At 39.2% G+C, this 61,354-nt stretch overlaps 6 protein-coding genes across 10 annotated transcripts in view; 2 read left to right on the top strand and 4 right to left on the bottom strand.

Moving 5' to 3' along the window:
* Positions 1-658: 658 nt before the first annotated feature.
* LOC117832135 (phospholipase A2-like) lies at positions 659-7,176 on the bottom strand. Of its 2 annotated transcripts, XM_034711123.1 has the most exons (5): positions 6,870-7,176; positions 4,953-5,152; positions 4,000-4,162; positions 3,739-3,845; positions 659-2,076 (listed from the first exon to the last, which is right to left on the bottom strand). In XM_034711123.1, the coding sequence occupies exons 2-5, from the start codon at positions 4,987-4,989 to the stop codon at positions 1,919-1,921; spliced, it is 465 nt and encodes a 154-aa protein (XP_034567014.1). In that variant the 5' UTR covers positions 4,990-5,152; positions 6,870-7,176; the 3' UTR covers positions 659-1,918. The 2 variants fall into 2 exon arrangements, with proteins under 2 accessions (XP_034567014.1, XP_034567013.1); XM_034711122.1 differs by lacking the exon at positions 6,870-7,176 and having other exon boundaries at positions 4,953-6,037.
* An 889-nt stretch (positions 7,177-8,065) lies between these two features.
* On the top strand, positions 8,066-24,456 carry zc3h7a (zinc finger CCCH-type containing 7A). Its single transcript, XM_034711121.1, is given in 25 exon segments — positions 8,066-8,109; positions 8,187-8,227; positions 9,563-9,666; positions 11,662-11,701; positions 11,869-12,072; positions 12,916-13,074; positions 13,990-14,070; positions 14,291-14,344; positions 14,427-14,466; positions 14,549-14,901; positions 15,001-15,253; positions 15,343-15,371; positions 15,454-15,598; positions 15,695-15,853; positions 17,783-17,988; positions 18,944-19,044; positions 19,140-19,321; positions 20,541-20,614; positions 20,831-20,927; positions 20,930-20,966; positions 21,070-21,175; positions 21,254-21,362; positions 21,480-21,613; positions 23,503-23,666; positions 23,756-24,456. Coding segments are annotated over 23 exon segments (2,985 nt in total). The 5' UTR covers positions 8,066-8,109; positions 8,187-8,227; positions 9,563-9,598; the 3' UTR covers positions 23,946-24,456.
* A 1,444-nt stretch (positions 24,457-25,900) lies between these two features.
* On the bottom strand, positions 25,901-29,996 carry rmi2 (RecQ mediated genome instability 2). Its single transcript, XM_034712193.1, has 2 exons — positions 29,592-29,996; positions 25,901-26,569 (listed from the first exon to the last, which is right to left on the bottom strand). The coding sequence occupies exons 1-2, from the start codon at positions 29,911-29,913 to the stop codon at positions 26,418-26,420; spliced, it is 474 nt and encodes a 157-aa protein (XP_034568084.1). The 5' UTR covers positions 29,914-29,996; the 3' UTR covers positions 25,901-26,417.
* A 1,833-nt stretch (positions 29,997-31,829) lies between these two features.
* Positions 31,830-37,969, bottom strand: ubfd1 (ubiquitin family domain containing 1). The gene is made up of 8 exons (XM_034712141.1): positions 37,881-37,969; positions 37,669-37,710; positions 35,649-35,921; positions 35,343-35,551; positions 35,193-35,258; positions 34,968-35,073; positions 34,790-34,872; positions 31,830-32,247 (listed from the first exon to the last, which is right to left on the bottom strand). Exons 2-8 carry the CDS (start codon positions 37,682-37,684, stop codon positions 32,137-32,139), a joined length of 864 nt encoding a protein of 287 aa, XP_034568032.1. The 5' UTR covers positions 37,685-37,710; positions 37,881-37,969; the 3' UTR covers positions 31,830-32,136.
* Positions 37,970-39,260: 1,291 nt separating this feature from the next.
* Positions 39,261-50,025, top strand: LOC117832995 (UNC93-like protein MFSD11). 2 transcript variants are annotated; one of them, XM_034712333.1, is made up of 14 exons: positions 39,261-39,509; positions 39,715-39,904; positions 40,508-40,563; positions 40,658-40,765; positions 40,861-40,940; positions 42,036-42,132; positions 44,669-44,727; positions 44,878-45,022; positions 46,077-46,126; positions 48,130-48,195; positions 48,281-48,406; positions 48,490-48,664; positions 48,760-48,895; positions 49,269-50,025. In XM_034712333.1, the coding sequence occupies exons 2-14, from the start codon at positions 39,815-39,817 to the stop codon at positions 49,419-49,421; spliced, it is 1,341 nt and encodes a 446-aa protein (XP_034568224.1). In that variant the 5' UTR covers positions 39,261-39,509; positions 39,715-39,814; the 3' UTR covers positions 49,422-50,025. The 2 variants fall into 2 exon arrangements, with proteins under 2 accessions (XP_034568224.1, XP_034568223.1); XM_034712332.1 differs by having other exon boundaries at positions 39,261-39,542.
* A 939-nt stretch (positions 50,026-50,964) lies between these two features.
* The window catches only part of kdm8 (lysine (K)-specific demethylase 8), a 10,943-nt gene continuing 553 nt past the window's right edge, over positions 50,965-61,354 (bottom strand). Inside the window, exons 2-8 of one of the 3 annotated variants that reach the window (XR_004635276.1) lie at positions 59,824-60,301; positions 58,951-59,123; positions 55,505-55,632; positions 55,350-55,415; positions 53,011-53,160; positions 52,818-52,910; positions 50,965-52,732 (exon numbers count right to left, since the gene is read on the bottom strand). Coding sequence is in view for 2 of the 3 variants with exons in the window: in XM_034712199.1 (XP_034568090.1) it covers positions 52,568-52,732; positions 52,818-52,910; positions 53,011-53,160; positions 55,350-55,415; positions 55,505-55,637; positions 58,951-59,123; positions 59,824-60,300 (1,257 nt within the window). In the remaining variant the exon portion in view is untranslated. Of the gene's footprint in view, positions 52,733-52,817; positions 52,911-53,010; positions 53,161-55,349; positions 55,416-55,504; positions 55,638-58,950; positions 59,124-59,823; positions 60,302-61,354 lie in introns of all 3 variants that reach the window. The other 2 variants (XM_034712199.1, XM_034712201.1) reach the window with 2 other exon arrangements.

Below are 61,354 nucleotides of genomic sequence, written 5' to 3'. Positions count from 1 at the left end.
AACTCCCAGCATTTATTTTTTTGTAGCATAAGATATGTTTAATGGACATTCCAAAATCAGAAGGGCACTTTTAAATTTAAAAAAAAAAAATTGTTGTGGGAGCCAGAGCAGAATTACTGCTTTTTTAGCGCTATTTTATTCATTCCTATTGCAAATCTGTCAATATAAACAAATATTGTAATGACATAATTACACTTTTATTTTGAAAAATGAAACAGAAGAGAACTGATTATGGAGGGAAATAGTGAGAAGTCTGAATGTGAGTGTGTATGCACTCCCAAATATCTTGAAATACTATATTTTATTAAACGTATCTCATCCATGTAATATGTTATATGATTAAACTCATCAATCTAACTTCATAAACTTGTAAAAATACAACTTTAAATTGATCCAACTCAATAGGTACTAAAGAGCGACATAATTATTTAAGTTGACTTAACTTAATTTAGTTATAATAAATGGGCTTAATTAATAAACTATATGTACATGTTTTCCATTTGCCCTTCCTGCATATATCCTATATGTACTAAAACAGTTCCAGTCAACTTTAAGATAAGGTTTTCATATAATGCATGCTTTACAAATCAGCTCAACACAATTACAATTGCACAGCAAACATATTGAATTACTTTATTAATCAATAGTGATTCGGGAAACATTAAAGAGCACTTTCTCCTGAAAGCCATGTAAAAAAAATAATCTTTATGGCAGTAAAAGATCTCAAACAGAGAGTAATGTAATGCTTGATTGGTCAATAGAAATCTAACTTTACACTATTTTAATAAACCAATTTTAATGCAGTCTGGGCTTCAATGCTACAGAGTGCTAAAGGTAAGTTCCCCTTCCCATAGACTTAGATTAATAACACTTCTGTCCCTGCATGCTGCGGAACTCCTAAAGCTTAAAATCATTGTATCATCATGCTTTAATATTAGTTAACATTTGTAGGAAAAATACAATTCATTCACGTTCATTAAACAGCAATTTTGTAGTGTGGTTTCAATTTTTCTTCCTCTTCTATCTGCAAAAGGCTTTCATAAACACCCACAAAAAGGAACAGAATAGAAGGAGGAGGACAAAAAGAGATCTGTTACAGTACACCGGCAGCAGGGTCCAGATCTGCTTTTGGCAGCTAACACATTGATTTCCTTTTTTGTGTGGGAGGATAGCATCCTGAGCTAAACAAAGACTTTTACACTAAAGATGCACACAGAGAGGTGTTCTCAAATATTCAGGGAGTGATATTTAGGGTACTATTGAGGGTATATGACGTCATCTTTGAGCTATTTTGACTGTAATGTTTTCTGCACTGCTCATGGAAAAGCTGTTTTAAGCACAACTATGTGTCACTGTGGTGTGATTTTGTCAAAACTATACAAGGATACTTAAATGTGTGAGTTTCCACAACTATGTCAGCCTCAAGTATCTGAATCAGTCATAAAAAAATGAAAGAAAGCTGTCGCAGCAGCTTTAAAATAGAAACACAGGTCAACCTCAGCCTGCACGTTAACTCTCTCAATTTTCTCAACTCAGTGATTGAGACATACTGTATGTAGTCACACACATTCCTACAGCAGCACAGGGAGTCAACTTAAGAGTTATCAGACGGGCGATCCCCAGCACAGTGTTTGAAGAAAGAAAAGTTCTGATGGAAGGAGAGGCTATCTGATTGTTCCCTGAGTTAGATATGAACATACGGCTCCTCCCTTTAAATCATTATTACAACATCATACAAAAACACAACTATGTTTAACTCCTCAAACACCGTATGTTCTTTTCTTATTCAATCAAAAGAGTCCAGTAATGATTTAAGATGAGAGAAAACAATAGAAGTGTCTGAAAAAGCAGCAATAGCATAACCATTAATATGTAACATGTTACATTTACAAAAGGCACACAAACCACAGGGATGCATCTATTGTTGAGATTTGTCTTCACAGGTCGGTGGTTTATCAGTACAGAGAAAATCTGGCCACACACAATTAGCCGGGTTGTAAGGTGCCTGTCTCAAACATTCAACAGCTTCTCGGTCACATTCGCATATCTGCCTTTTACATGTATCCTCCAGATCATCTGCAAACAAACATAGGTTTCATATTTAGTGACAAGTCCGAAACACAGACACTTCACATGACATAAGAATAATATGACAGAAGCTATGGTTTATGCCTGTTCTTATGTGAGTGTTTTTTTATGAACTGGAAGTATTGAAAATAAAAGGATTGATTGATTCAATTGATAATGAAATATTAATTTCTAATAAATAACAAAAGCTGATGTTGGGTATGTCAAGACTTTTTTGACTGGGGTAGTTAGAACAATGTATGCACACACATACATGAATGACAGGCATTTATACCCTTCTGTCTTCACTAGTCTGATCTTCTTTAAATCCTGGCAAGGGTTAGTAATCTTGTATAAATATATATAAAAATATATATATATATATATATATATATATATATATATATATATATATATATATATATATATGATCATATATATGCCTTAAAAAAGTAGAAAATCAAAGTGGCAACATTTAACTCTTGTAAAGCTCAATTCTTCAAGGACCTAAAAGATGTTTGTCCAAAGTCACAATTTAAAGCAAAGTCGTGCACACTGTCTAATTTTCAAAAAATTAATTTGTTGGTTTGTTGTTTAGGAACAGAAATGTAACAACAAAGGTGTTTTTGTTAGACAGATGGACTAAGTGCAACAGTGCGCTTGCAATTTTTTGATAGATTCCCCTCTTATGCACTCTTATGAAACAGATGAGTGAAGTATTTTTCCAAAAGAAAATGTGCTACATTAGAGTGCACAAAAACACAGCTGCCTATTGCAACACAGTCCAGATGGTGGATTTTAACATAAGTCCCATTTCTGATGAGGCAAATAACCAATTGTAGTTTAAGATTTTTGGGTCACACCCATAGACTGTATAAAATATGGACGTAGTATCCGTGACGTCACCCATCTGTTCCTCAGAGCTGTTTTGAAGCAAATCGACGGCGGCAGCCATATTGGTAATGCGGAACTCAACCAGGCAGAGTGTGACATAGTGTGAGCCTCTTAGCCAATGGCTGTGTGTTCCCGACCGGGAGTCACGTCAGTCATGTCCTTATTTGGGCAAAACTCGTAATCCTAATATCTTTTGAACCGTCACGTTAGAAAAAAATTCACTCCCCGTACAGTGTGTGCCATTAGAGAGATTAGCTTCATAGGGCCAAGCCGTTTTTTGAACCAGGCTGTAAACATGTTTATTAATGCTGCAAAGATCGTCTTTTTCCCATTCCTATCTATGTAGTTTCCGGTGTTTCTGCAGCCAGCCTCAAGCGGATTCTCGATGTATTGCAGTTTATAGCACTTCCGCATTGGCTTCATCGTTTGAGACCGGAGTTTGCCGCTTGGTCACACCAGAGGTGGCCAATCAGATTTCAAAGGGAACCCATGTTACTCCAGGCCAGCCCTTGGACACACCCCTGCTAAGTGTGTAAACATCATTAAAGAGTTACACATTTATTTAATGGGGGTTCAAATGCCATAGAATCTATGTCGTAAACATCCTGTCAACTCCTCCAATCAGCAGAGGACACACACACATACACAGTGTCACTTTTAGTTTTCTGCTGTTGGCATCTTATATACATGCAAAAATAAAAACCTCTTGCATCCTATGAAAATAACAAGCAATTAAATATTATGTATGCATGCATAAAAAAAAGAAAAAAGACATACCACACTCAGCTGTATGGTCCTTACACGTCCAGTGATATGGGTCTGTTTTGGTTTGGCAACCCTGACTCTCTGCTTCTCCATAACAGCAATCATGTTTGAAGCAACACCTACGGACAGACAGATTAATAACAACTTAAGTTTAAGGCTTAGCTTTGAACAGACTGGGGTTTATCGATCAGCTTATAGAGTGTCAAGTTTTGGTCCAGGCTATCATCAGGGGATTTCCTCAAAAAGAAACAGTGCCATATTTTTGGGCCTCACCAGTCTGCTTCGTCTTTGGGCGCACCTCGACCTCCCATTCCACAGTAGCATCCGTACATAGTGTAATCCAAAGCAGATTTTCCTGTGGTGCACTCGACAGCCTTCGCAAGCTCCATTAAACTTTTTTTTTTTCGCTGGGACTTGCGCGTTGCCACAGAAGCCACTGCAGAGAGACATGGACAACAAAGGAGATAGACACCATCAAGATGAATCTATACCCATGATCTTCTTTTATTTGTTGAGCTCTTTCCTCTAGTTTTTGTTGTGAGATTTGAGACATTGTCTAGTGTCCATGCTTATTAACAAAAAGGCCCTCTTTGCTGTAGCATATCATGTGTCTTTCTTTTTTTTTTCCCCACTCTTTGATCACTCACTTCTACACCGTTTCAGACACACCTAATGGAAGTAATCAGATTTAAAACCGGTAAGGCAGTTTATGCATGGCCTACATTAAAGTTATTACTCAGGTTTGCTTGATGTGCAAACAGTGATATGTTTGCTCTGTTATTGTGAGCTTTGTAGGCGTCAGTAATTGTACAGGAAAATAAAGGAACACTTATCAGTGTCATCTGATATTGTTTCACAGAAACACCCTCTAAAATGAAAGTTTTAACATCTCTCTTAAAGACTCACAAAATGTAACATCATGAGAAAACATTTGTTGTGATTTTTGCAATATAAATAAAGACTGATTGATTTAATAAGATTAAATGTTTTATTAGAGAACATTTTAGAGGGAAATGAGGCCAAACTTAAAAATAAAACAGGGTTCATTCATAAAATTAAACATGCAAAATGAGTTGCGTGTTTGCTCCCTCCACAGTGCGTACATATATACAAGCAGTTTCTCCTTAAGACAGCAGTAACCTAAGCTGACCTCCTCTGTGTCCTTAAAGCTACTCTTTCCCATTTCAGCAGTTTCCCCTCTATAAAAAAGTAAACAATCATCTTACCTGATAACAGCAGAAGTATCCAGTAAAATGCTGCCATGGCTCACAACACGAAGCTGAACTCCTGCACAGTGTGTCTCTCACCCTTACTCTCAGAGTGTAGCTTTGAGTGGAGAGCTTTTTTTTTAGAGGCTGATTGAGTTATCTCCTAAGCGTCACTGTTGGACTGAGGTAAATCCAGTGTTTTTCAACCTGTATGCCCCCTAGAGGAGAAGGGAGGTGCTTACTGCTTATTCCACTCTACAGATCTGGTGCTACAGGTTTAGTGCTGCTGGAATGTACTATGTGACCTGATGTGATCAGATCACATCCCATCCTACATGCTTTGTTTTTGTGTATACGTATTAGAAATATTGAAGCATATACAAGTAAACTCTTTGAGAGTACACCTCAGAAGGGCTGAGAAGATTTTAGAACCAATAAGACTTGAAATAGCACATTTTAGTTAAAGGACACATCTTGGTTCTGCCTCCTCAAATTCCCCAAATTCCCCCAGACTTGCAGATGATGGTAATTGAACTTCAACAATGCATTCTTGTGACCTGCATCCTACCCTCTGCTAAAAAACATGTCAGTGGGGTGAGTAGAACACACCCTCCCTCTATAAAACACTCCAGACATGCTGTAGCTATCAGTATTGTCAGTGTGATTCACCAAGCTGCACTCCAAGTGTCTCAGTAGAGATTGTTTATTTGACAAATTGCAGACCTGATTTGAAAATGTGCTCTATCATTGCATTTCATCTCTGTATTATGTTTCCTGGATGTCTATTTCCAGCTCCGCTCTGTTGTCATTCATAATGTGGTAACGTCAGGGCCTCTACATCAAAACAGACACTCGCTCTGGGTCCTGATAACCGAGGGCATGTTCAGTTTTTCATGATTCAGCTCCTCAGTGTTGCTCCTGCACACAGTGAGATAAGCGCCTCCTCCTGGCAGAGACACGTCCCTCCATCTCTGTGTATCTGATTCATTTCTGCTCAACCTGTTCATCGTCGTAACACATAGCCAGGAGACATTTTGGATCATATCATGCTGAACACACCTGACTAAAAAATGTGTCAGTGTCATCGTGAAGTCTGATTAAGTTCAAGGTGTATGATGAACTGAACTGAAAGCAAAATCTATCACAGTTTCTGTTTAATACTGGACATTACCTCCCAGACAGCTACAAGAGAAAAATGCAAAGAAAAATTGTGCATATAAAAGACAATATGCAAACGATTTAATTTGTATGGAATGATAAATACATTTCTTTAAAAACACATATATAATGAATATGGTCTGCTTCTCTTGCAGCTTATTTGAGATTTAATTCAGGAAAAGCTTGGTTTTGACTTGAGCAATATTTATTTGATATGGCAGTTTGTTAATACAAGCTACAAGAATTTCAGTACATAAATAAAAAAAAATCTTCTTTTTGGAAATACGATATCCAAACCTTTGCCAAAAATGTTATGTAATCCCAGCAAAGTAGTTGAACTGATGCAGTGTACAGATCTGTAAATATAGAGCCATCAAAATGTGGAATAATTTACCAGTTACCATAATTGAAGCACCCAGTAAGACCAGTTTTAAAAGACTGTTAAAGGAACACTTTAAAATTAACTATCACAATCAAGAATTTCAGTGAACACTTATGATTGATTTTAATTAAATATGATGTTATGTAATGTTTATTGATATTAATCCATGGGAACGTTGACATTACATCCCTTATGTGTATTCTTTGAAATGGTTGTGATATCCTCTGTTTTTGTATTTACTATTTGCAGCATTTTCTGTTTTTGTATTTCATGTTTATTTTGTATGTTATGTTTGTTGTATGTGGAAGATTAGCTGCTTCGTTAGTGGCAGCTAATGGGGATCTGAATAAAGGAATTTATGTAAAGGAATAAAGAAATAAAGGTTGCATGCATACCAAGTTCGGTTCTGCTACCAAATCAGACATGGGGAGACTGCAACGGACAGTCAGGACTGCAGACAGGATCATCGGCGTCCCCTGCCCTCCTTCCAGGACCTGTACTCCTCCAGGATGAGGAAAATCTTCACAGACCCCTCTCACCTGGGTCATCACCTCTTTGACCGGCTGCCCTCCGGCCGATGCTTCAGAGCTCTGGGCACCAGAACATCCCGGCACTGGAGCAGCTTCTTCCTTCAGGCCGTATCCCTCTTGAACAATCCTACTGTAAAACACTAAAGACTCCTGAGACAGATCACATAAATGTGCAATAGTTTGATTTCCGGTGCAATACCTCATAACCATATGCAATATTGTAATTTATTCCATAACATATTTTATTATTATATTCATCTACTCATGTGCACTCTGGCTTAGGCTAATTTAACTTGTTTCATGTATTTAAAGGTACTTCTATACCTTTCTGTGTACAGATAGTATTCTTATTCTTATTTAGAATTTTTGGATTGTGTTTAGGTTTATATATGTAGTGTCCTTACTGTCTTGTTGTGTCCTTACTGTCGTTTAGCTCATCTACACTGGCTGCCTGTTGATTTTAGGATTGATTTTAAGATGATTTTATTGACTTTTAAAGCACAACATGGACTTCCCCCTCCATATATCTCTGAGTTTTATCCCCCTACAAACCTGGTCGCAGTCTGAGATCCTCTGGCAGTGATCTGCTTGCTGTTGCATGATCTAGACTAAAAACAAAGGCGACAGAGCCTTTGCTGTCTGAGCCCCCTGACTGTGGAACAGCCTGCCAGAGGGAATCAGACTTGCAGAGTCATCCCTCAGTTTATTTCACTACTGAAGACACACTTTTATTGTAAAGCTTTTATTTTGTGAATGTATTTTAATCTTTAAAGTTTTACCTCTCTGCTTTTACTGTCAGTTTGCTTGTATTGCTTCTTTGCTTTTATTGTGTTTTTATTGTTCTTGTGAAGCACTTTGTTACCTGTATCGAAAAGTGCTATACAAATAAAGGTGTTATTATTATTATTATTATTATTATTATTATTATTATTATTATTATTATTATTATTATTATTATTATTATTATTATTATTATCATCATCTTTTGTTATGTTTGTGCTGTCATTCTCCAGCTGTAATATATATCAGTTTATATTGCTTCCTCTAGGGGGCAGCACCCCTCGGAGTCAATGTTCGTCCTACCCCAAATACAGCAGAAGAAGAGGTAACGGGCGGCCTTCATCGGTTACAGCTTGTCAAGTTATTTTAGCTTTAACGAAAAATCAGTTTCCCTCCTTTTAGGTTCCCGACGGAAGGTTTATTTGGAATACAGATCCATTCATGTAAGTATGAGCTGCCGCTAATATTTAATGCTTGTATGATATTAAGTAGGTCCCAGAATGGAGCTAAACATCAACTGCTCGCTATTGTTTGCGTTGGGGAACTAGTTCAACTCTGAAATGCCTCTGCTTTGTTAGAGTCCACTTCCTACAAACTTAGTGCGGTAACGTCACACAGCCGGTTTAGGCCGATGCGACTTCAGCACCGGAAGAAACTGTTGATTCTCACCCGTTTAAAAATGATAAGTGTGCAGGGAGCATTTATTCTATGAGAGCGACAGATTGCTAACCTTCGTAGCAAGTGATGGTTGCTAACAAGAAGTCTACAGTCGGCGGTTCCAAGCCGCGGTAACACACACACGTGCGCTAAAAGTCATGTGTCCATTATCGGACACGTCGGTTTTCATACTAAAAAAACTAAACTCTTCTCACGTTTTCTTTAAGAGACAGCTTTACGTTGTGAATTACACATGTGTTGTTTGAAGTTTCATACACGAAAATGTTGTCAATACATAATTCAAGTTGAGAATTGCTAAGTGAATGAATGCAGGCGGACCCCACTAAGGCTAACTTTCTGACTCATTATTATATGTGTTAGTGGTGCTGTAACACGAATATTGATTATCATTTTTTTTTAGCATGAAGTGTTGAAGAAGTAGCACAAATAATTATTGTTATAAGCCTTTGCTATCACCAGGTTAGACAGTCTATTCACGCGGTATTATCAGCAACTCTTCTAATAAAACAAGATTAAGAACCGAAAACGGTAAATGCCCTATTACCAACCGGTGTGACAGATATGGTTAATGTATTTGTTTCCTGTACCTCTCTGTGTAAAACCTATATTTGTAAACTAAGACGTTAAAATCATTGATAATAGAGCCATACAAAATATCATGTCCGATAATGGATGCTTTGAGATGCTTTGTAAAAGCAGTTTCCTGTACCATACAGTGCAACCTCTGTCGTCCACAGCTTCGTATTTGAGTGTTAAAAGTATTATTTAGTTTTTAATAAAAGTGAAACAACCTGTTTAGATGATTTTATCTGCGCGCGAGCTAACATGACCATTTAGCCCTTATTTCCGGAACAACGCTTGTGTCGTCATGACTCAATGCGGAAGCGATGAACCGGCAGAGAGAAGCTCTCAGTTACTTTCTGTAATAAAACTCCTGGCAGCACCGAGTGCGTCACTTGTCAGCCAGTGAGACAACTTTCAGATGGTGATTAATGCGAAGAAAGGAGTGTTTTCATGTGTCATTTGTTTGTGTCATTGTCTGTTTGTTTGTATTTTACCAGTTCCACAGGTCATTATAAAATTGAATATGTTGATTTCAGGTTTTGACTAAGGAGTGGACAATAAAACACGCAATCATGTCTGGAGCGTGTCAGGACAGAAGGAGTCGCTGGCAGGAGATTCAGAAAGGCCTACAGTTCATCCAGTAAGTGTCACAGCTTTGGTCACTGGTTGATAAAGTGGGGTAACTCATTATTACTGATGTAACTCACTAAACTCAAAGTACTTGGAGTGGAGTGTAACAGCCGTTGTAAGTAAAGTAAGTTAACTTTATCTAGTATAGCACCTTTCACAGACATGGTCACAAAGTGACACAAATGAATGATGCCCTGTAGCCTCACTCATCATAGCATCTTAGGAATACTTCAGGAGACAACTTAAACATCGGCTGGGATGTCTAATGATTTCTTGCCTGTATTCATGGACTGCGTTACAGGCTCTTTTTGATGATGAAGTTTAAGTTCCTCTATTGACATTGATGATTTGTCAGCTTTGTATTACGCGTTTGTTTCAGTTCAGCTGGATACAGTTCAGCTGATTACTGGCTTTGTAAAGGTTTATTATTGTTTTATTCGCTTCATTTTGACTCTGTATATGTGCACCAGTCAGACTAGCATTATGCCAACAAGCTTTATGAGTTGTCATGTGTCATGTTTTAGTGTTAGAAGAATGCATTCCAATCTTATCAGATGGGGTCTTTTTATTTGAAAAGGAAAAGTGAAACTTAAAGCACTACTTCGTCAATATGAAAGTAAAACCACTCTGCCATGGTGTGTGACATCAGTGTGTGCTAACCAAAAAGTTGTCATTTTTAAAAAGCCAGTATTTGATATAGACAGTGAGTGTTGTATACAGTATTCCACCCTTAACTCTGAAGACCAATAACTGAGGCCAGAAATGTGTCAGAAGGAGAAGCAGTGGTCCTAATCTAGATACACATGTGGTAAAGTGACTTTTAGCCCTTCTAGGTGTGTTCTAGACTCAGTTGTGTACAGCTCAGTATGATGCTCGTCTAGTGACACTGCTGTTTCGGTCATTAGTTTTCCTTTAATGAAATGTGATGACCCGCATTAAACCGAGACTCCCTCAGTGTGCAAAAGAAGAAAGACGACTTTAAATGCCAGACAGAAATAACAAGCAGGACGAAACAGCTTAACTGTGATTATTGCACAATTTCCCATCATGACATTTCGTGACACCAACCTTTAATTATACAGCCAGTTTTAGGCAAAACAAGTCATCTGCCCGGTTAAGCAATGCACCAAATGATTAAAAACTGTGGCTGAAATTAATCATCGGTGTTAGCACGCTGATGTGTTTCATACAGTTTGAGATTAATTTCTTTGCCTGGCTTTTAGAACTACAGTTGTACAATCTCATGCTGTCTGGTTTAAACTGCTGTTGTGTTGGAGTGGAATTGAACACGACGTAATGATAACAACAATATTAATAACGATGACAACAATAATAATAATCATCATAAAATATGAAAACAAATAATAAAAATAATAATAATGATTAAAAACAATAATAATACATTTGAAAAAAAACGACATAACAATAATGATAATTATAACAACAATAATAATGATTTGTTAAAAAAAAAAATAATAATATGAATACATTTGAAAAAAGCAAAAATATGAATACATAAAAAAAAATACATCACAATAATAACAATAATAATGTACTTAAAAAATAATAATAATAACAGTAATAATCAAAATAAAGGCTGTTTTTTAATCAACACAATTGGAAAGTTAAATGGAAAGAAAATAGTTAAAAGCCAAGTGTCCCACTTTCTTTAGAATGAGAGGTTGTTTACAGAGTGTAGCTTTTGCTGACCTGTTTGCATTCAGCAGCCGATCAAATCCACACCTTTTCAAAGTGATGCATATCCACCCACTGACACACACAAAACACACACACACCTTCCTGTTTTTAACTACAATGCAAATCAGAAAAAAATCATTATCTGAACTACTCTCGATTAGGTTCACATTTTAAAAAATTCAATGAAGATAAAAAAAAAAAAAGAAAGAAAAACAGTAGTTGCACTTGTGCTGTACTAATTAGCTCACTTGTTTTTGTTTTGCTGCCACATAAAAGCTTTACACCCGGAACTTCTTTTTGCTTTCAGATCAACCCTTCCATTTCCTGGAAGTCAAGATCAGTATGAGGTAAGCTGCATCTAAAACAGCTTTCCACCTTGTCACAACGCATGAGCTGCAGAGTCAAAGTGATCTGGGGATGGTGACTGGGTGGTGTGAAAAGCAGTCTCAGGGTTCTTCAACTCAGCGGCTCAATGCAGCGTTTTTTCACTGACTTTGGTTCGTTCAACTTTCAGGTGTTCATCAAGGATCTCGTGTGGAATCTGTTCGGCGAAGGAAACGACGTGTTCAAAGAAGGCGACTGGACGAAATCCATCGAGATGTACACCGAAGCCTTGAGTATAGCAGACTATGCTGACTCCGAAGAAATCTGTGTTCCAACAGGTTTACTGGAAAAGCTGTATGCAAATCGAGCTGCTGCCTACCTTAACATTGTTCCAGTGAGTATAGGTGACCGTCACACTTGGGACCCAACTGCTTTGAATTCCCTCTCCCTCTGGCTTCAGCAAATACTTTACATATGCAATTAAATTGTACCAGGAGAGGTCTTTTAAAAGTGCTGCTTGTTTTTTCATGATAAGTAGAGCTTAAACATTATTGAGAGTATTGGCAAAATGTATTTACAAATATTTTTTTAAGATGGGTCCTCTGCGTCTTGCCAAAGTAACCATCACTGTTTTCCTTAAAAACATTTTTTCTAATCACGTATTTAAGTTTGAGTTCGTCATAACCTACAAAAATAATAATGATACTATTCGTCCTTTTCATTTTACATGTCCTCTTCTGCACATTATCTCATCACTTTGCAGTTTTTCTAAGGTGTGACGATAATGCTGTTATTGGTTTCCCCTCTTAAAGTGACAGTGTCCTTATATCTGTTTCGAATGGTGACAATGCCTCTACACACTTTTCTCATGGCAGAAATTGTGACCTGCCTTGGTCAGATGTGAGAGTTGGCTTTTTAAGCCCCCAACCCCGATCAGATTTTTTTTATGTTGTCTCTGTTGATACCAGGAAGTAATCACAGGCTGTGCAGTTAGGCGAAGCCACAATGCTCAATCTGCTGCAGATTATGCTCAGTGACAGCTGATGTAAATGATTGCGTTGAGATCACAGGCTTGAATACCTGATCACTGATCAATTCAAAAAATTTACACATTTCTCTGATAACACCTCACCCATACCTTCCTCCACTCATCCAACATGTCTGTGATAAATCAGAAGCGACTTTGTTGTGTTCAAGCTTTTCAACCTCTGGGACGTGTTTTTATTTGTATTTCCAGGGACTGTATGACCAAGCATTAGAAGACTGTGAAAAAGCGCTCCAGCTGAACGAAGGGAACTACAAAGCACTGTACAGGAAAGCCAAATCCTTGAAAGAGATGGGGAGAAATCAAGAAGCCTATGAGGCTGTTGCCAAATGCTCTCTAGTCGTGCCTCAGGTAAAGTGTCATCTGTGTGTTTTGTGTTGCCTCACATTCATTCTAATGGATAGAGAGACATTTGAGTTTGAGTAGTTTTGATCAAAACTGATGTATGTCTCACTTTGTTTTAATCTGTACTCATTCGAATTACATCAGAGATGTCCCTTTAAGGTTAAGATAGGGATGAATGATAAGCTTTTTCAGCTCTGTTTTTTAGATATTACCGAGCCCCGATCTGATACATGTATGTGCCTGAATAAAAGAGCTGCACACCATTTAATAAAACAAGTTTGTTTACAAAATTAACTTAAGTTAAAAAAAACCCAACTAAACAATGTCTTAAGCTTATTCTATTCATCTTAGCCTAGCTACTAGTAATTCTGGTGCTGCCTAGAAAGAGTGACATCATTTAGTGGATTAAATATTGCACATCCCTAGCATTTACAAACATTTTATGACTGACATGTTATGACATTTATTAACTGTACAACGACCGGATACAAGGTTATATTTTATTTTGTTTTCATTATTTTATAATTTTCAAAACAAACTAGATCAAAATGAAAGGCTGACAGTGTATACAATTTACACACAAAGATACGTGAATTCACACCCTCCCCTAATCCCAGAAAATAAAAAATAGTAAATAAATAATTTAATTAAAAAACATAAAAATAATAATACTAGTAATAATCATTGTTTTAATAACAATACAATAATAATAATAGTAATAATAATAATATGCTTGTTTATGACATCACTGCCATCAATTATAAAAGATAACAATAATCATAATAATAACAGACCTGTAACTCAAAAAGACACATTATATAAGTATCACTGTAATAATATAGGATTAGCAAAAAAAACAAAAATAATTAGCAAATAGATTTAGGTGTTTAAATAAAGTGTTAATATGTGATATTTCCCCAGGACGCCAGTGTCACACAGCTGACACAGGACCTTGCCAAAATTTTGGGATTGAAAATCCGCAAAGCCTATGTAAGGAGTAAGGTATGTGTGTCTCAGGAACTGTTGTAACTCATTACCATACTGTATGCTTGATGAATGTAGTTTCCCCCTTTTTGAAATTTCTGAGTCATAAAGGTTAGAATTACATTTATAGAAAACATACCAAAAAGTTGTTGCTCGTACTTTGAGGCCTGTTTTTCTGTAGAATCATCAAAGTGAGACGATTTTAAGAGGTTGATGTTTTTTTATTCTCTTTAAACAGCCTGGCTTGAATGTTTTGAGAGGATCAAATTATCAAGATGCATCATGTGACAAGGTGAATAACAAGAATATTTGAATGTGGCTGTTCTCTCCTAAGAAGTTAGCCGATCAATGACTGTCTTCTGTTTTTTTTCTAGTCTTCTCATGGCTCATCTTCAGTTGAAGATATAGAAATTGGTAAGTGGAACAAATACCACAGTTTTGGTGCAGTGTTTGAGAATCACAGGACTAAATTCACTTCCCTTGATGTGTTTTTTAGAAGTGCCTCAGCGGACAGAGGACAGCAGTGTCGCTGCTCCAGTAGCTCCATCCCCGGTTCCAGTTCCAGCTCCAGCCGTAGTTCTCCCGCTTCTTAATGAAGCAGTGTTGGATGAAATTCCTGTCATCAGCAGTATCTCATCTGTGCCCGTCTCTGAGCCTCCGGGCTTCGAGTCCATTTCCCTTCCTGTGTCAGTACCATCATCTGTTTCTCTTCCTGTGCCCACATTTGTTAACGGGTGCAGGACCAGTAAACCTTGCACGATGCTGGAAACAAGTCAGGACTTTGATGCAGACATTATCGGGGACGACTTGGACGATCTACTGGACCAAGCTGGCCCTGAATCAGCCATGGTTAGTGAGCGGACATGACGAAGGTCCGGGTGGATGAATATAATGTAACAAGGTGTTGATATTCGAACAGGTGTGACTTTAATTTGTCTCTTCCTTCAGGTTATACCCACAGTGAAGGGGCCTCTTCCTTTGCCAACCAGTATCGCCTCGGGCAGCTCCATGTCCACTCCATTCCTGATGCCATCTCACATTAACTCTTTCCCCTTTGGCAGCACGCAGCAGTGCACCATCACACTGCCCGCACTGTATCACAAGTCAGGGACCAGTACTTATTTTGGCATGGACACTTTTGAGGCCCTCACACCCCCACTGGACTCCCTGGACAGTCTCAGTATAACAGACTATAAAACAGGTAAGCTGTTGAGTGGTGTGTTTGTTTTTTTTGTTCAAATGAATATCTTTAAAAAACTAATTTATGTTCATCTTCTCTACATAACTCAGATTTTGCTCCTAGTCCGTTCATGCCACAGGTAATCTTTGTTTTTGGGTATTTATTGGGAGTCTTAACTTGAGACAGTTTTATTCTAATCACATTTCTTTCTTTTTCAACAGATGAACAATATCGCCACACCTATGGGAATGGCTGTGGGGATGCCTGAAGTGAAGGGGCTGCCTCCTGCTGTGGATTTAGCAAAGAACCCCTTAGCTGAAACGCATGAGTTCAGACAGGCGTGCTCGATATGCTTCGTCAAAACTGGTGAGAAAGATTTTTTTGCAATCTGGCTGTAAGTGTGTCTGCAGTCTTTGAGGTTTGGCTTTGAGACCTTGTTGTTTTTCTTTGTGACTTCCACAGGGCCTGGTGTGTTGGATTATGCACTTCATACAGAGGAGCATAAATGCAAAAAGGATGCTTTACTGGGCAGACTGAAACATTCGACAGACAAATCATGGAAGCTCATACGGCCCAGACCGACAAAAACCCAATATGTTGGACCTTATTACATTTGTAAAGGTAACATTTGTTTGTGTTTACTTCTTCTTGCTTCGATATAGTTGCATTTATGGCTGACACTGTGACTTTTTTGAAGGTCAGTCGTCAGTATTGAAACAAGCGACTGATTGGATACTGAACTACAGATACTATTACTCTTTAAAATTCAAAACATGCTTTAAAAATATTAATTCAAGCCAAATTTTTTGTGTTGACTTTTTACATAGTTAGTGTTAATGTATGACTGATGATGTATTCTAATGTTTATGTTTATTTATTTGCACAATTAAAAGAAAATACACACAAAAAAAGAGCAAAGATAAATAATATACTGTGAAGGAAGAGGCAGAAAACTCAGAGAGCTTATTTGAAGCCTCCACCCAAATAGTTTTCTAATATAAAAAAAAATACTAAGTTGACACATAAAGACAATAGTTGATACTAAAAATAGAATAAAATAAGAATATACAAAATGAACAATTAATCTAAATAGTTATTACATCAACAGAAGTCAGAAGTACAAAATATGAATATGATGTGTATGGATACCTGTTTATGAATATGTGGTTGAGCAGGATGAGTATAATTAACAGTGGTTAAAAGTTTTTTAAACATCCTTTATAACATTTTAAAGAAACAGTTTTTTGCCACTTTGGAATTAATATTCCAGAATTTGCTGCCCCTGTAAAGTGTAGTACGTGATTACTATAGAGTTATGATAAGAGTTGATGTCTACACGACCGACATTGAATGCACCTTCACATTACAAATAAGCAAAGTCTGCTTTACACGTCCTGCAGGCAGCTCTTTACTTTGCAGCATTGAGAGTGAGATTCCCAGACTTTGTTGCATCACCATCCCCTCCTGAAAGTCTCTGTCATTGTCATTTTACTATAATTGCAGCTCGCTTCCTTGATGCTGTTTTGCATGCGCTATTCTTGGCAGAGATAGTCGGGATGTGAGATGGCTCAGCACTCAGTTTCAGGAAGTGATGTTATGTCTACTTACAGCATAAAAAACCCTCCACAATGAAATCACTGACTAAATATTGACAAGTAAATTCAACTGAGGCTAGTTTTGCTGACATCATGAACTAATGTTTGCACACCAGCTACACTAAGGTTACATTGTTCTGTTGTTCAATCTGGAATATCTTGTGTTGTTATATGGATTATCAGCTGAATTGGCCTGATTACATTTTCTGCTTTGCACCCCTACCTACCTTCAATTTATTTATATAGCGCCAAATCACAACAACGTTATCTCAAGACGCTTTACAAACAGCAGGTCTAGACCTTACTCTGTTATATTATTAACAAAGACCCAACATCAAGACAGGATAAGACTCTCTATCTCATCTTAATCCACCATGAGCAGAGCACTTTGCAGTATTTAGCAAGTTACTGGGGCAAGGACAAACTACCTTTTAACAGGCAGAAACCTCGAGCAGAACCAGACTCATGTTAGACAGCCATCTACCTCGACTGTGTTGGGATTGGAAAGAGGGGTAGAGGGAGATGCAAAAGAGAGGTGATAATTATGAAGACAGATGGTAGTAGGTTGTAGCAACTGGAGTCTTTCATGTCTGTAGCAGCAGGCAGACTATGGCAGCAATCCAGAGGACAGCAGTGAGGACAAACTTCCTTTAACAGGTAGAAACCTTGAGCAGAACCAGACTCATGTTAGAAAGACATCTGCCTCAGCTGAGTTAGGGTTGGAAAGAGGGATAGAGGAGATGAAGAGAGGGGTGATAGTGGTGAAATTGATCGTAGTAGTTGTAGCCTGTGACATGTTCATCGCAGCTGGAGTCTTGAATGACCCTTACTTCCTATTTACCTTAGATAAGTGGAATTTATGCACGGTAAATAGGTCACTTTTTTTGTGTGTTGCTTCACACTCAAGTTATTTCTGTATAACTTTTAACATGAAATGTCTCCTGTGCTGTTTCAGAGGTGGCTGTTGGAAAAGAGTGCCTGTACCCCGGACACTGCACATTTGCATACTGCCAGGAAGAGATTGATGTGTGGACTCTGGAGCGGAAAGGCTTTATCTCCAGAGAACTCCTTTTTGACCCTTACGGGCCAAACTCCAACGTCCGGTTGACTGTCCCCAAGATCTTACAGGAGCATCATGGGATTTTCATGTTTCTCTGTGGAGTGAGTAATTTGTTGACTTTGTCCCATGTTTGGAAGAATCATCTGCTGACTTGGTTACTAATGATTGTACACAAGTTTTATTCTGTCTATGGATGTTAACAATTAATGGATTATCGATTAATTGATTAAGAACTTACTCGAACACATTTTTTTGTTTCAATTTTCTATCATGTGCAACAAATGTCATGTGGTCTCATATGTTGTTTAGCTATCAGGGAGGTGTTTTACATTGAAAGCATGTTTTGATGTGAATCAGCTGACAAAGACCCGAGTGACAGGTCTCCACGAGTGCTTCTCTCCCGCCGGACTAATAATGACCCAGTTTCGCTCCTGGCTGACACCTGACCGCATTCACATGCTTATTTTTCTCAATAAGAATGAGTAGACAGAAAACTGGACACTGAGTCTGAAATATGATTCTGTTCAGTTCCCTTGTTGCAGTAAATCCACATGTTGTAGTCCAAGCCTTCACTTTTATGACTGTATGTCTGCTGAGATTACGAGCCTGCTCCACATGTTGATATTCAGTGTGTTTAACATTTTGAACACCTCAATACAATCCTTAGCTATTAAATACTGTCAGTTGTGGAGGAACATTTGATTCAAGGGAAAAAAAGCGTTTGGCATTGTTTTTGGCGGAAAGTGTTACTTTTTTTTTTAATGATTAATCGATTATTGATCGTTAACATTTCCCAAACATCGATCTAGGAAAATACTTGAAATTTACATCCCTTCTTTCTACATTAAAAAAATATATATAATGCAATTAAACACAGAATCACTGACAGGTTTGTGGTTGTCATTGGTGCTTGATTTTTGCAATAAATGTTATGTCTTTTTTTTATTTTTTTTTTAGCATTTTTAGGGAAGTTTTGAGTTATAGTTGTGGATATTATCTTGTTGTATGTAACAGGGGTAAGACTTTATTTTTAACTGTATATCTTTTTATTTTCAGGTTTGCTTTGACCACAAACCCAGAATAATCAGCAAAACCAACAAAGATGACCCCACACTCTGCTCTCATCCAGTGACAAAGCATGACTTTGAGGATCATAAGTAAGTTATATAACATTTAACCCCCCGTTTGGTATCTTCATTTGAGCTATCAGATCTTTCAGGGAACACCATTGTTGTCTTTTTTTGTCTCTCAGGTGCCTGGTTCACATTTTGAAGGAGAACACAGTTCGCTATTCCAAAATCCGACCGTTGGGTCCTCACTGCCAGCTGGATCTCTGCCGGCATGAAGTCCGCTACGGCTGCGTAAGAGAAGACGACTGCTTCTATGCACACAGCCTCATCGAGCTGAAGGTGTGGATGATGCAACATGAGCAAGGTGAGGCTGCTTTTGAAAATACTCTCTCATATGGCCGCATGATGAAGCCAAATGTCTTCTTTAACACAGGATGAGAATTTGCAATGAAATCATTACAAAAGTCTGGATTTACAGAAATAATGATTTATTTGATGAAAATGCACAATGCTGTCTCACTAAGCGTGTGTACATGTAACCTTTGGATGAATGCTTATGTGCAATAACCACACGTCCATGCTATTAGATGAAGCTCTGCTAGCTCCTAGCCACCTCTAGTTAATTTTTGTCAATTAAGGGATGAAAAAAAAAGAATTTGTTGCAAACATATGTACTCTGTAAAACATAAACGGCACATAGACATTCAATTGTGAGCGATGACTAATATGCACTCTTAATCTCAATGTATCTGTAAATGTATTGCACTAAATATTAGTATCGCAATAGCACTCCACATATTTTTCTCATACTGAGGCCTACTCCTTTACAATAGACAGTGTTAGAATACAGTTCCTTTATACAGTCAATCTTTGTTTTCGCCACTAGTGTACAAAAGAAACATTTCAACTGCTTGAGTTGCATTAAATTGTCTTCCTCAACTAAACTTTATTTAGTGCTTCACAAAATAACAGACAGAAAACAACAGCAATGGTAAAAATCAATACAGTAAAATTAATAAAATAAGTAAGAGTGGAAAGAAAAGTTAAAATAAGGAAGTGTTAACGTTAAAGATCAGATGAATACAAGAAATAAATAGATAAATAAATAATTAACTAAGATAAATAAATGTTAAAGCATTGATATAAATAATAATGCAGTCCAGGGCTAAAAATAAATTACTCCAAATTAAAAGCTAGATTAAAAGGTAAGTCTTGAGTTTACTTTTAAAAACACCCAGAGAGCTCGCCGTTCTGATGTCCAGAGGCAGAGAGTTCCATAGCTTAGGGGCGTAAAAACTGAAAGCTCTCTGGCCGGTGCTTGTGTGAGACACACGAGGAACATTTAAAAAGGAAAGCAATCGAGGACCTCGGTGATTGGGCTGGAACATAAAATGACAGGAGATCAGTGATGTATGGAGGAGCAGGGCTGTTAAGAGCTGCAAAAACAAGTAAAATAATTCTAAAAGGAACAGGGAGTCAGTGCAGAGTTTTTAGAAGAAGAGTTATGTGATCACTTTTCTTTTTTCGTGTTAAAACTCTGGCAGCAGTGTTCTGAACTCTTCCCCCGCTTCTCCATCATGTAGGTATCACCCATGAAGCAATCGTCCAAGAGGCAAAGATGTTTTGGAATGCAACCGCTTCATTGCAGGGAGCTCAGGTAAGACCGACGTAATGACTCTGATGCTTCAAATTTGTAGCTTGCTGCTAAACAGGATTAATAATGTATACATGTTATTTTGTACTTTCAAATGTGATTTGTTTAAACACAAAGTGTTGATCTGTGCAACATTTTTTTTTTTTTAAATCTTGAAGCTGTTCCTCTTTTCTTTCGTGTGAAGCAAAGATTTTAACCACCAGCTCTTCCATTTCCCAGCAGCTGACAAGTGTGCAAAGGAGGTTTGGCCCTCCAACTCTGAAGATGATGTTTGTTTGCGGCCAGTGCTGGAGGAACGGCCAACTAAGCGAAGCTGACAAAACAAGAAGTATTGCTCTGCCAAGGCAAGACACACGTAAGTATCAGGCAGCCTGGAAGACTAGAATGAAGACTGGTGGGGAATTGAGTGAAAATAAGCATCAGTACAAACTGAACACATGCCTTCTGTTCTGTCACAGGTGGGCGAAAGACAGGCGGGTGGTGCTTGTAAGTTCCCACGAAAGGAAAAAGTGGACGACAGTAAGACCGCTTCCAACCAAAAAACCCATCCCGTCTCAATTTGAGGTAAGGTTTGTTTTGTCCTCTGCGTGTCTGATTGAAATAACTTCCCAGCATGATCAACAATTCTGTGTTCATCCTCAGATCTGCATGCATGTGACAGCTGGCAAGAAGTGTCAGTACATCGGGAATTGCACCTTTGCTCACAGCGTTGAAGAAAGAGACCTTTGGACCTACATGAAGGAAAACAACAGTGAGTACTGTCAAGGAGACAGGCGTTATTTGTCATATTGGATTAGTCAAATATAATTAGTATGCAATGCTACTGATGTAATCACACACAATGCCCCCCTCCCCCCCCCCCATTTAGTTCCAGATATGGATCAGCTTTATGAGCAGTGGCTGCAGTCTCAGAAGCCTGGCTGGGGCGACGAGAGCTCCAATAACTCCGTGAGGGAGAACGGCAAACAGATCCACATGCCAACGGACTACGCCGAGGAAGTGGTGAGTTCAAAGATCAGAACGTGGGACATCATGCATTTGTTTGGTGATAAACACAAGGTTTGTTTTAGGGCTGTGTGATTTAATGATTTCAAAAACATTGGGTGTAAACGGATGACTCAAATGTCTCATCATTGCACACTCTTGGCTGCAATAACAAGCTTTTGGCTTCATGAAAAGGACACGCCCACTTCCCACTTTTTAAGCTGCTGTAGAGAAAATGAGAGTTGAACCGGAGGTCATTAAAGAGATGATAGAGAGGGACTTCTATTGTCCTGAAATGAGGAAACTGTTAACATTAAATGGTAACTTGATATCATATGTATGCAAGTGGTAGCTCAGCTAGCAGCCCCCTCACTGGACTGGACAAAGTTTGTCTTAAGGCATAGACTGTATAAATAATGGACATAGTATCTGATGTCACCCATCTATTTCTGAAGCGATGTTTGGGGGCCAATCGGTGGCGGCAGCCATATTGGAAATGTTGAACTCAACATTATTTCTATCGAGCTAGTGTGAGGTAAAGAGGCGGGCTTTGAGCTTCCTCGCCAACAGCCACAGTGTTCTGGCCTGTCAATCAAGTCAGCTGTGCCTCTTATAATGGACAACTCATAATCTTAATATGTACGAAATTGAAAATTTTTAATTGTAAACACAATAAAAAACAAAAAGTCCATATTGGCAGGCTAATCTTCTCCGTCTGGTTGCATCACAACGACGTGTGCTAACAGGGCTAGCAAAAGACGTGATGCGAGACTGCCTGTTATCTTTCTCCATTGTTTTCTCCTTGTGCTTTAAGCATCAATCTAGTATTTCTATGGTATGCAAGTTTAACACCACATATCTTGCACTGCACATTAACGTCATCCTTTTTTTCGAAGTACTTCCAGACATCACTTTTTTTAAACCGACATGTTGCAGATGGTTCTGTATTTGTTGGACTTTTGCTTACCGTGGAATAATATGTTCCTAGAGAGTTGCCGTAGCTGTCGTAAAACAGTAGTTTTTGCTGAAATCTGGCTCGATGTGTACTAAAGCTGAAGTCATACGTGTATATCCCAGTAATTATTTTCCTACCTAGTATATTCAGTTAGGTGAAAACAAAAAGCACCGTCACACATGTAACGCTGTATGAGTTCAAGATATGTTGCCAGGTGCGCGAGTAACAAAATGCTACCAGAATAATGGGGTCAATGGCGAGTACCCGAGTACTCAATTATTCGTACCCATCCCTATTTTGAATGTGTGTGTATGTGGTCTCCGGTACTTCCAGAGCCAGCCTCAAGTGGACACTCAATGAAGTGCAGTTTTTAACACTTCCACAGTTTTTAACACTTGGCTTCAATTCTCGCTTGTCTTAAAAGGCACTACTTTTAAAAGATGGCCCGGAATATAAGGACAGACCTCAGAAGCCAGTTTTGTTCCAATTCAAAAACTTGTGAAGAATTATCAATCAAACTAAACTAAGCTATTCTGAGCAGCAGCTCAGCTGGCAGCCTCTTGATATGACCTTTCTTTAACTGGATTTAATGAACAGGTCTGTCATTTTTGTAGTTTAATTAATGTTTGGTGTTTAAGGCCTCACTTATCATCAGGAAACTCCTTAACTATCTCGTTATACACTGGGAATAAATATTGATGTTTATAATATGGAAGAAATGATCTAAAGCACATGTTTTTGCCACGTTGCAGAGCGTAGGTGCTGTATAAAAAAAAAGAAGGGACAATTCAAATGAATTTACTTTCCATTTAATACAACTCCACCCTTTAGATACTGCAAGTGTCTCAAGGATTAAAATAATCTTGTTTAGATATACTCACTTTGCTTGGTGATTAATCTGAATAATTTAGAAACAGATTGTTCTTAGTTGTTTGTGGTTGTGTTTTCACAGGCTGGAAATCACTGTTGGCTGTGTGGTAAAAACTGCAACAGTGAGAAGCAGTGGCAGCAGCATATCACTTCAGAAAAGCACAAAGACCGAGTGTTTAACTCTGAGGACGATCAGAACTGCTGGCAGTATCGGTTTCCCACGGGCACTTTCAGAGTTTGTGAGAGGTAAGATCTCCAGCTGCCTCAAAGTGTACGTCTCGGCCTGATTCCAGTTTGTTTCTGATGGTTCTACGTTTGATCTTGTGTTCTGACAGGTTCCTCAAAGGCACGTGCACAGAGGACGAGTCGTGTAAACTGGCACACGGGGAGCAGGAACTAAAAGAGTGGTTGGAGCGCAGGGAATTCCTTTTGATGAAACTTGCCAAAGCCAGAAAAGACCATCTTATAGCACCGAATGACAATGACTTTGGAAAATACAGTTTTCTCCTTAAAGACATTGCATAAGTCATGTGACGGCAATATTCATGCTCTCCTGCAGATAATGCAGTATTCAAACAGTGTTGAGTCAGGTGATCCTTGGAAGGGCCTCTGAAGTGCACAGGAAATAGCCTGATCCTGGCATGGTTTTAAAGAGGGGGTTCAGGACCGGCCCTCTGATTGGTGGCTGGTTTACTTTGATCAGAGCTACAGGAGTGTTATCGCTAACGGCAAAAACTGAGTGTGAGACACTCAAAGCTTTTTGCTTTGCACCATCGAGACGAATATCTGAGATTGTTGGTGATAAACAGCATGTTCAACCATCTTCAGAGACATGTTCAGATACTCACATTTGACCTAGACAAATAATTTCTTTTCATAAGCAGTTTGTATGTTAATAAACTTTACCCTTCAATAAGTTTTAAGTATGGCATACTTAAATTGAGAGTTGAGTTCACATTCTCACTTTTTCATTTATCCAGTAGTGTTACCAGTGTAGTGGGCACCACACCAAATAAAGCCTCTTTTTTAATCTGTGTTTTAACTCCTTGTGTTTGATTCATAATACTGTAAGTCAATATTCTCACTACTGCATTAAAGCTAGATTTGGTAGTAACGGAAAACTAGCTTGAATTTGAATGTAGCATTTCCTGAGGACTCCGCCTCCCCCCTCCCCTCGGAGCTCCTCCAAAACGACGCCCTCGCCCACTTGCACGAGTGCTGCTGATTAGTGACCATGTGATCGTGACTGATTCAAAACCGATCCTCAGCACATCGTTTGTGTTTTGCACTACGTCAACTCATGTCTCACTCAGCAGTAAGAAAACCCCAAAACATTATCATAGTGAAAGTTAGAAATACAAACAAACATGAAATGTACGCGCAGGAGGCGGGCAGAACGGCAGAACGGGATTTGATTAGTTTCATAATTTGGCTCCTGATGGCAGGGATTAGTTGGCGTTTTCCCAGGTTTACTCTGGCTTTTAAGAACACATTATGTATTGATTGCCATCGGGACATAAAGATCATTTTAACCAATATACTACCAACCCCAGCTTTAATGTGAAGGAAGCTTGTCATTGGTGCATGGGATGCTAATTTGATCTAGTTTTGGGTCATATATAAAGCAATTTTTTCTTTAGAATAATTTGATCCTGTATTTGAATATATCGTAGTTGTCAACATGAGTTTGAATCAATTTAAGGGTAGTTATACAAGTTATGTAAGGTCCTATTGGGAAAACGAGATGACGCATATGTTCACTTCGTATCAGTGGTACAGAATCCTTCCAGATCCATGATTATTTCATTTTATTTTTTATTAACCTTTATTTTACCAGGAATAGTCCCGTTGAGATACAAAGTCTCTTTCACAAGGGAGTCCTGGCCATGGCAGCAGCATTAAAGTTTCACATTGACAACAAAACAAAACATAAAGTAACAAGTAACTATTGCATCAATTTATAAATTAGCATGGTTAAGCTCTAAAACATGTGCACAAGCTAATCAGATGATCCTTTATCTTAGTTTTAAAATCCTCCAATTGAATTAAACAATCCAGTTTTAGGTGACCTTGAAGCTCAGACCAGGATGAAGGAGCAAAACATTAAAAGCACTTTTACCAAAAACAGAGCTAGTCCGAGGAATGACAAAAATAAATCGTCCATGGGACCAAAGATTACAGCCACCGACAACTTTAGGAGTCAATAAAGAGCATAAATAATTTGGTTATACCATCAGAAGTGATAGTGGCAGTAGTATTGGCTGGCATTATGGATTTTTACAACCAGTGCATCTCTAGTTAAAGGTAAAATAAACTCCTCCAGGCTGCAGTGAGTGTAAGTGTGTGCAATAGAATAAAAAAAAAACCTAAAACTTGCACCATGAGTATTTTGTGACATTGCTCCAGTCTTGCAAGCAAAATATAACATTAATAATGATTAAATTGCTATGTCTAAATGTTTAGTTCAGAAAATGTTCAAATTACATGACAACCTCAGTCACCTTTATTAAATGTGTTGAACCATCTGGCATGAAACTTCTCTAAAACGATATTCTAATGAGCCGTATTCAAAGGTAAGTTAATGATACAAGATGCCCCTGGAGTTATTTCCTCTCCAAGCATCAGCAAATCAATTATGCTGAGAGTAATTTAAGGAGGATTACAGCAGAGAGATCATTCCTCCACCTGGAGAACCATGTGTTCACAATTTGAGTAAAACCCCACAGCTTCCCTCGTTTTCTGAATGACTCTGACCTCTTTAGAGTTGGATCCAAGTGGGAAATAATATCTAGCATTTAAACATAACACATGGAAGTATAAACGCTGATTTCTAACACACAGTCTTTGTCACATTTACGTTATTACTCCCACTAAGATCCTTCCATCAGGGGTAATCTGTTCAGTCCTGTGAGGATTTCTTGAACAAAGAAAGTCATTTATACCTCAAATTCAGACAGACATGTCACGTGACAGCAGCAGGTCCCCCCCCCCCTGCATTCAGACCATCAGCTGTTGCAGCTCTTGCACCTCCAGTTTCCACATCCGCCTGTGAAGCGCGGCAAGCTCTGAGAGATCTGCCATCTTCACGGCACGGATGACTGGCTCTGGGGAGGCGGCGAGGATGACACCCATCACCATGACATATTTGCCTGGAAAAGGAAGCAGATGTGAAGAAGTCATAACATTTTCCCTATTTTACTGTTGGTTAAAGATTTAACATACAGCTGCTGGCTTGAGAAAATAAGTCATTTGAAGATGCGTCCTTATTCTGTCCTTCAATGACAGCTATGTTTGTTTTGTTGTTCTCATAACTGTGCAGATTTACAATCAACTAATGACATCATCTTACACACTCCAAACTATATGACAACTACTGAGGCCTGGTCCTAGCCTAGTCTGTGGTTGTTACAGCCCTTGGCAAATGATGAGATGTAGAGTTCGACAGGTGCAATATATTTATTTATCTCCAGCACGCACCGTGAAACTAAAAGCAAACAAACAAACAGAACATTTTACGCCATTACGTTTCTCGTTTAAAAATAGATTTACTTTGATTTAAAAACAGACATACTTTGCTTCGCCTACCAAGGGTGCAAAACATTTAAGCTTGGGGAACCGTCTCAACCACGGATCACTACGAAGCCTCCCCGACTGCACACATGCCACTCGCACAGATCCCTGCTGCTGCTCTACCCGATCACAGCTGCTGCTCCGCTGCTGATCAGCTGTGATCAGCTGTGATCCTCCGATCAGCTTATTGCGCGGAGATGCCGCCATGCATTTAAACTCTCTGAGCAGTTCCGGGGTACCCGCTTCCAACCCGGAACATTTAACATTTAATTTTAACTTCATTTAATTGCCGTTTCTGGCCACTTACAGTGGTAAAGGTAAACATTTGGCCGCACCATAAACCGCTTTAAGCCGTCTGTATTATCTCAATGGGTGTTACCGGTCAATCTACGTTCCAACCCTCATCTATGGTCACGAGCTGTGGGTAGTGACTGAAAGAACAAGATCGCAAATACAAGTGGCCAAAATGAGCTTTATCCGCAGGGTGTCTGGGCTCAGCCTTAGAGATAGAATCAGGAGCTCAGACATCCGGGAGAGGCTCAAAGTAGATCTCCCTTGGGAGGTGTTTTGGGCATGTCCGTCTGGGAGGAGGCCACAGGGAAGACCCAGGACACGCTGGTGAGATTATATCTCTCAGCTGGCCTGGGAATGCCTCGGTGTCCTCCCAGAAGAGCTGGTGGAAGTGGACTGGGAAGGAGTGTCTGAGCTTCCCTGGTGAGACTGCTGCCCCCGCAACCTGGACCCGGATAAGCGGAGGAAGATGGATGGATGGATTGGTCTTAAAGGTACAGTGTGTAGAAAGGGGAATATATAATAGTATTGCTTGACCCCCGAAAAATAAGCACCTGTGATGCATGATAAATATGATCCTTCCTTTATCAAGTAATCTGTTTAAAAATGTGCATGGTGTATAGTTTGTTAATTCTGTGCCACTGTAGAAATGTGGGCGGAACTCCATGGAAGGGGTCCCTCTCCTTATGTTCATATAAAAGGCTCATTCTAAGTTAACAAATATTAAATCATTTGAAATAAGGTGATTACACTCATTGAATCATATTCATGAATATCATATTACAATTCTGTATGTTCTGATAATACACTGCTAAATTCTACACACTGTACCTTTAACCATAGACTAGGTCTCAACAAACTATTTATTCCTGGTAGAGATGTGACGTTCGTGAACAAGTCGGTCTTTTGAACGGCTCTTTTAAGTGAATGATGAGAACCGATTTGCAGTTGCGAGCCATTCATTTGGTAGCCGTTTTTATATGCAGATTGCCCACGCTGCCTTCACGTGTCACCTGCATGCCCCATGAGTCTTTTGTTCACACTTATTGTCACACTTTGTTATTGTTTACATTGTTTTTATATGGATTTGAGTCAAGGAGCTGAGCTCCTGTTTGTAAAGTAGCTCAGGTGTAGAAACACCAGGTGGGGTAGTACAAGTCTGCATTCACATGTTTATAATGTCCTAATTATTATTCCAGTTGTATTTACATACATATATATTTATTCTTATTTATTATTGTTATATTTTTTCTGTATTGTTAAAATGTTCTTGTGTGGAAAATGTTACAGTAAAGTTGTTTTAACTTCTTCTTTAGCAGACTAGACTAGAAACTGGACTAGACTATAGACTTTAAAATCCTGCTGATGGTTTATAAAGCACTGAATGGTTTAGGCCCAAAATACATTGCTGATCTGCTACTACTTTATGAACCACCTCGACGTCTGAGGTCATCAGGTACTGGTCTGCTTTCAGTCCTTAGAGTCAGAACAAAACATGGTGGAGCAGCATTCAGTCATTATGCACCACATACCTGGAATACACTCCCTGAAAGCTGCAGGTCTGCTCCAACTCTCACCTCTTTTAAATCAAAGATGAAGACTTTTTTATTTGCCACTGCATTCCTGTTTTAGCTCATTTTAACTCACTTTAAATTAAAACTTTAATGTAATTTTTAATATATTTCTAATTTTCCTTTCTCTTCTGTTTTATTATATTTGTCATTTTAATTATGCTCTTTTATGCCTGTCTGAATGTCTCCAATGCTTTTAATGTTTTAATGTAAAGCAAATTGAGTTGCCCTCGTGTATGACATGCGCTATACAAATAAAGCTGCCTTGCCTTTCATTTTGCATGGAAGTTATCTGAAGCCTGTGTAGTTTTTATAGTGCCACAAAGTTTTTTGGGTGAGGGAAAATTCAAAATAGTGATCTCACTGTCGAAGCATGGGGATATGGCACCATCTTATGGAATGTTTACAATGTCAAATGAAATCATAATCAGTATTTCAGAATAATTCTCTCCAAAAGAGTATATATATTGGTGGGCTGTGTACATTTGAATTATTCTGATCCAAATCGTATCTTATAACTGAAACCAGTGATTGTTTCCTTGATAAAAACGTGTTACCCCTGACTTCTAAAAAATAAATAAATATAACAATGAGCCAAAGAGCCAGTTTTCTGAACGGCTCTTTGAAAGGAACGGCTCCTCAAGATCCGATTCCCTTCAAAGAGCCATAAATCCCATCTCTAATTCCTGGTTGAATAAAACTTGTATAAAACAAATAAAACACGGTATGTTATTTCTACCTTGGCACAAGCATGGTTTCCCCCGGGGGATGTTGTTGACGCCTTGGACAGCAAAGGTTCCCGTCTCGTCCATCAGCAGCACCGTGTTTCTGTCCAGCTGGACCTCCAGCACCGTCCCCTGCATCCACACCAGTGACACAGGCAAAGAGCGACCCTTCCCCAGCTTGATAACACATCCATCCCCGCTGTCTGCTGCGCCACGGTTCTCCGCCGTTCTCAGTTGACCGGACAGCACTTTAACGGGCGACGGACGTTTCTTGTCAATGTTAGTTCGGTTCATTATTAGCTTTTGTTGGTGAACCAAGCCTGGAAAAGTTTGCATTACACGCGAATCCCGCCAAACACCTAACAGGAAGTTATGCCGGAAGTCGTAAGAGGATTTTTTTCCTCTAAATTTCAACTTCCGGTCTGGACTTTTTCACAATAAAAGTATAAACTCTCGCTTCAGTTTTATATGGAAGCCCGTTTCCGCCAGTTTAAGAAAAAAATGAAAAAAAAAAAAAAAAAAAAAAAAAAAAAAAGAATAAATCAAAAAAGTAAAAAAAAAAAAAAAAGTAAAAAAAAACTAATAATGAGATACTAAGTCATAATTATGAGATACTAATTCATAATTATGAGATAGGTCTAAATGGGCTTCAATGTGTGTTGTGCCGCAACTACAGTTCGAAGGGGCAGAGACAAAGCTTTGCAGACCTTAATGCCTTCATAGACTTTCAGTTGCAAACATTTGGCAAGCAACACAGCTACAGTTGGATGCATCAAATATGTTGGATGGCTAGAATAATTACAGACAGAGAAAGTGTGTGTCAATTGATGCGACTGATCGATGGGTGCGGGGTAGAACTGTGTGCGCACAACAGTTTGAGACAGCATGTCTATGTCAGTCGTGGGCCAAACTATGTGTGGCATATACGTAGATGGCTATGACAAATTAAAGCCCTATTGAATATGCATCAGTGGTTGCATTGATGGTTTCTCAAGAAAAATGATCTGGCTAGAAGTATTGCAGGTTATTTTATTGATACTGTAACTGAAAACAATGGATGCCCTCAAAAAGGTTATTTCACGATTTGTTAATCCACATCTAAAGTAGTCTTCAATGATGATATCCCTTAAGGTCTGCAAAGCTTTGTCTCAGCCCCTTCAAACTATAGCTGCTGCAACACACATGGAAGCCCATTTAGGCCAATCTCATAGTTATGAATTAGTATCTCATTATTATGACTTGACTTTTTTTTTTATTAATACTTTTTCCTAAAACTTTTTTTTTTTTTTTTTAAACTGGTGGTAACGGGCTTCAATAGTTTTCCGCATGCTAATGTTACTGAAAGAGCATTACTCTATGAAGTTTTTATGATATCGATTTTTGGATATCAATTTAACCGTCTCCACAATTGTAAACACAACTGTCAGTTTGTCCTTTGGGTTTTTATTCAACAGCAGCATTTGATGAAATTAGTCTAATAAAATAGCAGTGACCAAAGCTGAAATCTGGGGTTACTCGATCATATAAATCAAATATTACATGGTATTGGATTTAAAAAAAACCCACATCATCTAGCAAGAGAAAGAGTTTTTGTAGTGCTTTATGTGTTTTGAAAAATTGGGTAATTGTGTTTTTATCTGCATTGTTTGCAATCACAATGGTGGTCAGCTAAGATGTAGTGATGCCTGATGTACCGTATACTGGTTGGAGGTATGTTATTGCCTTGATGTATCTAACTGTAAAAAGAATTACTGGTAAAATAAAATGTACAATCAATTATTATAAGTGAATTGTTATTTTCAGAATTTGCTTTCGAACAGTCAGTCCGGTTGTAAATCAAAAGGCTGATATTGTATTTCTCATACTGCCTTGAAATAATACACAACATCAAATACTTCTATTCATGACATTTAAGTAAAACATTTAATAAAGTGATTTAAAATGTATGATCTCTAATGAAGATGGGTGAAAAACACTGCTTAAATACTTGCCTGATTTTTTCCCTTTTCTTTAAAAAAAAAGTCTTCACAAGAACTGTTACTTGAGACATCTGTCAGTAAGGACATGGATTCTTTAACAATGTTCTGGAGTGGCCAAAACCAGAACATATCCTCATCCCATAACTGTATCAGAATTACAAAACAGCTTGTTTCTTAAAGCTCTTCTTCAGCTGGACAAAACTAAACTTTTGTTCAACACTCAAAAAAAACTGAAGACAAAATCTGAGAGGAAACAAAACACAATGCTCCACATACATTTCATTAAATAAGTTTTATTTCTTTAAGAATAACTGAAGAAAAGTGTTAGCAATTTCTGTACAATTGTTTCATCATTTTCCCTTGGATTTGCAGAAAACCTTGAATGCTCAACAGGGCTGAGAAATGTTATGCTGCAACATAGTGCACCTTGAACCTAAAAACAATATGATTAGTCCATAGGCATCCATAGGTTCCTTTCAATATATTCCAAGAAGTTCCTTAAGCCTCACCGTTCGCTCCAGTTTCATTTTTCAATGGCTCATCCTTGCGATCCCAGTTCATCGACAAAAAAAGAGGCACATTAGAAATACTGCCATTTTCCAAGGACTGTGTCTTTGATTGCATCGACAAACTGTGCAGGCACCCAGTAGACCCAATATTGAGACGCTTCTGTTGGACCCAGCTGAAAAGCCTACAAAAGCAGAAAACATGATTAAATTAAGTGATCTTCGAACATAACCGTAACTGGGAAAGAAAAGATATAAGAATTAAACACTGCTCAGCTGTAATAATATGGATGAAAGTTCAGATTTATCCATATTTGTAACTTCAAATTGATCGCAAATAAAATAACTGACAGACAGAAAATGTATCAATAAAATATCCCCAACAATCAGTGAATAAATCACAGCCTACTACATAACTTCAAGGGCTATTCTGTAAAGCACAATTTATGTTTCTTTTATATTCACCACACTGCTGCTGACTATTGCATCTGCACCTTGCATCTGTTTTTCTGATTCATAAAGCCAAATAAATCAAAGTGGATCGATTCACTTGTATCAGTGACTTACCCATCACACACCGTGGACTCCTCAGTAAAGCAGGAACATGCTTTGAGCCAGTTACTAGAATCACATTTTATTCTTTAGCCAAAAACACAACCACAAAGCCAGTGTGTCTCTGAGTCACTGCTGAAGACGGCCTGCTACTACAGACGAGCCAGACCACAGCTGCTACAGCTACTACCATCCGTCTCACCACCATCATGTCTCTCTCTCTTATTCTCCTCTATCTCTCTTTCCAACCCCATCACACTCAATAGATGTCTGTCTAACATGAGTCTGGTTCTGCTCGAGGTTTCTGCCTGTTAAAGGAAGTTTGTCCTTGCTAAATGCCGCAATGTGCTCTGCTCAAGGTGGATTAAGACGAGATCAGACTGAGTCCTGTCTGTAAAATGTGGCTGGATCTTATCCTGTCTTGATGTTGGCCCTTTATTAATAATAGCACATACAGTAAAGTACTAGACCTGCTCTGTTTGTAAAGCATCTTGGGGTAACATTTGTTGTGATTTGGCGCTGAATGAATAAAGTTTGATTGATTTGGAAATACACTAAATCAGAGCAATACGTCCTCAACGTGAGTCCATAGTGACCTCTGTGTTCTCTATGAGGGAGGTGATATTAACCATTGATAACAAGGAAGTGGGTTAACCAGGGAACTCCCTAAAATTCTCATCATACAGCTGCAATTATTTCAGGCTTTGTGATCTACTCTTTGTGGGAAAGTCCCCAGCATTATTGTTTCACTTTAACTTCTCTGGTTTTCTTTTCTTTGCATAATGTAAAATGGAGAGGATGCATATCTATAATATGCTGTTGGTGATTGCATTTCTAGGAGAACCATCTGTACAAAATCATGTTAAAAAGAAGCGACTCAGCTGAGAGAAACATCAACTGAGCTGTAATACATTATCCTGAACTTTGTATTCATTGAATCAATGCGGCTCCGACACATCGCTTTGTTCCTCGAAAAACAGAACTTGATCTCTACAAGACAACTTGATTCAATTAAGTTACTCGTTCTGGGACTTCTGTTTTCTACTGACAAAGAAGAACAGAAGTGCCTTTAGACAGAAAGGTTAATGCAGAGAAAGCAGTGACATTTCCCGCTCCACTGCAGAGCCAAAAACAGCAAAAGATGGCCCCATCAATCTGATGCACACAGACTGCAGTGACTGCAGCTCGGCAAAAAAAACATCTTCACTTTTACAGATGAAGTCATGAACACAAAGGAGGGCTGAAGTAAATAAACCCAACCAACAAACAACCACAGTCATACCCTGATGGCAGCGGCTTCCTTGTGGTGCTCATCAGTATCAACTGATTCCATTCACACACTGATGGCACAGAACTGGTGGCAGGTCGGGTTCAGTGTCTTGCCCAAGGACACTTCGGCATGTGAACAGCAGCATCTAGGATCTAACTCCTGACCTTCTGATTGAGACTAAGTCTACCACTTAGCCACAGTTGTCCCGCATAAACACGCAGACTGAAGCCTGATTTATACTTCTGGGTCACCGGAGGCTCATGTAGCTCCCGTACCTACGCAGAGGACTTCACACGCAGCTGACGAGCACTTCCTCCAAAATGTAACTACGCATAGAATCGATGCGGACCTCAAGCACTGTGATTTCGACTTCCGGGATTCCCGGTCATCGGTGGTATATTTCATCTCCCCCTCTCTATTTCTCCCTGTAATCATGTCTGTATGATAAACAGCAGCATGTATCAGCTGTAGATTAACACAACACGCTCTGATTTGCTGTGAAAAGTAAACAGGGATCGTAGCGGCGAACAGACTTTCAGAGAGACCACACTGCCCTCAAGCATTTTGCAAATAATTGCTGTGTATCAGGGACACATTGACGCACAAGTATGTGGTGCTCATGTCTGCGTCAGTCCCTGCTGCATAGGGGCGACGCATAAGTATAAATCAGCCTTTAGTCTAATGGTTAAGTTGGGCACCCATGTAGCGGCCGGTCTAGGTTCAAATCCAGCCTGTGGCCTCTTTCCCACATGTAATTCTCCCATTCTCTCCTGATTTCCTGCTCTATCCACTGTCCTCTCCTCTATAAAATAAAGGTGTAAAAGCCAAAAAATATATAACTTTAAATTTAAAAAATGTAAAACAAGAATGTAGTTTGTCATGCAAGAAGCAGCAAAAGCAGTTACCATCATGTGATAGTCGTCATTGTCTTCAATGGGTTCAGACACTACGTTTTTAATGGAGCCCATCGGGACTTTCTCCGTCCTCTCTGCAGAGATGAAAACATAAAAAACATGAACACTCCATCCTCACTGAGATTGTGTTGCAGCCAATGTGGTAAAAGGAAACCAGCTGTAACCTCACCCTTTGTTCCGATCCACAACTGATCCTGCTCCAGTTTGAATGTGAGTCTAACTTTTCCTCCGGACTTGTTAAACATCCCGGATAGAGGCACTGTTGGTAATCGCTCCTGTTGGTGCCAGAAACACACTTTAGTCGGGTATTTAAAGAACACAGCCAATGTGAATTTGTGGGAACACTGTTGGACCGCTGAGGCAGTCGCACTGATCTACCTTTATCCTGTCTCACCTTTGTTCCTTTGATGGATGTCATTATGTCATCTGGTTTACCTTTGTCCAAAACTTTCCTGTGTTGCTGAAATAACAGAGTAGTTTTAAAATCACAAAACTTCTTAAAATATCACTTTGACTAATGACAGAAATCCTTGGATCAATTTACCTTTTGCCTGCATAAAGGCTCCTTCTTGTTTTCTTCAGCTTTGACTTCCTGCTGAATGACCTCTTTGGGTGTATTCACAGCTAATACATCATTTATTGTCGATCCTACCACCATTATTTTTGCCCCATTTGTGACCTTTATTTCCCGTAGCGTCTTGTCCTCTGGAAGCAATCCTTTGTACATCACTTTCTGCATTGCAGGTGGAAGACCTGTGAAGAAAGAAGAGATGGTGTTACATTTCTAACTCTTGGAGGATCCCTTACATTATCAGTTCATTTTAAAGTGGACCTGTGTGTTTTCTCTTACCAGTGAGTGAATGGATGCTCTCTTTTAGTTTGGCTCCGGTGTCATCGATAGGAATTTTCAGATCATACTTTTTCTTGTTCCAGATGATCTTCACGTCCACCATCTCCCGCTGCTCGTTTGCATCGTCCCCATTGCTAATACTAGATTCCTGAGTTGTGGCGTTTTCTGCATCTGAGTGGGACGTAGCTTCTGTGTCAACCTTTTCAGCACCTTCACATAGTGGTTCAGCTTCTGTTGGCTTTGCCTCGGTTTCCATTATGACTTCTTCACATCCTGAGGGAGGATGAAAACATTGACTTTGAGTAAATGTTGAGTTCATTGAAAAGATATCCCACATTTTCCAAACTAGACCCAAGTACTCAGAAACACATCTGACATGTTATTGTTTTACTCGCAGGCATGCAGTTGTGTCCTCCCTCAAATATCAGTGTTAGAAAGCCCAGAGTATGTGCGGCACACACAAGATTTGTTTCCTCTATGTTTTTGTTGTTGTTATTGAACTTTGTATAATACAACTAGGTAACGGTTTGGTTCAGTGTAACACTAGCTCTGCCAAAATATTATTTTGTCATTATGTTTTATAATACCTAATATAATAACTATGCATTTTTTGACAATTCTTCCTTATAAAAAGTGTCTCCTGCAATCTTATTTTGTATACAGAAACCTCCTAACCTGAATGAATAAATAAATAAACCTTTATTTATATAGCCCTAAATCACAACAAACATTATCTCAAGACACTTTTACAAACATAGAAGGTCTAGCCCATACTCAGTGTTAAATTATTAACAAAGACCCAACATCGAGACAGAATAAGTCTCAGTCTTATCTGATCTTAATCCAGTATTTAGCTGGTTACCCCGGCGAGGAAAATCATACTTTTAACAGGCAGAAACCTTGAGTAAAGCCAGACTCATGTTAGACAGCCATCGGTCTGCCTTGATCGAGTTGGGGTTGGAAAGAGGGATAGAGGAAAATAATAGTAGTAGTAGTTGCTGTTGCAAAACCCAATATGTCATTTAAATAGTGAAAATAGTGAATTTAACAACACACTCAATGTTTACGGTCCTTGGCAGCTTCTTAATTTGGACAAAATAATCTCAGCTTGTGGTTTCACCTCTCAAAGAGATTTTCTTTTCTGTTTAAAAAATAAATCATGGTATTCAATTAATTTTCATAAAAAATGTAACCATTTAAAAACATATTGAGTGTCTTGATTTTATTACATATGTTAAATAAAAAGGTAGATTCTAAGTTCTTTATTTGCTATTCCTATGGCTGTCTTTCAACGTTTAAAGTGCATGATCATTGTTGAATAAGCACTGCTAACACTCTTCACAGGGTGTGAAGAAAAATGGAGACATGACGTTTAGTCAATAATTCAAAGAGAGCTATAAAAAAACACGGTTTCGCTTTTCTTTAACTCAATCCATCGTTCTCTCTCGTGGTCTTTCTCGCTCTTTCCGTCGATGCTTTATTTATATATATATATTTATATATATTTTTAGCTAAACAGAGATTCGGTAATGTTTAGTTGGTTAACTGGATAAATCAGGCACAACCACTGGGCATAAACACGATGCAATTGAGACTAAATATGTACCTTCAGGAACATGGATCCTGTAAATGAATACGGTTGGCCTTACTGGTTACGAACTGGTGAGGTTAACGTAACATGCTGTCAGTTAGCTTTCACAACACAAACACATTTAGTTATCTCATTAGAAGAGGAAATAAACCAATCGTAACCAAACACTACTAATTCCTCCAAATTCTTATTCAAACCTTCTGGAAATGTAGCTTAATTTGAGTAATGTTAGCAAACGTTTACGTTAGCTGCTACAACACTGGACAACCTGCAGCAAAATAACATTATAGAAATACCTAACTTTACGCAATATTGTATTAAAAGCGTAATCCGTTAACTTCACAGTCTGTGGGACGTGTTTGTTGATTAACAGCGTTTATGCTCCATTAAAAATAATAAGACAAAATGCTGTATTTTCTCAATACCCACCATCCTGGGTCGCCATGATGATTGTGTACAATCTGTTGTAGGCTGTAGCAAAGAGATAACAGAGAGCAGGATGAGATCTGATATTCAGGAAGCAGAGGTCGACAATGTCGACAGACGTGTTTAGCTAAGAAAACACGCGTGACAGCACAACCATCAAACACACAAATAATGATACTTTTAGACATGGTAATAACGACTGGAGCTATACTTACCGTCACAGCATTAGGACATTAACACTTTCAGGTAGCCGTTGAGGAGTGAGACAATGACACGGCGCATGCGCAATGGAATAAAATGGTTGGCAAAAAAAAGATAAAGTCAGTATAAACTAAAATATGGGGTCAACATTATGTATACAAAAGCTCAAGCGCAAAAATATACATTTTCTATTGATTTAGTAAAAAACGGAAAATGTGAGTACAACCACATAATGGAGTTTTGGCCAACCCGGAAGTACGTGGTACTGAACTATCTTGCATTGTAACGTTGCTTTGTTGTTGTGGCAGCAACGGTAGACACGAGAGGTGGCATTTTCCTCAATGGCGATTGGTTGACTTTCTTCTTCGTTCTTCTTTTTGTGTGACGTTCAGGAGTACAATAAACGCATTATCGCCAACTACAAGTTTCCACAAAACATCTCCAACCATGACTAATTGAAATTTTACACACATTCACCTCCCTGAAGCCCAAACTCACTAAGCCCCCTCAATATAAGTCAAGGCCTAAAGTCTGTAATATAGCCAACAAAAACGAGTATATCAGTTGAATAACATTTGGAAACAATGCAATGGTACAGCCTGGAACAACACGTAGACCTACAGACTACATTTGTGTTTACATCAGCAGATGTATTGGCAGTAGCCTACTAGAATTTTAGAAATTGGACTAGCACATGATGAATTGTTTTCCAACACTTAATTTAATTATGTATAATTCAAATTAGGTAAATCATTTGAATATATCTGAACATGTATTAGAAAAAAATGGTACAAATACAACAGTAAGTGCTATGTTGTGCTTTTCCTTGTATTATCGAATAGTGATTTCTAGCTGAATAGTGCTGTAAAAAGCAAATTTTAGAGCTGCTTGGCATTTGCTCCATCAGTCAAAGTAAATTTATTTACCACCAAGGTTTTTTATAGTTGTCATGAGAGCTGCAGGCATGTGATTCAAACTACAGTATCTGAATTATCATGTCTTCTCTCAGATTTACAGCCAATCTGCAAGATTGAAAGTGATTAAAAACACGTCAAATTAAGTCACCGTTGAGTTCCCGTGAATAGGTGGGTTTAGAAGAAGACATGTCATTTGATGTTGATATTTCATAATGGTGGATCCGGTTAATGTGAGGCCTTCACTTTGGAGGCAGTCTCGATTAGATAGATAGATAGATAGATAGATAGATAGATAGATAGATAGATAGATAGATAGATAGATAGATAGATAGATAGATAGATATATAGATAGATAGATAGATAGATAGATAGATAGATAGATAGATAGATAGATAGATAGATAGATAGATAGATAGATAGATTTTATTGGTTACTGTAATTTTGTTAAATGTGAGGCACATTATGTAACTGTACAATAACAATACACTTTCCTATCACACGCTTTGTTGTGAACTCAGCCATTTAAAAAGTATTCCACTTGAAGATGACAGTTTTTAAAGGGATAATCCTCTTAGTTACCTCTGGAAGGCAGCAAAGCTAAATGAGTGTAAATGAAACAAAGTCCACGAGAAGAAGAAGAAGTTGCGGGAGAAGAGCAGAGAGGGCAGAGGATGGCGCAACCATGACGAAGAAGAAGAGGAAAAGGGAAGACCGCAAAAATTGCTTGTAATAAAAGTCACAAGTTGTCATGCGTACTTGGTATGATAGGAGGGAAGTGCTCCTCTTACACTGCTGTACTGTTACTGTGTCCCATCCTCTCTCCACTTCACACTGACTGCTTTCCCTGTTGTCCACGCATTAAACTGTGACTAAGTGTTCACTACAGTGGTGAGACTTTGTTGTAATGAATTTGTCCGCGTACTTCTTGCAGTGTTATCTACGTGTGTAGTTCAAACAAGGCGACAGCACAACATTGACTCAGAGGAAAACACGTGTGAAATGTATTATTGAGGACGAGTTGAGAAAGCGCCATGGCAGACTTGAGGACTTTTAACGTGGTCGTGCTGGGTGTGGGATTTTTGTTCATCTTTACCGCCTTCACCACCACGGGGAACATTGAAGTAAGTAAATAAAGTTGATTACTGAGTTGTTACTCATTATAATATGCGACATTTCGATATTTAGTATCGGTTCTGTTTGCTTAAGCTCGTTTTCAAATAGAGGCGGACACCTTTTATTGTTTCATTTGTAATGCATTGAACAGATTTCCTGACACTTAACTATGCAAAATTCAGAAACAGAAGACAATCTCATGCTTCTTTACTTTACATGATATATTTTACATTCTGGCCCACAGACACATCCACACAAAGAGGGCTGACTATCATAGATCGAGTATGGAATAACATTGCCATAGGCTATGTGCGTATTTGCATAACGTTGTCTTGATGCATTAAAACATCATGCAGTAAACAATAAACACAATGCTGAAAGTTGGTGACTTTTTTACTTTATAATCAGAAATGTTGATAAGATGAAGAAAAAAAACCCCGAACAGACGTCTACTGAGCAATAAGAAACTGGCCAATCAGACTTGTAGGTCTGGGCATCTCGTGTTTCTAATTTTCTTCAATGGACAGTGAAGTTATCAAACCGGATGAGTGGCCTGATGACCCACTTTATGCAGTTTGTGCATCAGAGTTTTTTCTCCCTCTGGTTTTCAGCAAACTGTGGTGAAGAGTCTGGGAAATAACACTTTCAGTGGAAGTGGATACCACAGGTAGGTCCTGCAGGTTCACTTAAAAATATAAACAAAGCTATCCCAAAATGAAAGTGGAATATTTTAACATGTTCTTTCCTTGTCTCCTTCACAGTCTTGGAATCATCTATGGGGTCTTCTCCTTCTCTAATTTACTTGCTCCAACAGTGGTTGCAGTAATTGGCCCCAAATTGACAATGTTTCTGAGTGGCCTACTTTACAGGTGAACACTGTTATGATAATAAACAAACAGCATGTTGAAAGAAAGAAGGTGCAACTTGTTTTTCCTGACCATATCTCTCTGTATCCTCTGTGTAGTGGGTACATTGCTGTGTTCATCATCCCTTCAACATGGTCTTTTTACTTCACCTCAGTGCTGATTGGCATTGGAGCAGCGAGTAAGTTTCCTCTTTACCTCAGACATGAAACACATTGTTTTTTATTTGGTTAGAACAAAGATGAAGCTGCTGTTAAGTTTGTCAAAAGCAAAGATACGTGCCAATTAAGGAAGCCATTGGTGTATTTAAAAGGTGCTTTAAAGGCCGTCAGAGGTAGATGAAGACAATGACACTATACAGTTTCCTTGCATATACCCTAAATGAGTATTAGAGAAAATATTAATATACATATCTCTTTGACAATTCAACAATAAGTGATGTAAGTCATGCAGGTTTCTTCACAATACGCTATTATTGCCTGCAGAATATCAGGGTATTTGTTCTGGTTTTTCTATTCCACATGATTTATTAACATGGATGTTACGTTTACACATTACGTCTAACAACAATGTCAACAGTTGTTCAAAATTACTCATTATTATTTCCCACAGCTGAGTGATATCACTCTAAAACTCAGACACATTTGAGGACTTATAACAGGAAATGTTCTCCTATTTGGCCTAAGCGACGAGTCGTCATTTCCTGTCACTCCAGTAACCCATTACCCGACTTCCAGCTCTGTTTTTACAGCTAATTCATGTACCAGTTTTTATTCAGAGTATAGGCAGGATTATTCTTTGTTTGGTATTATTTAAATCACAGAGGAAAAAGTGCAAATCTATATTGCAGCATTGCAGAGTGTATAAACTATAGGCCCGGGACATTGGGGCACTTTGTTTCTGCAGCCAATGTTAGAATCCAGAGAGTGCAGACAGGGATTACTGTGACTGGGATGTGCTGTACACAAACAGTAAATCCCAAATTAGACTTTAAAAGGGATAGAAGCTGTTCCTTTGAGCTTACTCATAGATGTTTGTAAGACAGCAACGCTCCATTCAGCTTTTACTGGAGAAAAACGAAGAAAATGATTTAGGGCAGCTTTTAATTCAGCCTTGAATCATTGCAGCGTGATGAATTCTTATCATGTCCCGGGGCTTCTGTGCGGTTAGATGCATAACTAACCATCACAGAAAGATAATTTTTTGCTTCACGCGGGTAATTAACTGACTGCTCCCCCCCCCCACCCACTCCTCAAATGACCTCTCTCCCCTGCAGTGCTTTGGACGGCTCAAGGACACTTTCTGGTGGAGAACTCGGAGGCCTCCACAATCAACAGGAACACAGGGATGTTCTGGGCTCTCTTGCAGTGCAGGTATACAACAGAAATATGGGACTATTCAGTGGTAATAGATTCAGCCCTGATACCATTACCTCCATGCACTCCTTCATTTGAAACTTCAAGGTTCATTTAAACCACACACGTTTTGATAATCAGATTATAATGAAGCGATTCTCTCTGGCCTTGAGTGAATTTGATATTTTTTTATTTTGGGAATGTATAAACCATCTAAATTGCTCTCTAAGTTAATCCAAGGTTTCTATCACTTTGCATAGCGTTACTACATTCCTTCTCATCCTTGCATTTGCTGTGTAACACACAATCCATTATCACAGCTTTTTTGTTTCTGCTTGATACAATGATTGTTGATCGAAGGTAGACCTACACTGGAGCAGCCAACATTTTTGTCTTTTTATTGAAAAATAAATCCGATAAATCATGTTACGATCCCTCATATCCCTTAAAAAGTCTAACACTATCCAAGCCCCTAAAGGCCAAGATCTGCAGGTGAGAGTTTTGGCCCTTTCCTGTATATGGCTCCCTGCTTGTGCACACTGGCTGGTACGACTAATTTGTATTTGTTAAAATATGCAAATTGTTTTAGTATAATAATTACATTGGCTGTCACCTGCGCCAAAGCTCACAATAGGGCAATGCTAATCTGACTCCACAGCAGTGATCCCTGCCACAGTAAACTTATGAATCAGTTCTTCACAGCCTGCAGACAAACACACACACGCACGCACGCACGCACACACACACACACACACACACACACACACACACACACACACACACACACACACACACACACACACACACACACACACAAGCAGAGAGCAGTTACTGTTGTCTTTATGAATACCCCCTGTTATCCCTCACTGAGGATTTGGAACAGACTAATTGCTCATCTGCATGTCTTAGTTTAGGTGATATTTAATTAAAGCCAGAAATAGATCACAGTGTTTTATGAGACAGCAGTGTTTACCATAAAAGGCAAATAAACAGCTTAAAAAACAGAGAGACTCGCGCTTTAGAATAAGGAATGCGGATTATTAAGTTCAATGTTTGGTCCAACAAAAGTATTTTTCACTTCTTGTTGTCCATTAAGCTGCTGAGACTTTACTGCAAGGCCAGTGTTTTTATTTCAATTACAGTGATTGTCCTAATAGCAACACTTTAATTAAAGGTCAGAGTTTTGAAAGCCTGTGAGTCCTCCTCCAGAGATCTGAGTCACGAAACTTGCTGTGCAACAAATTACATTAAGGGCATGATAATTACTCTGCAGACTGATGATCCTTCTCGTCTCTGATTTGTCAACAGAGTTACTGCAGCATCACTGGGGAAACAAATGGGTTTTATTGTGGCATTAGGTTTCAGCAAGGTATAACTTTAGGATTTATTTATGCAGCTGTTGCAGGACCATAAAACTCATCTGAAGTGTTTGATTATGTCTTGATTTGTTCAGTCAGTTGTGTTCAGATCTTAGTTTTGTGTTCTTCTTAGTGTACTTAGTCGTTGCTGAGTTGTACACTGTGTGTGTTTTTTACAGACCCATGCATGGATGGACCTTCAAAACACATGTTGTGGTATTTGCGATTGGTCCACATGCTTGTCATTTTGTAAATAGACAGCAGCTACATTAAGAAGTGTAAATAAAAACAGCTCAAATGAAAACTATCAGTGAAGTTGAAACTATTAAATTCTAAACTAGATAATACAAACTCAACAAATCAAAAATGTACAAAATGCAACAGTATGAAATCTCCAAAATGTCAACTTTTGACATCCCAAAAAAACAGCCTTAAATTAAGTCAAACTTAGAGTCATAGCATCGTACTTCATCTTTCAAACAGATGACATTCATAAAGCGCAAGTAAAGTTTGTAAAACTCAAGATCCATAACACAGAAAAATGTGTCCAATGGCAAAGAACACAGATCCCATGAGGTCCCGCAAGGCGATTATCTTCATCTTGTGCGCACAAGATACAAAAACATACTGTTATTATTATACTGTGTGCACAGGATGGTTACCTTGTGGGCATGAGACAGGCATCCTATGTGCACAGTTTTCTATTATAATACATGATTACATCTTGTGTTTGAAATAAGTATCTTGTTTGCACAAGATAATCATATTGTGCAAACAAGATAGTCATCTCATGCACGAAAGCTGCTTCGTTGTATATTGCGGGCATGAGAAAATGATCTTGTATGCACTAGATACTCATGTTTTGTATTGTACATTGTGCACACAGGATAACTATCTTGTGTGCATAGGACTGTGGGCCAATCATGCTTATCTTGTGGGAACAAGTTTTTATTTTATTCACACGAGTTAGGTATTTTCCGCGCACAAGATACTTTTTTTTTTGCATTAGATAAAAATGGTTATTTTGTGGAACTTTTGGGGCTCCAAACATTGAGTCATGGTTTAAAGCTTCTAAACAGTGACAAGATAACTCAGTGTCGGATTAGTTGGATCATCCAGTACCAGATACCTTTTGCCTGTTTTGAAGAACGTCAGTGTCATACCTCACCTGATTGACCTTTTTAACTCTCTTTCAGCATGTTATTTGGTAATCTGTACATTTACTTTGACTGGAATGGGAGAACAGAGATACCAGGTAAGGCTCATCATGAGTCAGCACTTTCCTGATTATACCACCCAGAGAATTAAAGCAGTGATTGTCCATTCTGAATATGCTCCAGTTTAATGTTGTTATTACAGCTCCTGTTTATTAATTAAGGGGTTTAATTTAATCTTCCTCTCTCAGACAGCAGCAGGAAAAACATTTTCCTGTCCCTGTTGGTCGCCTCCGTGCTCGGCACACTCAGCTTCCTGGTGTTGAGGAAGAGTCATCATGAAGAGGAGTTGCTCTCTGAAGATGAAGGGCAGTCACTGCTCTCAACCCGTATGATGTAAACAAATATTCCTCAGATAATTACACTATTTTTAATGCCAACTCACAAATTCACTGAATATGAATGCTGTCAGAGAATCACAAGGGTGTGAAAAAAGTGAAATAGTCACTTGTATGGCAACACATCAGAGTGGATATGATATAATAGTTTCAAATTTTGTTTTCACATGATTGGCAAAGCCAGTCAATAACCAAACCACCTAACATCATTCCACTTTAAATAGTGCGTCTTTAAATGTGAAGAGTTTTATCAAAGACTACACTTCTCCATTCCAGCTGGGTTTTTTTTACCACCTTTATCATTCCCAAAAAGTGAAGACTATGATCATCCAGATAACTGCAATTTTGACAAAGTCAAGCTTTATCCTGGCACTTTACATAAGTAGAGTACAATCAGGAGGATTTGGGGGTTGAAAAGAGACTCTTTCTTTGAGAGTGAAGACAGTTAAAGGCTCCAAATCCTTCGGCCTTGCCTTTCAACAGGACATTAGACATATTGAAATATCCATGTGGCAAAATTTGCCTCACGTCATGAGAAGGGAAATATATATACATGAAAAAAATAGAGCTGGCCACAAAGATGGCTAAAAGTCACAAAGAATGACATGACACGGAGGATACGTATAGAGTAACGTATCGACTTCGTGAAACTCATGCTGAGACTATAATTAGAAGATCATAAAAAGCTTGTTTTTGACAAACCTGTTCCCTCTGCCTGTATCTGAAGTTATGTGGCGACAGATTGTGTTTACAGGCTGTGTAAGGATCCATCAGTTGCAGGTATTTGATCCTTGGTTTTTGTCTGGGTTTTAGTGTCCCAAAGCATAACAATGAATCCTACAGGGAGCCATTATTTATCGTGGAACAGTACTTTCTAAGCACTGTTTGCATATTGTAGATTCTGTCTGATGTTTTTGCAGCTCAAATGTCTTTAATCTAAATAACTTCACATGTTCCTTACGTTAGAGAAGTTATTTTATTCCGTTTTTGTTTTGCCATTACTTAATCTCACTTTTATAAAAGTTAAGGCTGCTCTGTTTTCTGTTTTATAGGTACAAGCACAGAGCAAACACTGCCCTGCAGGATGCCAAGACAGAATTCAGTAAGTTTTGGAATAGCTTGCCCGACTGGATTCACAAATTTTCAGTCTACATCAGTCTACAAGTACTGTTTCAGTATGGATCCATTCATAGATACGGACGTGTAATGAATTACATTGTAAATTAACTGTACTTACTACAAAGTGGTGCAGTGGTTTGCCGTTGCCTCACAACAAGACGGTTCCTGGTTCATATCCCTGGTGTGGAGTTTGCATGTTCTCCCCGTGCATGTGTGGGTTCTCTCTGGGTAGTCAGGCTTCCTCCAACAGTCCAAAACATTGTCAGGTTAATTGGTGACTTTAAATTGGGTGCAGGTGTATTAGGTGTGAGTGTGAATGGTTGTTTGTCTCTACATGTTAGCCCTGTGATGGACTGACCACCTGTCCAGGATTTACCGCCTCTGATGTATGGATGTATGTTATGATGTGTGGTGGAGTGTGGCCCAACAGAAGGAGACTCAGGATGGGGGTTCCATTAGAGCGTTATTCTGACCCAGGCTGTACCTTGGATTAGATAAAAGCCCAGGAGAAGCATGCACAAATTGAGTAGAAAGGGATGAGGAATAAAGTTGGTTAAAGGAGAGGAAGAGAGGGTAGGGTGGGTTGAAGAATCACAGACAAACTGGTTGGCTTATCAGATGATTGAGTGTGTGGTTTAGGCGGGGTCCTGCTCCTGAATCTAAGTTAACACCTTAACTTCATTAAGTAGAACTATTTTAGTCTTTAGAACTCTCAAAGCACTTTTACACTACATGTGAAGTCTCCCACTAGCCTTTTTTATATTGTGAGTCAGTGACAGTGCTGTAATGAAGCCTTACTGTCTTCACACTTATGTACTTTTTCATTGATCCAGCTACTGTATAATATTGGTTTCTCCAAATACAACTTGTCGTGACTTCAAAAGTTCTAGTTTGTGTTGCACATATTTTAGTCTTAAATATAAACTAGGTTGATTCCCTAGAACACCACCAGCCTGAAAAGTTAGCATGTTGTACTTTGGTACATATGGTACAGAATCTGTGTTGGGTATGGAATCAGGTAAAATAGTTGGTTGGCTTCTTCACTCATCTTCAACCTTATCTCTGACTTAATTTGAGTCGCATGTCTGCAAATCCTGTTTTTCTACTCCGTGACCACAATTAGATGGTGATTCCCAGAGGATCTACAGGCTATTCCTGTCATTATAATCCCCTGGGGACCATGGATGCCTGTAAAAAATATTAGGCCAGTTAATCTAATGGATGATTTCCCTGGATATTATAAAACTTTAACCATTCATGCTGCTAGTTAAACAATATGGGTCATGAACGCCTGTAGGGATTCACATCTGGGGACCATGAATGGATAGATACAAATATTGAGCCAGTTCCTCTAATGGATGATATCACTGGACAGTTTAAAACTTTAACCAGTTGATGCTGCTCATTCAATAAACTTCATTATGACTTGTTTTGCATACTGCAGCTCACCTCCACTTCTTCACACTTCATTGCCTTTAGTCTGACACAAGCAGGACGTGTTTTCATCAAGATTACAATCTTCTAGCCTTCACACAGAGCACACAAAAACTGCCTGTGCTCGACTTTTATTCCAGATTACATCTGTTTGTCATCGGGAAACCTGGCTGCACTTACCCCAGCCTTCAGTTCAGCCCGAAGAAGCCGGAGTGATCAGATTACTGCTTGTCTTTTGTGTATCTGTACACCTGCTTGAAAGGCATCGGAGCTGATCAGAGATGCACACAGATTTATGTTGAGATGCTGAACCTGGGCATATAAATAAACCCAGTGTGATTTCTTCTTTTAAAGTCTGAATTCCCTCGCTTGGTGTTTTTCCACCTGCTTTGAAATGCTCCCCCAGCTGCCATCTACATTTAAATTTAATTGTCACTGAGTAATGTTTCTGCATCTTTATCTCAGCTCAGTGCAAAAGTAAGAAAAGTTGTGTGTGTTTGGAATATAATATGGCTTTATTACCAATTCAAATGTGTTTGTCCGCCTGTTCAGAAACCATCCTGCAGCTTCTGAAGGCTAAAACCATCCTGCTCCTGAGCCCCTGCATGGCGTACAGTGGTAAGTTGTGTGGAGAATGCATTAATGTAAGTATTTAGCTTCTGGTGATGGCTCACAGCTACAGCATGAACTCATTGTTCTCCAGGCCTGGAGCTATCCTTCTACAGTGGAGTGTACGGGACGTGCATTGGAGCGACAACACACTTTGGAGAAGCAGCGAAAGGCTTGATCGGGATCTCTGGGATTATGGTGGGAGTCGGAGAGATAGTGGGTAAGTCTGCTTTCTCCATCAAAGCACATTCAGCTGATTTCAAGTTGAGATGACTACCGGACCGGTGTGTTCTTCCTCATCAGGTGGAGGCTTGTTTGGATTGGTGTGCAAGAACAACCGCTTCAGACGGACCTCTGTGGTGTTTCTAGGAATGGTTGTTCATTTTGTTGCTTTCTATTTGATATTCCTGAACATCCCGAGTGATGCTCCTACCGTCTTTAAAACCACCACCCAAAGGAGCCCATATCTCACTCCAAGGTAATCCATTTCTCTCAAAACAAGCAGGAGTGAATACATTGAAGGCCAGTGTTGATCCTATTCTGCTTTAATGAGCACTGTATCTCCTCTCTCAGCGCATCCATCGCCTTGCTATGCAGCTTCCTGCTCGGACTCGGGGACAGTTGTTTCAACACACAGCTGTACAGTATATTGGGCCGTGTTTATGCAGAACAGAGCGCGCCTGCTTTTGCCATCTTCAAATTCATCCAGGTAATCCTGAGTTGCCAATATCTCGGACTTTGTCAGCAAATCCGAGGAAAGGTGGGGTTTAAATGTTGTCCTGTCTATGAAAGAAATTCATATTCATCAGAAGCCTTGTTAAAAAGGAAAAGAAAAACCCACACACGCCTTTTAATCTCTGCCTTGGCACCCTGCGAAATAAAGTGGAGATATTGAGCTACTTTCTCTGAGCTGAACTTAAACCGGACTGCATTTTTTTGTGCGCCTAAGCATAAACATCCAGTTTGTAAATCACTTGTCTTGCGTTCTTGGTTGAAAAAAATCACAAACCTGTATTTGTCTTGGAATGTTATAAAAGGTTTATTTCATACTTTGTCTATTTAATCTATCACCTTGTTTCCAGTCTGTGTTCGCAGCGGTGGCATTCTTCTACAGCGGTTACCTCCTGCTGATGTGGCAGCTCCTGATGATGGTCGCCCTGGGCTTCACTGGAACACTCTGCTTCTTCGTGGTGGAGAGGATGCAGAACTTCTCTGCAGAGTTGCAGGAAGATTAGAAGGAACAGTTGTTTTTGGACATGCACTTGATGGTAGAGACTGAGACCACCAGAAAAAAAGAGTCATTCGAGGTTATAACAGATCATCTCTTTGGTTTGATGCACTGAAGGTTTTAGAACACATTCAACTCAAAAGCAACCAAGCTGCCTGAAGAACCATATCTGACAGTGTTACATGGTTATCAGTCTGATTGAACCTTGTTCACTTTCAGCTCTAGTTACCTGATCATATCATAGTTAATAATTAACATTATTTTCTTTTGCACCTTTGCACCGTTCATCTAACTGGAGGATGATAAAAGTAACTACCCACCCTAACTAATACTTATCTACATCGCTTCACGCTCAGGTTCGTCTTTAAAGAAATAATATTTTTACATATTTTGTTTATCTGTTACTTTGTGTAAGCTGTTTATAGTTTGTCAGAGTAATTGACAGTTTGATAAATAAGAGAACAGAGAAAATAATAAAATATTGTTTTGTAACATTGAACTAATTATTGCCTGACAATCATTGTCTTTAACTTTTGTAAATTTTGCATGTTTTTAGTGCTTTTTACACAATTTTGTGAATCTTCGATGAATAAAATTCTTTACATTTTGCATTTGAGGCAATTTCATTGAAACAAAGTCCAGCACTCACTGCACTTTCTACCTGTTTATGCAGGAGATAATATATAGTGAACAGGTCGATATGTAAATTTGAATCCCAATAAGACCCCTTCACTTTGCGATAGGGTCCTGCTCACCCTGTCTAATTCTAATTTACATAACCATATGTTGGTTAGACGTCCTGCTCTGTAACTCAACTCATCTCAACTTTATTAATGTAGCACAACAAGAGAATTAAAAAGGAAATATTGAAAACTAAAAAAGAAATATATACATTTTTTAATTAAATAATAAAAATAAACTATTATACTCACTGTATTTAAAAAGTTAAGTAAATAGAAGTTAGAAAAAATAATTAAAACCCAGTAAAATCTGAGTCAAACAAAATATATAGGGAAAATAAAATAATTGTGAAGTCAATAATATATATATATATATATATATATATATATATATATATAAACTGTATATATATAGATATATATCTATATATATATATACAGTTTATATATGTTATTGACTTCACAACAATTTCATTTTAATAACGTATAGTAAGGTCTAACCTGCTCTGTCTATAAGGGATCTGAGGATAGCATTTGTTGAGATTTGGTGCTATATAAAAAAAGATTGAATAAAAACTTTGACTTATCCCTTATATCCCTCTGAGTTAAAATCCAGATTACAAAGGTAGGCCTTAATATGTCTTTTAAAAACAAATGACCCTGCTACCAACCACAGACACAAACATGTTGAAACTAAACAGTAATTAAAAGATGATTTTATTATATAAATATGACTGTAGCTAATAAAAAATAGTCCCTCTGGTGACACAGTTGGTCCATGGCAACAGATTCTTATCATCCTCAATGTGGTACAAAAAAACTAAAAATCAGGTTGAGCTGAAACATGCTTGACTCCTTTACGTGGATTAATTTGATTTGACATGTCATCAGTTTATTCCTGGCTTCACTTTTGCTACTGAGAGCTAATTGCACATAACACAGCCAGGTAATAACATAACGTTGAGCTCACGCCATACATATGGAACGCACTCAAGGCTACCTCGGGAAGGTTTGAATCTTTGAATGACTGTTTATGTAGTGGGTTATTTACAGAGGCTGTGCTTATTGATCAAGCTGCTCATGATCTGTAAATCACACACATAAAATTTCATGAACCTACACACCTTCCTAAGTGGCCCCTTTACAGCACTCTAACACCTCCTCATGATGTGCTGCACATTTCAGTGGATTGTGTGTTTATTCTAAATAAGGTATCAAATGTACATCCATGAGTCACTTTACCGTCTCAGAAAACAAGATTAATCTTCCGGATGTAATCCTGCTTTGCCAAGATTTATTCAAAAATCCATGCGGCCATTAATCAAAAGAGGAGCGGGAGGAGAGGGTCGAGGTGGGAGAGAAAGGGTTATAGGCCCAGAGGTCCCACATTACTTCACTGGTAATTGAGTATTGATCACATTATAATGAGTGTAAGCAGTTTTGTGCGATCTTAAGTCAATTGTGCCACTTACTTGACAACTACAAAGCACTGACGGCTAAGTGAAGTGTACAGCGTTTACTCACAGAGTTAAGTAAAGGCAGGGTTCATATTAGTGCAGAGGAAACTTTGGAGGGGAAGTCAGTACACAGATTTGACACAGTTTTCAGAGCACTACCTGCTGGCTGAATGTTATTTCGGTGTGAAGTCAGGTTAAAAGTGCCCTTCAGTGCCAATTTCCTTTATTCTCTCACATCCTCACACAGATAATAATCCTTATTATGGCTCTTGATTTAACTGGATTCCTGTTTTACATGACTGGGTTTGTCACAGGTCTAAAATCCAACATGACAGTTTTTGTAGTCAGATGTGTTTTCAGTGCTAGACATGAGTCATACTGTTGTGATACCCGGCCAGTGAGACGATTTTAATTTCAAAGTGGGTCTGTGCCCGGGGGATTAATTCATTTAATTAATTAATTTCCATCTGTGACCTGCTTCATTGCCTCAGACTGTCAATTTAACCACAGACCTGTGTTTATTAGCACATTTCTGTACCTGTAGCTCCCTAGGCTATTACATTTGAAGACTTGCCTCATTTCCATGAATTATGGAAATCACACGTGAGGAAATTTGTAGGTATGAGATTGAGAATACAATTAAATAAGCCAATTTGAAAAGAGAAACGCATCCTATCAAATTAGATGGCTAACAACCCTCTGTAAATGATATGCAGGATAAAATGAGCACACACACTTTTAACTGCTCATTTGTTTGTTTTTCTCTCCTGCGGGTAGCTTTCCACACAATAGATTTTGCTGCACTCATCAGCAGCTCAATTAAACTAATCATTCAGCAGTGTGTGTTCATTGTTCATGGATCAAAGGTTTGTGTGATCACTGGTTGTCACAAGATTTATGAGAATTAGCATCGCATTAGTAGTAAAACTCTAAATTAAATTCCCCCCATGGCAGCAGAAAACAAGCTACAGTCACACTTGGCTTTAAAAAAATATCTGTTTATGACGGATCTGTAGTCATGACCACCAGAAGCTGACAGAGAAGCTGAGCTCCAAGGAGCGGACATAATGCCAGTGTTTTACTGGGATGAACAGCACCTCTCCGGGCTGCAGGACACATTCAAGATAAGGAGCGGTGGCAAACTTCGGGAAGCGATCTGTGTCAGGATTCTCCACCTCCACCTGCATGCAAAGGAGTCATACATTAGGAATACTGCATACATTTGCAGGCTCAACATGCACTATCTGTATGCACTGTCAATCCTACCTGGCTGGTGTTGTGGAGGAGCTGGGATTGATGGGGGTACAGCTTGTCTGTGTCCTCTGGGGAATATAGGCGAATGTATTTGCTCCCCACTACCTGATGGGAAAACAAGAGTGTGGTTGATAAATAAATAAACTGGTCACATGATAGATCTTTTGACTTTAACTCGATTCATAACTTGTGTTGTTGACGTCACCTGAGCCAGGAAGTTCTGCTGAGGGTCTTGGTGTAGGGGCGACACCGTGCCTCCAGGCCCGAACCAGGCATTAACGGTTATGTCCTCCTCTTCTCCCTCACCAAGGCAGCAATAATCAGGGAGGCGAATGTCCTCCTTCAATTCTGGGATCTGAGGGAACAGCACAAGGACAAAAGCATTTCAGCAGAGCACTGGAGACCAAAGTGACTGACTAAATAAGATCTTGTTGTTCCTTTTAAGAGCATCTGGCAACTTGGACACCAGAGAATATGTATTATCTCTCTTTTGAAAAACCCTAACCCTGCTATTTTTGTAAAAGCGCCTTGAGATAACATTTGTTTTGAATTGGCGCTATATAAATAAAACCTGATTGATTAATTAATTGCCACCAATTGCCACTACTACACTCCATATTTTTCATCTGTACGAAAGCGTCTCTGCCCCTGACGTCTGACACACGCTTTGCAAGCAACCAGAAAGAGAGACAAAGAGAGAGGTCCTTTATGCCCTGTTTTTAAAGTTATGTGCAGCTGGTTGCTGCTGATGTCTCTCTCCCTATCTTAGTTTTGGTCTATGTGAAAAACTTTGACACCAACCAGACTCGTCCGCACCAGATCACCTGTTGTGATAATGCACTATTGAGTGAAACATTAAAAAGTCTAGTTGTGTCATTTGGGTGACTTCATAAAATGGAATATCACCAGAAGACAGGAGAAGATAATTGGGAGGCGAAGAGGCTAGTGTGTGAATGAAGAGATGGAAGCTGTTGTTGTGGGGAGTTTGTCATGAAACAGACTGTTAATACAACAGTAGAACATTTAGCCCTCTGGGATGTTTACAGTAACATTGAATATTATAGATCTACTTTAAATGCTTAGAGCTTTTCTGTCTTAGCCGTTACTGTTGTGGCACTTGAGGATTATGTTTTTATGCTGTTGGCTAGGAGGCTCAAAGTCTGTCTCTTTACGTCACACTCACTCGACAGCAGTTAGGTTGAGTTCAACATTTCCAACATGGCCGCCAACGCCGACTGGCCTCAAAACAGCGCTTCGGGAACAGATGGGTGACGTCACGGTTACTACGTCCATAATTTATACAGTCTGTGGTTCTAACCCAGAACTAATGAAATGAAATGCTCTTTTTCCCCTTAACTTTTGGTTTGGAACTCTTTGTGGTCATTGTATGTGAGGAAACTCCAACGTATCACTTTGAAATTACTCAGTTAAAGCTAGGGTTGGTAGTCACAGAAAACTAGCATGAATTTTGATGTAGCATTTGATCAGGACTCATTCTAACACGCCCCCCAGTTCCAGTTGTACCTATGACACAAAATCAGGTCTAAATTTTCTGTAGGACTTACTATAGGTCTTGAATTTTTTTGCTTGTCAGAGTCTCCATGGTGAAAGCTTTTTAGACTCTGATCCGGGTCAGAGGGGACAGGTCCAAGGTCAAGCGAGGGGGGCAGTAAATAGAGGCAGGAGACGGGGAGTGTACGCTGGGGAAATGTAGATGCAGAAGGCGGGCAGAACGGCAGGACGGGATTTGATTGGTTTCATAAATTGGTCCCTAAAGGCAGGGATTGGTTGGTGTTTTCCCAGGTTTACTCCGGCTGTAGATAGCAGCTTTTTTTCATTCTTTTTTAAGAACACGTTATGTATTGATTGCCATGGGGACATAAAGATCATTTTAACCAGTATAACAAAAAGTGTATCTAAATCTGACTACCAACCCCAGCTTTAATAGTGTATATCATTACACATGGACATCAAAACCTCAAATTCTACCATCAAATGCTGCTTTTGTTGAGTTATTGATATTTTTGCTATCAAAACTGACAAATTCTACATCCAAGGAAATACAGAATTTCCAATGAAGATGTATTGAATATCTATGAAAGGATTAAATTTGCCATTCTAGGTTGTAATTCTGCGATCTAAGAAGCGCTCATAGATATGAATGAAGGAACAGACTAATGAAAGTGCTTCTTGCATAATTTTAGGAATTCGTGTGAAATATCCAGATGAGTGATGACCACTTCGTTAGCCTCACTCTGATTCATTTAACAGTCTAAAACACCCAGCTGTAATTTTGATGAGGTGCCCTTTTTGTAAAGTTCACGAGAGAAGATGTATTGACATTAACATCAGGACTAAAAGTCAGAACAGTTCAAAGTAATGCGGCGTGAGGATGAAAGCTGGCGAAAAAGGAGATCCTGCTCTTCATTATGATGAAAAATACAATCTGAGGAATCAATCAGTGAACTGACAGAGTTAATTGATTATTATTTTATATGCAACAAGTCACCGATTACACAAATGTCAACAAAAGTGGAGCCATACCTGATCAAACAGCTGGTGTTGAGCGAGGTAACCCGAAGCTTCACCGCCACTCTGGATGGAGACAAACTATATGAAATGAAATAAGTGTTTTGGAATCACATGGAGGTGTAACATCCTTATTTTTCATATCATCAATGCAGGAGCAAGACGCTTACTTTATGTACGATATATCGATCAATGAATTCATTGACGGTGAGCAGTGTTTGAGACCATTCCTCATCCGTGTACCTTGACCCCACTTCCACAGGAACAGTCCGACAGCCAGCGACAGACCTCAAGTATTCTATGCTTTGCAGGAAGGGAGAAAAATCAATGAATCAAAAACTGCAGCGGATTCACTTAAACAATCATTTAGCGATTCAGGAGTCTAACTCTGCTCCAAAATATGTCAGGTATGCACTCGTGGATGTCCTCCTCCACAATCAGAGTGTGATGCCAGGAGCCGTGTGTCAGATGTCAGAGTGAATAGTCAGCTGTCGAGAGTCGGCAGTGAGAGGGAGGACAGTGAAGGAGATTCTTAAATGGAGAGGCGGTTAAATCAGACTCTGGTGTCAGACATTGGAGGCAGGGATTTTGTGACAAGTAAACTAAACAAAACTTAGTTCATGGTGTTAATACCTACCCACATCTTAATGCAATTAGGATATAAACTTTCACTTCCTATAATAGAGCCTGAACGGAAGTAGGGCAACAGTGTTTGACTACTGCTATTACTGATGGGAAGCCAGAGGTTACAGATTTGGCATTTATTTCCCAGGAGACCCGTGGGCCCCGATCACACCTCAACATGCCTTCTGAGTGATCCGATCACAAGTGGAAGGCCTCAGCTCGAGGTGTGAACGCATCTCAACGCGACCCAAGGATGGAATGAGGTCTGATCACTCCAGTCACATGCAGAGGTGGTTTAGGACACACGTGTGCATCCTCATGTGTCCAACGCAGTTCCAGGGCTGGTTCAGGGCCAGTGCCTAAAGGCTAGTTTATACTCCTGCGTTGACCCTACGCAGCAGTGGTCGACGCCGACGTGAGCATACCTACTTGTGCATCGATGTCTCTGTGTCGCGCAGCAATACTCCGCCAAAACGCTTGAGGGCATTTTGGTCTGATGGTCAGGTCGCCTGTTTCCGGCACCACTACGTTTTCTGTTAACCTTTTCTCAACGATTCAGAACGTGTTATGATAATTTACAACTGGTACATGTTGCCATTTATCTAATCAATAATGTTTACAGGGAAGGATAGAGAGGAGACGTCCGAGGAGATGAAATACATGGCTGATGTGTGGCGATCCCAGAAGTGCTGTAAATGCAGGAAATACAATGCCACCAAACGGACCAATCACAGGGCTTGCGGTCCGTGTCAATTCTATGCATATATATATATATCTATACATTTTGGAGGAGGTGCACGTCAGCTACATGAGTAGGCCTCTGCTTAGGTACGGGGGCTACGCAGACCTACAAGCATCAGCTACGTTGTTGATTAGACGCAGAAGTATAAACTAGGCTTTATCTGGAACCAGTTCTTTGTGGTTCAACCACCTAATAATGGCCCGGAACCAAAAAAAAAAGGGTTCCAGAGTTGTTCCACTTCTTGCTGGGCTAGAAGACTTGGCTCTCTTGTGGTCCTTGACTGTGAAAAAGCAAGCTGGTTCTTAAAGGGGACATATCACGCTTTTTTCATCAATATATATTGGTCTAAGAGGTCCCCAAAACATGTCTTTAAAGTTTATGCTCAAAAAAACACTTTGAAATCAGATTTTGGCATGCCTGAAAAGTCCTCTTCTTCATTCCTCATCAGAACACTCTGTTTTCCCTCTGACCACGCCCCCTCCGGAAGTGGATGTGCCTCGGCTCTCCAGCACGTTGATCTAATGTTTACATGTTGGCTGAATATACACGGCTGCTCAGAGATCGCGTTACTTCAACCCTCTGAATCTGATCCTGACGGAGAGGCGCCTGTAGCAGGACCTTTCTGAACGATTGGTCATAGATTTAGTGTTTCTTGTTGTTTTATTTATCAGTATGTAGACGTGTGTCTTGGTACACAGCTACGAACATGTAGCTATGTGGCTATGCTAACTAGCGCTAGCACTTATCCATGATAAATAAAAATCATCCACTAGATCTTCAAATCTGCAGACGTGGGGAGTAAAACCGACCTCTGCCAGAAAGGCAGCAGGACCTTTTATGAAGGATTGGTCACAGATTTAGTGTTTCTTGTTGTTTTATTTGTCAGTATGTCGACGTGTGTCTTGATACACAGCTACAGCTACAGCTACAGCTATAGCTATGAACATATAGCTATGTCCCTCCTAAGCTCCTTGTTAGCACACATTTGTGCAGGTAATGAAAAACGGGGGAGGGATTCAGTATTATTTTATACAGTCTATGGGCTGAACAAGCTCCGAGCTCTGACTCCGTGACAGACCAGATATTGTTGTTACGTAACAAAAACACGGAAGTCTGAAACGGCTCGTTTCACACACATTTACAGAAAGGTGTAGAAATCAAAACAGGGGCAGAATGGATTTTTTTCATTCTCGGGGGGTTTGTAGACATGCCAGGGACACATATTTCAGGTAAAGAACCATTAAAAAGTCAATTTTGCATGATATGTCACCTTTAAGAGGCTTTCAAGAACCAACTCTGAACTAGCACTATCACCACTTTGGTAGAAATGGGGTAATTAAGGACTGCTCTCTCTCCCTATAATTTACTCCTCACGTCATTCCAATATGTGAATACACAGTTTATACACTACAGTGGATTGTGTATTGAAGTGCAGATATATTAGTGTCCATATTTATTCAATCAGGAGAATAGATTCAACTTTTTAAACTGGACGATCCTGACACTCAAGAGAAAAGAGGGCCAGACAGCGTGAGTCTGAGATGTGATAAAAAAATGTCTTTAAAGTTTACAATAAAACAGTTAACCGATGATTCATAGAGATGTGGATCTGTCTGTTTGTGATGCTCTGTCACCCACTCAATAAGGTACAATGTATTTCCATGTCCAGCCCACTGTAATAAATGATTCAGTACGTCATCTACATCTCCATGTGATTTGATTGACATGATCGGAAATTGAACTCCACGAGCAGTTCATTCTACTAATGCAGCAAAATGAGGACAGAGACGTCAGACATCACAAATCTGTGCGTTATTCATGCAGATCTTGTAGTTTTCACTGATAGTACTCATAACTGCAGTGGGACATCAGTCTTCATCATGTAACAAAGTTTGACATCAAGTCATTACCTCACTCTGTGATCACCCCCTCCTCTGTCTCAGAGCAGTCAGCAGCGATCTCCCTCTCCCTGCAGTTTTTTGTTGTTCAGTGTCTTTTAAAGTCTAATGAGGGTGAATGGGGCCCAGTGCTTCTTTGCATATGGAGCAAGAAGGTGAAATCCAATCAGAAGTGGTCGACGGAGATGATGCAAAGTCTGAGTGTTCGTACTTACACCTGTCCACTTGTGATTGGATCACCCAGGAGGCGTTAATTAATACCACGTCTGAATGATCTCCTTGTTTACCAATCTGATGGACGAAAGCATGCTGAACCATGCAGTTAGCATTTTAAATGAACAACAACACAAACCTCCAGGGTCTCTGGTTGAAGGCGGGCCAGTGGTCAATGATCCCCTCTAAAATCACGGGTCTGAGGGGGAGCAGGTGGTTGGTGTTGAAGCTCTCCAGTGAAGGACACCTGATCCTGGGAACAGCCTGCTCCCCTTTGATCGCAGGGACACGCGGGAGCTCGATCTTTATTCTCTGTTGAGGTTGCAAAAAAACAAACAAAACTGGTTTGACTCATGTTCAGCTTAGTTCAGTGTTAAAAGTAGGAGCTTTGAGGGGGAAATGACATACAAACAGCACACCTTTGATCATATCGCTCAATAGTAGGGCTTAAAAAGATAAGACAAACATCCTAAAATAATTACTGACAATTCATAACCTCTTCTAGTGTTTCTCACATTCAATTTCCATAAAATCTGAACTTTTCAAACAGATTTTCTTTGACTTACTTGATGGAAAGTTCCCTGCCGTCAAATTATTGACCATACATTAAACCAAACCTGCATCCGATGATGTTAACAATGTTTTTTAAAAACTTTTTTTTACATATAATTGACAAAAAAAATGACTTGCCAAGAAAATGACAACTGTTAGATTAAAGTATGAAATATGAGAGTGTAAATTGCACCCCAGATTTTGAGTTACCGATTGCTGTGGTGTTTAAATAACTTTTAGGGCAAAGGGGAAAAAAAGACTTGCTTCCAGAAAATTTTAAAATCTTCAAACAGAATGATCTGCCATCTGTGTGTTGGTTGGACTTGATTTGAAGTGACGGCAGAAGAAGGGCAACAAAGAAAATACTGCAAAGCAGAACAGCTCCTTTAAAATGGCCATTAAGTGTACATCTTATTTTAAGATAACTCTTGTCTATTTCCTTCTTTTTTTAGTCACCCACCTTAACCTGAGGATGCTCCTTCCCCTCTTCTTCTCTAGCTGATTTCCTCACTTCCCCCTGCAGGATCCGAACGATCACCTGAAGTACATCATCCATGATGGCCGCCCCCATGAGTAATCCCATGTCACAAGTCTTCACAGCCTGCAGGATCTCTTCTGTGGACGGATCGTCCCAGCACAAAGCTGCCACTTTGAACAGGCAGCCATAAGAATAAACACGTCTCCATTCTTTGTCCACATCTCGCCATGTTCCCATGTTGAGCTTCTCCCACGAAAAATCCAGAATAATCTGAGCATTGAGCATCCGGCTGGTCCTCGTGGTGGTGCGGCTGTACAGCTGCTGTGTGGACCGTCTTAACATTTCCACCATGCTGGACTCCAATTTGTCGCTGAATTGAAGTGGAAACTGCTCCTCACTTGGAGGCAAGACAGCGGAGATCTTTGAACACAGATCAGCCATTGGGGAGGTGGTCCTCATGCTGTGGGACAGACAGTGACAGACAGGTTAAGGCTGATATCTTCTGATTGAGAATTATCATTATTAAAAACTGACCACCAATACACACAATGCATTTTGTCTTTTCTACAGTGAAACAGATTCATCTTCATAGATTCAAGCAGGTGAGGACATTATGGGATGCCTGGTTTCTGAAACTCTGGCTCTACGTGACTCCATGCATGTTGTACTGATCTGTGCCACAACAAAAGCATAAGGCAGCCAACTCTGAGCACCTGATTCATTACAGTTCAGACTAACAGTTTTGTGAACTCTGTTGCAGTCTGATCACAGCCAAATTGAATGATTGCATTAAGCTACCACATGCCTGGAGTATTCACCAGTAGGTCAGCTATGAGCCATTTCAGTCAACCTTGTATGGACTACATTCAGGTCATAGAAAACATTAAATGGATGCAGATGTAAGCTGAGCTGCTGCAGGGCTGTATTGCAATAGCTTTAACTGGAAGGTGTAAAAACACTGAAATATGCTCAACACGTCTACTTAAAATATGCATTTGGTTTGACTCTGAAAATCGACGCATATTATAAAATTGGATTCCACACGATTTCATCTGTGTATTCGACCAAAAGTTATACATTTTGCTTCTATTTCGTAACACTGGTTAAGCATAACAAAAGTCACCATTGAGCAAAATGGTGCATGCTAACTACCACAGTTTGAATCTCCCAAAAATTGTTAAAGGTATTTTTTTCGGTATGCAACTTCTTCTGCTTGGCCTAATAGGCGACACCAACATATGAAATGAAAATGGCTGATTTCACATATTTTCAACCCCCTTGCATGTTTATAGATGTACTGTTTGTGGGTCAATTTGACCCGGCAGTCAAAGTGGAGGCTAAAAGGGGTCAGAAGTGTCAAATACTAGTTCTTTCTTTGCAACTGTGTGACATATTTCACCCCGCACACGCACACACACACACACACACACACACACACACACACACACCCTTTTAACATGAATTGTCATTAAAAACAAGTGAGATATCCTCATTAAACCATGGGCTGTTAGAA

Source organism: Notolabrus celidotus, chromosome 20 (genome assembly GCF_009762535.1).
Source record: "Notolabrus celidotus isolate fNotCel1 chromosome 20, fNotCel1.pri, whole genome shotgun sequence".
Lineage (NCBI taxonomy): Eukaryota > Metazoa > Chordata > Actinopteri > Labriformes > Labridae > Notolabrus > Notolabrus celidotus.
Note: the sequence above shows the minus strand (reverse complement) of the source record. Positions and strands in the feature narration are given on the sequence as shown.

Coding starts and splice junctions, on each gene's coding strand:
- LOC117832995 (XM_034712333.1), top strand. CDS start 39,815: ATGGCAGACTTGAGGACTTTTAACGTGGTCGTGCTGGGTGTGGGATTT. Junction 39,905..40,507: donor CCACCACGGGGAACATTGAA/GTAAGTAAATAA, acceptor TCTGGTTTTCAG/CAAACTGTGGTGAAGAGTCT. Junction 46,127..48,129: donor GGATGCCAAGACAGAATTCA/GTAAGTTTTGGA, acceptor CCGCCTGTTCAG/AAACCATCCTGCAGCTTCTG.
- ubfd1 (XM_034712141.1), bottom strand. Junction 35,552..35,648: donor GAGCATCCATTCACTCACTG/GTAAGAGAAAAC, acceptor CTTTCTTCACAG/GTCTTCCACCTGCAATGCAG. Junction 34,873..34,967: donor GTTGTGGATCGGAACAAAGG/GTGAGGTTACAG, acceptor TCATCTCTGCAG/AGAGGACGGAGAAAGTCCCG.
- LOC117832135 (XM_034711123.1), bottom strand. CDS start 4,989: ATGGCAGCATTTTACTGGATACTTCTGCTGTTATCAG. Junction 4,163..4,952: donor GATACTTCTGCTGTTATCAG/GTAAGATGATTG, acceptor GTCTCTCTGCAG/TGGCTTCTGTGGCAACGCGC. Junction 3,846..3,999: donor CCCAAAGACGAAGCAGACTG/GTGAGGCCCAAA, acceptor GTCTGTCCGTAG/GTGTTGCTTCAAACATGATT.
- rmi2 (XM_034712193.1), bottom strand. CDS start 29,913: ATGCAAACTTTTCCAGGCTTGGTTCACCAACAAAAGCTAATAATGAAC. Junction 26,570..29,591: donor GAAACCATGCTTGTGCCAAG/GTAGAAATAACA, acceptor TTCCTTTTCCAG/GCAAATATGTCATGGTGATG.